This window comes from Somniosus microcephalus, chromosome 32 (genome assembly GCF_052327205.1).
Source record: "Somniosus microcephalus isolate GS21.2 chromosome 32, FLI_Smic_1.0, whole genome shotgun sequence".
Classification (NCBI taxonomy): Eukaryota; Metazoa; Chordata; class Chondrichthyes; order Squaliformes; family Somniosidae; genus Somniosus; species Somniosus microcephalus.
The window spans coordinates 452,129-523,933 of NC_141018.1; the positions used below are offsets into that span (position 1 = coordinate 452,129).

Genomic DNA, 71,805 nt, shown 5'->3' on the forward strand with positions numbered 1-71,805 from the left:
ATCAGAGAAAGGTAAAGATGTTGTCCCCAGTGGCCCTCTGTAATAGGGGAGCTCCTTTAAAACATTATTAATTATTGAGCCCCACCAGTCTGATAGAGGTCTTCGGGGGCTCTGGCCCAGCTGGCTGCTGAAGTACTAGATCCTACTCTTTGCGAGGCAGTCAGTAGTATGAAAGCTCTTTGAATAACAGTCCCCGGTGCTGAATGAAATGATTCCCCCCCCCCCCCCCCCGGATGTCGTCACTGCTTCTTACATTTATAATCTCTTGGATGTGGTCGGTGTTATGTTTCGGGGTTTTTACTCTAGATATTCCACTTGGTTTAGCATCACCAAGCATCCCGATAGGTAGGCCGTGCATCCCCTATGAACCAGAGTGTGCCTTCACACCTGCCCAATATTTGGGTAAATTTAGTGAGGCCTTGCTGCAGTTCACCAGCTAACTGAAATATATCATGTGTCTCCATATGATCGGTAGGTGGAACAATACACACTCAGACCCAGGCTCTGCATATTAACATAAATGTATTTAACATTAGGCAGGTAAATGAACAAAATTCAGTACAAACATTGCATTTATAGCAGTCACTCCTTTTATTATTCCCCTTGATAGCTTCATTCATTGATCATTGCCAAATAATTTAGGTGACTAGTTCAAAAAATCTCCATCCAGGCATGTAATGTGAACAAACAAACCAAGGGCTTCCTCAACTACACTTGTTTCTGCATTGCCCTGTGCTGACAATATTAGCCAGACTATAATGCAGATTCCCTGCAGTTTGGAGAAACATTTAGCAGTAAATGATCTTAACCCAATGGTGTGTGTTATGGCAGGCAATGGAGAATTCTGTTGGCACTGACAGCTCCATGAGTGGAGGAGAAGGAGGCTACACCCAGCAAGGTACAATCAGGTAAATGTACCTTTTTTTATTTATTCATTGTGGGCGTCGCTGGCAGGGCTAGCATTTATTGCCCATTCCAAATTGCCCTTGAGAAGGTGGTGGTGAGCTGCCTTCTTGAACCACTGCAATCCATCATAGCAGTTTTTTTGATACGACAGTGTGGCTTGCTAGACCATTTCAGAGGGCGGTTAAGAGTCAACCACATTGCTGTGGGTCTGGTGTCACATGTAGGCCAGACCGGGTAAGGACGGCAGATTTACTTCCCTAAAGGACCTGAGGGGACATCAAGACTCACTGTACCATTTACAACTCTGACACTAGAGCACAGACTGTGGTTGCTCTGCCATTGTCTACAAGTTGCTGAGTAAGCAGAGGGTTGTGGTGATAAAACTTGTTTCCTGTGCAGCTAGAAAATAAGAGAAAGATCAGTGTACTGCACCCCAATTGTGACATTAATTGTTCCCATCGGCTGTAGAAAAGTTTTGAACAGCCGGGGCTCTTTTCTCTAGAAAAGGGAAGGCTGAGGGGAGACCTGATGAGAGGTCTTTAAGATAATTAAAGGGTTTGATGGGCAGACATAGAGGTGTTTCCACTTGTGGGGAAGACCAGAACTAGGGGTCATTAATATAAAGATAGTCACTAATAAATTCAATCGGGAATTCAGGAGAAACTTCTTTACCCAGAGAGTGGTAAGAATGTGCGACTCGCTACCACAGGGAGAGGTTGAAGTGAATCATGTAGATGCATTTAAGAGGAAGCTGGATAAGCACATGAGGGAAAAAGAAACAGAGGGTTATGCTGATGGAGTGAGATGAAGAGGGGTGTGAGGAGGCTGGTGTGGATAAACCCCGGCACGGACCTGTGTGCCGAGCAGCCTGCCTCTGGGCTGTGAATACTGAGCATGCCACAATGGGCATTATTTTTGGTATTTCGGGAAGCAATATTTGTTTTGTCCAGTTCAGAGCTTGGTAGCAGGAATGTGATGAGGGGGAAGGTAGAGTACCAGGGGCAGAGAGAGCCGGGTTAAATTACACTCTGTTGATGCACACTTGGTGCTTGCCAGCTCAACCTGCTGCAGACAGGCACTGAGCTCCACAGGCTCACCCTGCACTGGGTGACCCTTGCTCACCCTGCTGACCCTTGCTCACCCTGCACTGGGTGACCCTTGCTCAGCCTACACTGGGTGACCCTTGCTCACCCTGCTGACCCTTGCTCACCCTGCACTGGGTGACCCTTGCTCAGCCTACACTGGGTGACCCTTGCTCACCCTGCTGACCCTTGCTCACCCTGGTGACCCTGGCCTGGATGACCTTTACCACGGTCAGGCTGAGGGGAGTGGGCGGGGCCAGAGGGCCTGCCGCGGTACATCTGATTGGCCGGGGCCGGGTGCCATGGTAACCAAGGGGCGGGGCTTGCGCTTCAGCGTGGCTGTGATCGGCAGGATCGCGGTCCAATGATAACCCGAAGGGCGGGGCTCACGCGGCTGCGGGTGCCTGTGATTGGCCGGAGCTGAGTGCCATGGTAACTGGGGGCGGGTCGCGGTTCCGGGTCGCTGCAGCGCGAAGATGGCGGCTGGTTTGTGGCGGAAAACGGTGAGAGGAGCCGAGAGCCTGCGGCCCGGTGGGGGGAGAGCCGTGGAGACCGGGCCCAGCCCCGGCTTTGGGGAACAGCGGGAGGCCGGGGCGCGCTTGCCCTTTGAAAGTTAGCGGGAGGCCGGGCTGCCCCACATGGGCGCTGGGTGGGCGGAAGGGAAGCCGCCGCCCGCTGGCTGAGGGAGGTGGGCGGGGATTGGCCCCGTGCTCGGCTGGCGGCACCTCCCAGTGCGGCCCGGGGCGGGGGGTGAGCCCGGTGCCGGGGCGGGGAGGGGGTGAGGCCGGGGGGTGAGCGGGCAGGAGCCGAGCCCGGGGGGTGAGTGGGCAGGAGCCGAGCCCGGTGCCGGGGCGGGGAGCAGGTGAGCCCGGGGGGTGAGCGGGCAGGAGCCGAGCCCGGGGGGTGAGCGGGCAGGAGCCGAGCCCGGGGGGTGAGCGGGCAGGAGCCGAGCCCGGGGGGTGAGCGGGCAGGAGCCGAGCCCGGTGCCCGGGGAGGGGGTGAGCCTGGGTGAAGCTGTGCTGACATTTCTCCTGTTTGTTCCCCCAGGTTTCCCATGTACTGGGGGCGGTGAAGAGCCCGAGCCCGAGCCCGGTCTCCAGGACCCTGTCTGATGTGAGTATCTCAGGTGCTGCCCGGGTCACCATGACCTTCTCTCGGATCACCCGGAGGCCATATCCTCGGGGCTGCTTTATCATTACAGGCTGTGATATTTCTTCACCCAGAGAGTGGTGAACCTGTGGAATTCTCTACCACAGAAGGCAGTAGAGGCCAGTTCATTAAATATATTCAAGAAGGAGTTGGATATATTTCTTAAGGCTAAAGGGATCAAGAGATATGGAGAGAAGGCAGGGACAGGGTACTGAATTTGGATGATCAGCCATGATCTCATTGAATGGCGGAACAGGCTTGAGGGGCCGAATGGCCTACTCCTGCTCCTATCTTCTATGTTTCTTTAACAGTAATGCTAATTCACCATCATATTAGCATAACCTGCTGTTGGCACCCAGCATAAAGTCATGCTTTGCAGATCTGGCTATTCTAAATGAAAATCTCGGCAGGCATGTGTTCCTAGGCATTACAGCCTGTGTCAACAGCTCATACATACAGTCATAGAGTCATAATGGCACAGAAGGAGGCCATTCGGCCCATCGAGTCCGTGCCGGCTCTCTGTAGAGCAATCCAGTCAGTCCCAGTCCCCCGCTCTATCCCCGTAGCCCTGCAAGTTTATTTCCCTCAAGTGCCTTTCCAGTCTCCCCTTGAAAACATTGAGTGTGTCCGCTTCCACCACTTCCGTCGGCAGCGAGTTTCAGGTCTTCACCACTCGCTGCGTAAAAAAGTTTTTCCTCACGTCCCCCCTGTATCTCTTGCCCAAAAGGAATAGCCTATCCAAACCTGTCATAATGTTGTACTCCTCTATCAAATCACCCCTCCTTTGCTCTAATGAAAACAAATCCAGCTTCTCCAACCTGTCCTTGTAGCTAAGATCCCCCATCCCCAGAACCATTCTGGTAAATCTCCTCTGCACCCTCTCAAGTACCTTCACATCCTTCCTAAAGTGTGGTGACCAGAACTGGACGCAATACTCCAGTTGTGGCCTAACCAGCGCTTTATAAAGATTCAGCATAACTTCTCTACTTTTGTACTCAATACCTCTATTTATGAAGCCCAAGATCCCATATGCTTTGCTAACCACTCTCTCAATATGTTCAGGGACCTATGCACATTAACTCCCAGGTCCCTCTGTCCCTGCTCACTCTTTAATACTGTGCCATTAAGTGTATATTGCCTCTCCCTGTTCCTTCTGCCAAAATGCATCACCTCACACTTCTCTGTATTAAATTCCATCTGCCACATGTCTGCCCGTTTTGCTAGCCTTTCTATGTCCCATGTAGGGTGTTTTTTATTAAATAAGTTCTCAGGATGTGGGCATCACTGGCAAGGCCAGCATTTATTGCCCATCCCTAATTGCCCTTGAGAAGGTGGTGGTGAGCCGCCTTCTTGAACCGCTGCAGTCCGTGTGGTGAAGGTACTCCCACAGTGCTGTTAGGGAGGGAGTTCCAGGATTTTGACCCAACGACGATGAAGGTTCGGCGATATACTTCTAAGTCAGGATGGTGTGTGACTTGGAGGGGAACTTGGAGGTGGTGGTGTTCCCCTGCGCCTGCTGCCCTTGTCCTTCTAGGTGGAAGAGGTCGCGAGTTTGGGAGGTGCTGTTGAAGAAGCCTTGGCGAGTTGCTGCAGTGCATCTTGTAAATGGTACACACTGCAGCCACGGTGCCTCGGTGGTGGAGGGAGTGAATGTTTAAGGTGGTGGATGGGGTGCCAATCAAGCCGGCTGCTTTGTGCTGGATGGTGTCGAGCTTCTTGGGGCTGCACTCATCCAGGCAAGTGGAGAGTATTCCATCACGCTCCGGACTTGTGCCTTGTGGATGGTGGAAATTCTTTGGGGAGTCAGGAGGTGAGACGCTCGCTGCAGAATACCTAGCCTCTGACCTGCTCTTGTAGCCACATTATTTATGTGGCTGGTTCAGTTAAGTTTCTAGTCAATGGTGACCCCCCCAGGATGTTGTTGGTGGGGGATTCGGCGATGGTAATGCTGTTGAATGTCAAGGGGAGGCGATTAGACTCTCGCTTGTTGGAGATAGTCATTGCCTGGCACTTGTGTAGTGCGAATGTTAGTTGCCACTTATCAGCCCAAGCCTGAACGTCATCCAGGTGTTGCTGCATTTGGACATGGACTGCTTCATTAGCTGAGGAGTTGCGAATGGAATTGAACACTGTGCAGTCATCAGCGAACATCCCCACTTCTGACCTTATGATGGAGGTAAGGTCATTGATGAAGCAGCTGAAGATGGTTGGGACTAGGACACTGCCCTGAAGAACTCCTGCAGCGATGTCCTGGGGCTGTGATGATTGACCTCCAACCACCACAACCACCTTCCTTTGTGCTAGGTATGACTCCAGCCAGTGGAGAGTTTTCCCCCCGATTCCCATTGACTTCAGTTTTATTAGGGCTCCTTCATGCCACACTCGGTCAAATGCTGCCTTGATGTCTAGGGCAGTCACTCTCGTCTCGCCTCTGAAGTCAACTCCTTTGTCCATGTTTGGACCAAGGCCGTAATGAGGTCAGGAGCCGAGTGGTCTTGGCGGAACCCAAACTGTGCATCGCTGAGCAGGTTATTGGTGAGTAAGTGCGGCTTGATAGCACTGTCGATGACACCTTCCATCACTTTGCTGATGATTGAGAGTAGACTGATGGGGCGGTGATTGGCCGAATTGGATTTGTCCTGCCTTTTGTGGACAGGACATACCTGGGCGGTTTTCCACATTGTTGGATAGATGTCAGGTGAGGAGGACTTTGCAGGGTCGACTGGGCTGGGTGTGCCACTGTCGTGTCCGAAGCCGAGGTCGATGCTGGGTGGTCCATCCGGTTTCATTCTTAGTATTGTTTTTCGTAGCGGTTTGTTACAACTGAGTGGCTTGCTGGGCCATTTCAGAGGGCAGTTAAGAGTCAACCACATTGCTGTGGGTCTGGAGTCACATATAGGCCAGACCGGGTAAGGACGGCAGATTTCCTTCCCTAAAGGACATTAGTGAACCAGATGAGTTTTTATGACAGTCCGATAGTTTCATGGTTCCCATTACCATTTATTCCAGATTTACTAAAAAAAAAAAAATTCCCAAAGGTGGGATTTGAACTCATGTCTCTGGATCATTAGTCCAGGCCTCTGGATTACTAGTCCAGTAAGCTAACCACTATGCTACCGTTCCCTTGAGAATGCAGTGGTTCAAAAAGACACAGTCTGAGGTGAAGGAACTCCCACAGAGCTGCTAGCTAGGGAGTTCCAGGATTGTCACCCAGCGACGATAAAGGAATGTAGAGAGAACTTAAGTTATTTGAATGTATGTGGATAAAGTTTAATTTACAGATGGGTACAGAACAAGTCCTGTGATCAATCTGAAGTATTCCTTGATTGGCTGTTGACTTTCGAAGCTTGCTTTTCACTTGCATCAGATAAAGCCCTGGGGAAACAGCATCTGGGGTCCTGGAGTTATACAGCACAGAAAGAGGCCCTTCGGCCCATCGTGTCTGCGCCACCCATCAAGCTCTATTCTAATCCCATTTTCCAGCACTTGGTCCGTAGCCGTAGTATGACGGTCACCCTACTTCTACAGGGAAATCGTGTTAATGGAGCAGGTTGAATGCAGACTACAAAGTTAATGCTAACATTAAAGGGCAAGTGGGTGATTTAGGGCATTTTATTTTAGATTGTGAAGGGTTTTGATCAATTAGAAACCTGCTTTTCTGCTATATAGAGAATTCCAGAACCAGGGGGCATGCACTCAAAATAAGGGACTCGAACCTCAATAGACAATTCAGCCAAAATGTATTTAGCAAGAGAGTGATAAACCATGAAACTTGATGGGTTATTAAAAATTTAAGAATTCATATATTCCTGGCATCTAAAAGGATTTCTACTCAAAATTCAATAAATGAGATGTGACGGGAGAGAAATGGTGAATGAGCTGGAGTAGAGCTCTCTGACTGGAATATATTCATAGAATCATACAGCACAGGAGGAGGCCACTCGGCCCGCTGTGCCGGTGCTGGCTCTTTGAAAGAGCAGTCGTGCTCAGACCCACCCCCCAGCTGTTTGTCCATAACCCGGTGAGCTCCTCATCCTCCAGAACCCGTCCAACTCCCTTTTAAATTATCGATGGAACCAGCTTCCACCACCTCTCCAGATCGAGCATTCCAGATCCCCACAACTCAGAGTGAAAAAAATTCTCCTCATCTCCCCTCTGGATCTTTTTCCAGTGATTTTGAATCTGTGACCTCTAGTTCTAGTACTGTTGTATTATTCAGTGGTGGCATCAGCAGCTGCTCCTTGCTTATAGTGCTTGCTTCGCTGCTGTCGTCACTAATCCTGCTGTGCCACTTAGTCTGTCGTCTGAAGCATTTAATGCTTCTGCTGTAAAGCTGTCCGAATAAACAGGCTACCTGCTGCTGAGGGAAGTGCCCACTGCCTGTGGTCTGTATCCAGCAGTGGGGAAACCTCCACAATGCAAACATTGTGTGTGTTGGAGCTGATGCAGGCGCCCCCTTGCCTGTGACATTAATCGGGTGTCCGCCTCGTCGTTGAGTGTGATGCTATCAGATTAGATTTTCTCGGTGTGAAGATGACATTTCAAGGGCAAATGATTGTTGGGCAATGGTAAATATGTTCACACAATGCAGGGCTGTTACTGGGTTTTAGATCGCGTCTCTGATTGTGATTTCCAGATCCAATCGTTTTCAGCAAAGGAATGTAATGAAAATGTCAGATAATTGTAATATCCATGAAATCTCAATGCTGGTTTTCTGGTGTACAGATCGCAAGGTCATTCGAAGTATCTGTTAGGAATATTATGTCGGCAAGCAACTTTGAGTGATGCCCCTGGGCAATACTTCCTGTGTTAAATGGTTGTGAAATAATGTGATGTGGACAAGCCTATAAAATCACTTCACCTATTGAAGGATTATGAACAAACCTAGTAACTGATTGCTGGATACAGTTAACAGAAAGCACAGCTGCTTTGCATGCTGTTGCTGGATGCCCGTAATGTCCCTCATGTACTTCTATATATGGGATTGGAACAGTTATCTACAGCAGGGGTTCTCACCAGGGGGTCCGCAAAAAGGTTTTAAAGGGTCCGCCAGATCCTACACAACATCCTACCCATCACGCACTCCTGATTGGTTGGAGGACCTGCTCGGTCCTCTAGCCCCTCTGGGGCTCATGTCAATTGCCCAGGTAGTGTGAGCTTAGCATGCGTGAGCGGTGCTGGCTGGTGGAGACGCAGCAGGTAAGAGCTCTGGAGGGAGTGGGTTAATAAACTCCAGGGGGACCGGTTCCCAGGTCTGCCCCGGCCGGAAAGTGCAGTGTAAGCGCCAAACTCCCATCTGTAAATGTTGGAGAAATGGTGACTGGTTAGGGAGTGTCTGTAAATGAAGGGGAATGGTGACTGGTCAGGGAGTGTCTGTAAATGAAGGGGAATGGTGACTGGTCAGGGAATGTCTGTAAATGAAGGGGAATGGTGACTGGTCAGGGAGTGTCTGTAAATGAAGGGGAATGGTGACTGGTCAGGGAGTGTCTGTAAATGAAGGGGAATGGTGACTGGTCAGGGAGTGTCTGTAAATGAAGGGGAATGGTGACTGGTCAGGGAGTGTCTGTAAATGAAGGGGAATGGTGACTGGTCAGGGAGTGTCTGTAAATGAAGGGGAATGGTGACTGGTCAGGGAGTGTCTGTAAATGAATGAGAATGGTGACTGGTCAGGGAGTGTCTGTAAATGAAGGGGACTGGTGACTGGTCAGGGAGTGTCTGTAAATGAAGGGGAATGGTGACTGGTCAGCACCTCATACATTCCAGAGTGCCTCTCCTAGCCTTGGTATCTCCTACCCTAAACCCAACATCCTAATGGTAACCCTGATCCCTAACCCTGCCCCGTAACTCTCAAATCTTAACCCGAAACACTTAATGTAATCCCCAACCCCTAACTGTAACACCCTAACAATACTCCTAATGTCTGTCACCAATCCCTAAAGTTTATGTGTTTAATTGTATAAGTTTTCAAATCCCTCCATGGCCTCGCCCCTCCCTATCTCAGTAATCTCCTCCAACCCCCCCGAGTTATCTGCGCTCCTCCAATTCTGGCCTCTTCCGGATTTCACTCGTGCCACCATTGGTGGCCGTGCCTTCAGCTGCCAAGGCCCTAAGCTCTGGAACTCCCTCCCTAAGCCTCTCCACCTCACTACCTCTCCTCCTTTAAGACGCTCCTTAAAACCTACCTCTTTTGATCAAGCTTTTGGTCACCTGCCCTAATTTCTCCTTATGTGGCTCTGTGTCAAATTTTGTGTGAAATCGTTCCTGTGAAGCGCCGTGGGACGTTTTACTACGTTAAAGGCGCTGTATAAATACAAGTTGTGTGTTACAGGGGGTCCGTGGAATTGTTCTAGCACGGCAGGGAGGGGCTTCAAAAGCAGAAAAGGTTGAGAATCCCAGATCTGCAGTACTTGTTAAGTATTGTACTCTGTGACATTGCCAAGAATGTCTTGACACTTAAACACATACCCTAAGTCTGCTTCAAGACCAGTTGGTACTTGTTTCTAAGCACCATCTTTATTTTACCTGCATGTAGAAACTCTCCTGTTATAATGGGCCACCAGCTGGTGTGGCAGAGCCACTGCACAAAGCAGTGCTGTAAATATAACTGCAGATTTGAAATTCTACTTTCAGCCGAATGTGCAGGATTCGATGCTGCCAGGAGTTTCTGTTAACTCTTCTATTTATCTTTTCAGGTGCGGACTGTAACATTAATCCCAGGTGATGGCATTGGTCCAGAGATATCAGACGCTGTAATGAAGATCTTTGATGTTGCTGAAGTAAATGCCTTTTAAGTTCTTGCTCACAGGGTGATTGTATAATGTAGATGTTGAATTCAGATACTTTATTTAATCAAATGACTTTTGTTTTAAGGTTATAGATTTTCAATTCTCTCCCTGAGCTTAGTGGGGTTTTGTGCAGTTGCTTTGCTTTATAAATTGAGCTGTCATTTTCCCTGTTGAATGCAATGGAGAACTTGACACAAAAGTGGCAGTTTTTAGAGCATGTTACTGTCTTGATCTTTTACTTATGGTTTCAAATTTTATTTTGACATCTGCAAAGGGACCGTTAAGGTGTCAGCCTTGGCTCAGTGGGTCGCACTCTCACCTCGAGTCAGAAGGTTGTGGGTTTGAGTCCCAGCCCAGAGACTCCAGCACGTAATCTAGTCTGACACTCCCAGTGCGGTGCTGAGGGAGCGCTGCACTGTCGGAGGTGCCGTCTTTCGGATGAGACGTTAAACTGAGGGCCCCGTCTGCTCTCCCAGGTGGATGTAAAAGATCCCACGGCACTGTTTGAAGAAGAGCTGTGGCGTCCTGGCCAACATTTATCCCTCAACCAGCATCACTAAAACAGATTATCCGGCCATTTATTTCATTGCTGTCTGTGGGAGCTTGCTGTGTGTAAATCGGCTGCCGTGTTTCCCACATTATAACACTGACTACACTTCAAAAGTACTTCATTGGCTGTAAAGCGCTTTGGGACTCCTGAGGTCATGAAAAGCGCTGTAGAAATGCAAGGCTTTCTTTATTAAAGAGCTATCCAATTTTTTTTTGAAGAATCAAAGGGCTACAAACAATGTTCCCTCTAATTTTGCTTGGGGCTGCGCGGGCAATTCAAAATACTGCACGTGTGCGGATTTTGTATTGAAAAGCCGGCTGCGCGGGTTCCCTGGAGCGCTCTGCGCGGCCGCACAGGTTACAGGGAACCATTGTCACGAGCAGTTTGGTAAGTGCAGTGGTGGGCAGCAGTTTTGTGAAATTGGCACAGCACTGTGCATGAAACACTTTGGCCTAGAAATTCGGTATAGCCGCATTTGGGGCGCTAGTCCTGGCGATGCGCAAAGTTTAGCGCCAGGCGCAATTTAGCGCCACCTAGCGCGATATTGGGCTGCAGCGCCCCTAAAGGTGATTGTGGCGCTAAATCAGGCGCTGCACGCTACTCTTAAGGCGCTAACCCGGTGGCGCAACCCAATTTCGCCGCGGCGGGGCGCAGCGAGGGTGCTGTCAATAATCACTTTCCCAGAGACACACTGGTGCCGGCCAGCTCTTACAGGGGCAGGTCAATTGGCATCACCAGACACACTGCCTTGTAGGCCTTCAAAGCGGTGGGAGCCTACCTGTGGCGCACCAGCCTAGCAAGACATGGAAAGGGTGAGGCAGAGGGCGGAACGCCTCACTGATGGGGCATTGGATGCTTTGGTTGGCGCAGTGGAATCAAGGCCAAGGAAGATGGTCGGAATGTGATTTATGTTTTGGACAGTCTCCCGGGTGTGAGAGGCAGTTATGTGTCAGTGTATTAGTTTTGCTTTCTGTTGCCATAGCTTTCTCATGTTTGAAGGAACCACATTTTGTGTAATGAAACACTTTCTTCATTTACAATGGCCATGCCTTCTATTTACATGCATCTTGCCCTTCACAGGCTTGGGGGTATCAGACCGGTTCCATTCCTGTTCTTGGAATGGTAGCAAGCATTCCGTGAGAGGGGCCTAGAAGCTACTTCTGATCAGCCTCTGACGCGCAGCCTGAGAAGAGCAGGCCAGCAGGCATCTTCTCAGCCACCGACAGAGATGTCCTGCACCTTATCTGAGGCTGCAGATCTGGCTGAAGCAGCTGGCACAGCTCAGTCACCACCTCCTTTCTAAATCGCAGCCTTCTGACACACTGCTCCTACATGTTCATGTAGGAAAACTGCTGTCTGAAAACCCTGCCAGCGTAAGGTCTGTTGGCCCTCCTCCGTCTGGCCATGCCCGCCCCCCCTCTCCCAGCGTCTCAGTGCCCTTTCCAGATGATTCAGCAGCAGGACGTTCCCCTCCAATGCAGCCCCCATAATAAGTGCCCACAGGAAGGTTCCCCGTTGTCAAGGCTCACCAACAGCAAGGTGCTGGTCAGAAGGCTGAAGATCGTCTGCCTGCGCTGGCTCAGTGGTCAAATGGCTCTCAGTGTGCAGCTCAGCAACTCTTTGTAGCTCTCGAGGAAGTTGTGCTCCAAAAATGGCTGCCGCTTTTAAACCACACCAGTCCCCTTTAAATAACGCGCCTCCAGCCCGAGAGCGACTTGATAAGGTCCAGGTAAGCTGTCACTATTAGCGCCAGGCGCTACGGAGGAGGGCGCCGCTGAATTTCCGCTCCGGGGCGCCCAAAAGGCATTGCACACTCAAATGACGTCATAATCAGCCTGCGCCCATGAGCGGGCGCTAAGATTTAGCACCAGCGCTAAATGCATGCTCAATATGGGGCTAGGCGTCTTACGCCCGCCCGGAAATTGGCTAGCGCCCCACTTCTCGGCCTCTTTAGGCGTTAATCGGTGGCGCTAACAACCGAATTTCTCCCCCTTTATATTTAAAAAAAAAAAAAAAATACAATTTGTTTAAATTTTGATCCCAAATCAGTTTAACTATCCAGAAAAATACTCCAGCCCAGCCCAGCCATCTTGTAACGAAGCAGCGACCAGTTAACTGCCTGAGGGAGATTCCCAGAATGTCGACTCGACTGTGGAAGGTGCGCGGTGGAGGGAGAATCCAGGGGGGGAAAGAGAGCACCGGGTTCCCTAAACCCTCCCATGTCGGAGCAGGAGGGTGCGCTGTCCCTAAATTTCAGCTATCCCGCCACTGAGCCAAGGGGGGTGGCACAAGGGAGAGGATTGCGCGTGATTCCAATTTTAAACAGGTTGGAGTTGGAGATGTCATTGTTTATGGTACAAAGCACCCGTGTGGTACTCAGTCTTGTAACTCGGGTAGCAGCTGTTGGCTGGTTTTGTCTTGTTCCAAGCAGTTTTTAAGGTGACAAGTTACCTCATTCACCATAAGCACTTGGGGCAATGAAGAACAATTGAAGTTGTAGCTGCAAGGTTAAGTTGAGGACGAAAGCAACGTGTGTTCTCACTGTAGTCTCCTTGCCTTTTGAAGGTTCCCATTCGTTGGGAAGAGAGGACCGTTGCAGCCATTCAAGCACCGAGTGGAAAATGGATCATTCCCCCAGAGGCTAAAGAATCCATGGATGCAAACAAAATCGGACTGAAAGGTGCATAGTAGGTGCTGGAGCTAAAACCTGCTCAGTGGTTGATGTTTGTATTGGGTTTCCGTTTAGAAGGCTTTGGTTTTACAGGCATGACTGGTGGTGAGGCGGGGGAAGAGAAGGTCCTGCTTGCCTTGTCTCTGCTCTGTGGAGCAGGTGCTGTCCCAGGCCTGTATCTATACCACCATCATGAACCATCTGCTGGGAGGTGCATGAGGCATCGCTCTGCCCTCCCCCAGTGCAGAAACTCCTCACTCTTGCACAATGCCTGCCCTTTTTTCCCCACCACCCACAGTGCGGGGGCGAGAAGTAGCTTGGCACACAGGAGGGGTAAGCCTGCGCTCTGCCAATCTGGGCTGTACATTGGTGCTTGAGCTCATCCAAAACTCAGCCGCCTGTGTCCTAACTCGCACCAAGTCCCGTTCACCCATCACCCCTGTGCTCGCCAACCTACATTGGCTCCTGGTTAAGCAACACCTCGATTTCAAAATTCTCATCCTTGTTTTCAAATCCCTCCATAGCCTCACCCCCCCTCCCTATCTCCTCCAGCCCCACAACCCCCGAAATATCTGCGCTCCTCTAATTCTGGCCTCTTGAGCATCCCTGATTTTAACTGCTCCACCATTGGCGGCCGTGCCTTCAGCTGCCTGAGCCCTAAGCTCTGGAATTCCCTCCCTAAACCTCTCCGCCTCTCAACATTTCTTTCCTCCTTTAAGACACTCCTTAAAACCTACCTCTTTGACCAAGCTTTCGGTCACCTGCCCTAATATCTCCTTATGTGGCTCGGTGTGAAATTTTGTTTGATAACCGCTCCTGTGAAGCTCCTTGGGGCGTTTTACTAGGTTAAAGGCGCTGTATAAATACAGGTTGTTGTTGAGCGGCCCCTCGTGCAATCTCTGCTTTTTGTTGCTCACCTCATGTACTGTGACTGTCCACCCACACGCATACCTCCGCGCAATGCTCTGTTCAGACTTGGTTGCAGTTTTGCATTAAAAATACTAAATCTGGTTTAATAGCTTCAAATTATGTGTAAAATGGATGAGTAACTTAGTTTAAAATATTACTGTCCTGAGGGCTTCAGATTTCAGTGCCTTGCCATATCCACAACTTGCTTGAGTAAAGATTTTTTTATCCGCCAGCAATATCAAATTGGTTTGAATTACGTTGCAACTTTTTAGTTCTTAAAACCAACATGATTTAGGAACTAGAAAAGAACCACTTCTGTCAGAACTGACTGTTGTATTTTCCCTCATTCACCCTGGGCCCCTGTCCCAGCGTGCTCACCTTAGTTTCCTCTGTTACAGTGAGCTATGTGGGCACTGATTGGTGCCATGAGTTGTCTTAAGATGGCTGGTTAAAAATCACCTGGCAACCCGTTCCACTGACATCCTGAACTCTTGATGCATTTTTAGTTAATCTGGTCCCAGGTTGCCTCACACCAGAAATTTTTTCAGACTGCAGTTTCCTTTTGATGTATGATTAATCAATGCAGATACGACTTGCTGGCAAATGTTTAATGGACAGTTCTAAACTTTCAGGCCCCTTGAAGACTCCTATTGCAGCTGGGCATCCTTCGATGAATTTACTACTTCGCAAGACCTTTGACCTTTATGCAAATGTGCGTCCCTGTGTCTCAATCGAAGGTTTTAAGACTCCATATAGTGGTGTGGACCTGGTTACCATTAGAGAAAACACAGAAGGAGAGTACAGTGGCATAGAACATGTGGTGAGTTACTGTTTGTAGTGAATTATACTGTGGTTTTATTGTGTTCTTGGTGCGTGGGTGATGCTGACAGGGCCGAATACATTGCTTATCCCCAGTTGTCCTGATGTGGTGGTGGGTCTTCTCCTTGAACCGCTGTCAGCCATGACTCGTGGGCAGCACCCTCGCCTCTGAGTCAGAAGGTTGTGGGTTCAAGTCCCCACTCCAGAGACTTGTGCACAAAAACCTAGGCTGACACTCCAGTGCGGTGCTGAGGGACTGCTGCACTGTCGGAGGTGCCATCTTTCAGATGAGACACTAAACTCTGTCGATCATACGTGCTGCAAGCACACTGTGCTGGTGGTGCAGGGAGTGGATATTGAGACCCGTGACCGGCACCAATCAATCGAGCTGCTCTGTGCTGGAGAGGGTAAAACTGAGAGTGTTGCGGCTGCACTCAGCTAGGCGAGTGGTATGAATTCCATCACACTCCTGACTTGAGGCTTGTAGATGGTGGAGAGGCTTTGAGGGGTCAGGAGGTGAGCCACTTGTCAGAATGTCCAACTTCCTCCCTGTCTTTGTAGCCGCCATGTTGACGTGGCTGGTTCAGTTCAGCTGGTGAATAGTGACCCCCCCCCTCCCCCGCCACCCCAACCTTCCTTTCCCCAGCGAGATGTTGATGGTGGAGGACTCGGCAATGGTGATGCTGTTGTGAAGGCCATGGGGAGATGACTGGGCTTTCTCTTGTCTGAGATGGTCATTACCTTATCTGCCAGTGTTCAGCCCAAGCCTGGATGTTTTCTAGGTCCTGCTGTAGGCTGGTTTGGGCTGCTTCGTTATCGGAGGAATTGCGAATGAAGTTGAACGCTGTGCAAGCATCACCGACTCGTCCCACTTCTGATCGTGTGGTGGAGGAAAGATCATCGATGAAGCACCTGAAGATGGTTGAGCTGAAGATGATGTCCTGAGGCTTTAATGACTGGCCTCTGACAATCACACCCAACTTCCTTTGCCTCGCGTCTGGTTCCAGCCACAGGAAGGTTTTGCCTTTGACTCTCTTCTAACTTCAGTTTTGCTGAGGTTTCCTTGGTGCTGTGCGTGGTGGAACGCTGTCTTGATGTTGAGGGCTGCTTCGCTCGCCTCTTCTCCACCAGCTCTTGTCCATGTTTGGATCAAGGTCCAATCTCATCTGTGAACATGCCCATTGCCGTAGTGGTACCAAGCACCAAGGTAGTTCTCATTGTATAAAGTTTGTATAATTTCAAGCCTAAAGGGACCTGGAGGGAAGGGTAATTGAGAGAGAAACCTGACAGAAGTATCTCTTGGAGAGCAGAATTATTGCTAAATGAGCTGTGGACAAGAGCTGCCCAGCAGCAGTGAGGAGATGTTTGCCACAGTTGAGGCACTCGATGGAACTTTCCTCTCAGTAAATGGGATAAGATGGCTACAGGAACAAATAAAATACAGGTGACTGCTGGATCTCTTGGAACCAATCTGGCTCCCTCTCACTCGCCGCCTCTTGCTGAAAACCTTGAAAAGAAAGAAAGACTTGCATTTCTATAGCGCCTTTCACGACCACCGGACGTCTCATAGCTCTTTACAGCCACTGAAGTAATTTTGGAGTTTAGTCACTGTTGTAATGTGGGAAACGTGGTAGCCAATTTGCACACAGCAAGCTCCCACAAACAGCAATGTGATAGTGACCAGATAATCTGTTTTTGTTATGTTGGTTGAGGGATAAATATTGGCCAGGACACGGGGAAGGACTCCCCAGCTCTTCATTGAATAGTGCCGTGGGATCTTTTACACCCAGCTGAGAGCAGACGGGGCCTCGGTTTAATGTCTCATCCAAAAGACGGCACCTCCGACAGTGCAGCGCGCCCTCAGCACCGCACTGGAGTGTCAGCCTAGATTTATGTGCTCAAGTCCCTGAAGTGGGATTTGAACCCACTACCTTCTGACTCCGAGATGAGTGTGCTACCCACTAGGTGAGGACAACAATCCAAGTCAATTGAAGATGGACCTCCTGCCATTAGTTTGACTAGCCTGGGACTATAGTTGTTAACCTCCACTGTCAATTCTGTTGTAACGTGTTGCGGCAAGTACAGGAAACTTCGCGATATCCGGCACCGACGGGACCGAGCTGCTGCTGATCTATCAAAACTTCTGGATAGACCGGCACTAATGTTGAAGGATAGGAGGTTTTCATCTCCGTATCTGACAACAAACACTGTTGCTTAGCAAGAGCTTGTAAACACTCGGCCCGTACCTTGGAAGCGTCTCTGAAGCTGTTGCTAAGCTACAGAGATGCCTTCCAGAGCCTGACTGTACATAAAAAATTTTAAAAATTTAAAAAAATGCTAGGGGAAGAAAAAAAACCGAACCAAAACGGCTGCTGATTTCTGCCGTTAGATCGAGGTTTCCGGACATACAACCTCCGGATAAACCAAAGTTTCCTGTATTGTGTAAACAACTTGTACCGTGAGGTAATTGTATAAGTTTCAAAAGGGAATTTTATAAAGTTAGCGTAAAATCCAATCTCTTTGTTGCACTGCCACATTCAGGCTCACAGACAAAATATTGCATATGTAGAATCACAAAATAAAACTGGGAGAGGTGAGTTATGATCTGAATCCTACAGTAAAGCCTGAATTCCCCAGTGTTCTCGACCCTGTTACTTAATCCACTCGGAAAGAAGCTCGAGCTATTGGCAGTTATGGAGGTTCCTTCACTGGTGCCAAAGACTGTCTGGTTCTTCTGCCCCTAAGGACTTGAGACATTTTATTTACAACAGTAACGTGAAGAAATCTCAATGGGTTATCAGCAGTGCAATCTCCTGTGCGTGTGATCCATTGACGGACTAGTATGCACTAAATGTGCTGCCGGTGTGGCAACAGTAAGGGCTGTAATCTGGCAACCGGCCTCCCACTCCATGTAGCATGTCCAGGGCAAGAGGCAAGGAGCCCACCCTGGGCTCTGCTATGAGCTGCTGGAGAGTGGCCTGGGGAGTGTTATGTTCATTAATAAATAGACATTCTTATTATGAACACTGCTAGCTTTTGCTAGACCTTTTATTGAGCACATGTGGACTAGGTACTGTATCTGTAGAGGCTTCCATCTTGACTGCTGCCTTGTGGGTAATGTACTCTTAATATATATACAGCTGGATAGTGTAGTCTTATACATACAGCTATATACAGCTCTACGCAGCTCTACGGCTCCACCTAGTGTCCACTATAGAATGACATGTTATTGATCACTACAGGGAGAACTGGGTCTCTGCTGCCCACCTCCCCGTAATGAAATGTTTGAGTTTGTGAGTCTATCTCCCAGCCTGAGCTAGCGGGTGGGGGGAGGGTGACGGTGTCCTTCAGTGGTTGTTATTGCTCTGCTACCCACGCTATTTGTAATCCCCTTGCTTCAGATTAAAGAGAGAGTTCTCCAAGGTACGTCCATTCCTTCCCCTCGGCTGTATTTCTCTGAATTAGATATTGGAGTGTACGCTTCAAATATTCAGCATGAGGTGGCGGATAGTGCGGGTTGCTGGCGCACCAGCCAGCACCAGGTCGCTGTATCACGGTGGGGAGAGCGGTGATTGGAGGCTCAGCCGCTTGGCCAGAGAGGCGGAGGGAAAATTGGCGAGTCGCCTTGGTGAGTTCCATCTTCGAGCAGCATCGGTGAAGCGGCGGGAGCAGGTCCGCCCTCTGGTGTGGGGGGCAGGGAGGGCCAGTTGAGAAGAAAGAAGCTAAAGCGCGTTTAGCCCTAGCCTGAAGCTGACTGGCCTCCCAGGTAGAGCTGTGTGTCCAACGGCAGGGCTCTCTGAGCACCATCTCCCCATATCCCCCACTGCTGGTTACCCTCACTGCAGTATTGAAGAGAGTATTGGATGCTGAGTGTAGATTAATGGACGTACTGAACAAGAGTAGCTCCATGGACAGCTCAGTGGGTAAATGAAGTGCATTGCATCTTCCTAAACCATGCAGAGAAGAAGGCTGGATTTCTGTTCAGTGCCCAGTTAGCTGATCTTGATCAGGGAAACCAATGGAGCAGCAAAATTGGCCTCGGTACACTGCGGGCTAGGGAGAGGGAATGCTCCCGATTACTATCTAACGTCCCCTCCTGGGAAGTGTGCATCTGGATGTCTGGAGCGGACGGGATCGAGCTCGGGAGTTATGCCCCTACAGTTGAATAACTTTCCGGGTGAATATTCACCAAGCCCTGTTGTAGGAACTTGGAGAATTGCTTCTGGCATTTCTTGTGGGTGTAAGCCGTGGATGTTAAGATGTTGCTGGTGCTGGTGCAGCTGCTATCTGTCTTTTCCTGAAATGAATTGGCCTTCACTTTGTGGTTCGAAAGCGTTGCTCTGTTAACACGGGCAATTTGTAAGCTTTGCCTGACTGTCTGTGCCCGTGTTGCAGATTGTCGAAGGGGTGGTGCAGAGTATTAAGCTGATCACCGAAGCCGCCAGCAGGCGCATCGCAGAGTTTGCGTTTGAATATTCGAGGAACAATCAGAGGAGCATGGTTACAGCGGTGCACAAAGCCAACATCATGTAAGTGGAATTAGATCGCACACTGTTTTACTGACAAAGGCTCCAGCTCACTTGGGAACGACTTGTATTTAGTCCTCTTCAAAAGTTGCCACGTCTGAAAGTGCAGCTGGCCTTGTCTTGTATAGAAGTGGCGGAGAGCCGTTGGAGGGGGTGATGTGAAGTGAGAAGAGCTAGGGAGCTGTGTGGGTATCTGAAGCGATGAGCAGGAACTCGAGCTCTGTTGATAACCTTGCGCTTTAATACCGTTGTAAATGTGTGTTTCAGGCGAATGTCGGATGGGCTTTTCCTGAGGAAATGCAGGGAAGTAGCAGAAAATTGTAAAGATATCAAGTTTACAGAAATGTACTTGGACACAGTCTGTCTTAATGTAAGTGTCAGGACTATGAAATTGTCTATTTTATAGCTTGTTAATTTTAAAAACATGAAAGCCACATTGCAGGATATGCGCGCTAAAAATGTTTAAAGAAAGTCTGTTCCTTTGCTCAGATGGTGCAGGACCCGACACAGTTTGATGTCCTTGTAATGCCGAACCTGTATGGCGATATCTTAAGGTTGGTAATCCCAGGGCGGAAGCCTCGATGCTGTCTTTCTGCGAAGTGTATGCATGCTCTTCCCCTCCTCGGGGTGGGGCGGCGGGGTGGGGTGGGGGCGGGAGTTCCTGGCCTCGGCTCAACACCTCATGGCCGAGTGCCTGAGATTGGGATTTCCAATGAATCCCGCCATTCCCTGGTGTAGGTTGCTGTGGTTGCACTGTGCTGTGTCCACACACTAGCACCATGAACTTTAATTTTCAATTTTGTTCAATTAAAAATATACCCGGTAAGAAGGATAACTTTTTCAAAGTTTTGAAAAAGGCAAGGCAAAAACCATTCACTCACAGCGTTAACAAATAACTGGTCTAAAATAGAGGGAGAGAATTTCGACAGGACGTCCCAAAGCGCTTTACAGCCAATGAAATACTTTTGAAGTGTAGTCACTGCTGTAATGTAGGAAACGCAGCAGCCAATTTGCGCAGAGCAAGCTCCCACAAACAGCAATGGTGATAATGACCAGATAATCTGTTTTTGTTATGTTGGTTAAGGGATAAATATTGGCCAGGACACCGGGGAGAACTCCCTCTGCTCTACTTCGAATAATGCAGTGGGATCTTTTGCATCCAGCTGAGGGGGCAGACGGGGCCTCAGCAACGTTCCACCTAAGGTGCGCGACTGCGCACCAATCAGGAGGTCCCCTGCAGGCCGTGCACCAGTTTCTGTCACTGGAAGAGATACCAGCCATGCGGCAGCAAGTTTCAAGTGACCGCGCACGAGAAAAAAGTTAGTGTTCAATTGGGGCTCGGTTTAACGTCTCATCCTCAGACAGTGCAGCACTCCCTCAGTGCTGGCACTGGACGTGTTGGCCTGGATTTGAGAACATCCGTTCAGCTGCTTCTGCCACTTCCCTTTCTTCCCCGAGCCCACCGGGCCAAACTTCCGCCAAGGTTCCCCCCTGCCCTAGCTCTGAACTCTCATCTTTCTCCAGTTTCTCTCCAATCTCCCCTCAAGACCTCCCTGTGCTCATCTTGTCCATGAGACCCACTTCCTGCTCCCTTGACACTATCCCAACTAAACTGCTGACCACGTCCCAACTTCCCTTCCTGGCTCCCATGTTAGTTGACATTGTTAACGGTTCTCTCTCCTCAGGTACTGTCCCCCTCTCCTTTAAATCCGCCGTCATCACCCCTCCTCAAAAAACCAACCCTTGACCCCTCCATCCTTGCAAACTACCGCCCCATCTCCAACCTTCCTTTCCTCTCCAAAGCCCTTGAAGGTGTTCTCGCCTCCCAAATCCGCGCCCATCTTTCCCGGAACTCCATGTTTGAATCCCTCCAATCAGTTTTCCGCCCCTGCCACAGTACCGAAACGGCTCTCGTCAAAGCCACAAATGACATGCTTTGTGACTGTGACAAAGGTAAACTATCCCTCCTCCTCCTTCTTGATTTGTCTGCAGCCTTTGACACGGTTGACCACTCCATCCTCCTCCAACGCCTCTCCACCATCGTCTAGCTGGGTGGGACTGCACTCGCCTGGTTCCATTCTTATCTATCTAATCACAGCCAGAAAATCACCTGCAGTGGCTTCTCTTCCCACCCCTGCATCGTTACCTCTGGGGTCCCCCTAGGATCTTTCCTTGGGGCCCCCCCCTCCTATTTCACCTCTACATGCTGCCCCTTGGTGACATCATCTGAAAACACAGCGTCAGTTTCCACATGTACGCTGATGGCACCCAGCTCCACCTCACCTCCACGGTTTCTAAATTGTCAGACTGCTTGTCCGACATCCAGTTCTGATGAGCAGAAATTTTCTCCAATTACGTATTGGGAAGACCAAAGCCATTGTCTTCGATCCCCGCCACAAACTCCGTTCCCGAGCCACTGACTCCATCCCTCTCATAGAAACATAGAAGATAGGAGCAGGTCATTCGGCCCTTCGAGCCTGCTCCGCCATTCAATGAGATCATGGCTGATCATCCAAATTCAGTACCCTGTCCCTGCCTTCTCCCCATATCCCTTGATCCCTTTAGCCTTAAGAAGTATATCCAACTCTTTCTTGAATATACTTAATGAACTGGCCTCCACCGCCCTCTGTGGCAGAGAATGCCACAGGTTCACCACTCTCCTAAATGGCTTACCCCTTATCCTTAGACTATGACCCCTGGTTCTGGACTCCCCGGCCATCAGAAACATCCTTCCTGCATCTAGTCTGTCCAGGCCTGACAGAATTTTATAGGTTTCGATGAGATCCCCTCTCAATCTTCTAAACTCCAGTGAGCATAAGCCCAATCGACACAATCTCTCTTCATACGTCATTCCTGCCATCCCAGGTATCAGCCTGGTGAATCTTCGCTGCACTCCTTCCATGGCAAAAACGTCCTTCCTCAGGTAAGGCGACCAAAACTGCACACAATGCGCAAGATGCGGTCTCACCAAGGCCCTGTACAACTGCAGCAAGACATCCTTGTTATTGTACTCGAACCCTCTTGCTACGAAGGCCAACATACCATTTGCCGCCTTAACCGCCTGCTGCACCTGCATGCTTACCTTCAGCGACTGGTGCACAAGAACACCCAGGTCTCTCTGCACTTCCCCTTCTCCCAATCTATTGCCATTCAAATAATCTGCCTTCCTGTTTTTGCCACCAAAGTGGATAACCTCACATTTATCCACATTATAGTGCATTTGCCATGTTTCTGCACAATCTCACAACCTGTCCAAATCGTACTGGAGTTTCACGACATCCTCCTCACAGCATACCCTCCCACCCAGCTTTGTGTTGTCTGCAAATTTGGAGATATTACATCCAATTCCCTCGTCCAGATCATTAATATATATTGTGAACAGCTGGGGTCCTAGGACCGATCCTTGCGGTACCCCACTAGTCACTGCCTGCCACTCGGAAAACGACCTGTTTATTCCAACTCTTTGCTTTCTGTCCGCCAACCAGTTCTCTATCCAAGTCAATACCTTGTCCCCAATCCCATGTGCCTTAATTTTGCACGCTAATCTCTTATGCGGGACCTTATCGAAAGCCTTCTGAAAGTCCAAATACACCACATCCACTGGTTCTCCCTTATCTATTTTACCAGTTACATCCTCAAAAAATTCCAGTAGATTAGTCAAGCATGATTTACCTTTTGTAAATCCATGTTGACTTTGTCCGATCCAGTCACTGCTTTCCAAGTGCTCTGCTATTACATCTTTTATAATGGACTCTAGCATTTTCCCCACTACCGATGTCAAGCTTACCGGTCTATAATTCCCCGCCTTTTCTCTACCACCTTTTTTGAATAGTGGGGTAACATTAGTTACCCGCCAATCCATGGGTACCGTTCCAGAGTCTATCGAGTTCTGGAAGATGACCAGCAATGCATCTACTATTTCTAGGGCCACTTCCTTAAGTACCCTGGGATGTAGATTATCAGGCCCTGGGGATTTATCGGCCTTCAGTCCCATCAATTTTCCGAACAACATTTCCCTACAAATACTGATTTCTTTCAGTTCCACCCTTTCATCAGACCCTATGTTCCCTGGCATCTCTGGGAGGTTATTTGTGTCCTCCTTTGTGAAGACCGAACCAATATATGTATTTAGTTGGTCAGCCATTTCTTTGTTCCACATTATAAATTCCCCCGATTCTGACTGCAAGGGACCTATGCTTGACTTCACCAATCTTTTTCTCTTCACATATCTATAAAAGCTTTTACAGTCAGTTTTTATGTTCCCTGCAAGCTTACTCTCATATTCTATTTTCCCTTTCTTAATTAATCCCTTTGTCCTCCTTTGTTGAATCCTAAACTGCTCCCAATCCTCAGGATTATTGCTTTTTCTGGCCAATTTATATGCCCTCTCCTTGGACCTTATGCTATCCCTAATTTCCCTTGTTAGCCACGGTTGGGTCACCTTTTTTGTTTTATTTTTATGCCAAATTGGGATGAACAAATTCTGTAGTTCATCCATTCGGTCTTTGAATGTTTGCCATTGCCTATCCACCGTCAACCCTTTGAGTGCCATTCCCCAATCAATCCTACCCAACTCGCTCCTCAGACCATCGTAGTTTCCTTTATTTAAATTGAGGACCCTAGTCTCTGAGTCAACTACTTCATTCTCCATCTTAATGAAGAATTCTATCATATTATGATCGCTCCGACCCAAGGGGCCTCGTACAACAAGATTGCTAATTAATCCTTTCTCGTTACATAATACCCAGTCTAAGATGGCCCGATCTCTGGTTGGTTCCTCGACATATTGGTCCAGGAAACCATCCCGTAAACACTCCAGGAATTCCTCCTCCACAGTATTGTTACTAATTTGGTTAGCCCAATCTATATGTAGATTAAAGTCACCCATGATGACTGCTGTGCCCTTATTGCACGCTTCTTTAATTTCCCTTTTAATGCCATCCCCAACCTCCGCCTTACTGTTTGGAGGTCTATAAACCACTCCCACTAACGTTTTTTCCCCCCTTAGTATTTCTCAATTCTACCCATACAGATTCCACCTCATCAGAGCTAATATCCTTCCTTACAATTGTGTTAATCCCCTCTTTAACCAGTAATGCTACCCCACCTCCCTTTCCTTTTTGCCTATCTTTCCTGAATATCGAATACCCCTGGATGTTGAGTTCCCAGTCCTGGCCTTCCTTGAGCCACGCTTCCATAATCCCAACCAAATCGTATTTGTTTACTTCTATTTGCACAGCCAATTCATCCACCTTATTACAAATGCTCCTCGCATTAAGACACAAAGCCTTCAGGCTTGTTTTTTTAACACTCTTAGACCTATTAGAATTATTATTTGCTGTGGCCATGTTTGATTAAACCGTTGATTTCTCTGACTGCCACTTTTGTTTTTCTCCTTCCTATCTTTTGCTTTTATCCTTGTTACCCTTTCCTCTGTCTCCTTGCTCAGGTTCCCAACCCCCTGCCATTTTAGTTTAAACCCTCCCCCACAGCACTAGCAAACACTCCCCCTAGAACATCGGTTCCAGCCCTGCCCAGGTGCAAACCGTCTGGTTTGAACTGGCCCCACCTCCCCCAGAACCGGTTCCAATGTCCCAGGAACTTGAATCCCTCCCCCTGGCACCATTCCTCTAGCCACGTATTCACCTGAAGTATCCTTCTGTTTCTACTCTGACTAGCACGTGGCACTGGTAGCAATCCTGAGATTACTACCTTTGAGGTCCTGTTTTTTAATTTATCTCCTAACTCCCTATATTCCGCTTTTAGGACCTCATCCCGCTTTTTACCTATATCGTTGGTGCCTATATGCACCACGACAACTGGCTGTTCACCCTCCCCTTCCAAGATGTTCTGCAGCCGCTCGGAGACATCCTTGACCCTTGCACCAGGGAGGCAACACACCATCCTGGAGTCTCGTTTGTGGCCGCAGAAATGCCTATCTATTCCCCTTACAACTGAATCCCCTATTGCTATAGCTCTACCCCTCTTTTTCCTCCCATTCTGTGCAGCAGAGCCACCCCTGGTGCTAGGAAGTTGGCTGCTGCTGCCTTCCTCTGATAAGCCATCCCCCCAACAGTACTCAAAGTGGTATATCTGTTGGAGAGGGGGATGGCCACAGGGGACCCCTGCACTACCTGCCTGCGCCTAGTACTCTGCCTGTTGGTCACCCGTTCCCTTTCTTCCTGTCCAACCTCTACCTGCGGTGTGTCCAACTCCGTAAATGTGCTTTTCACGATGTCCTGAGAATCGTGAACGCTCCAGTATGTATCCAATCACAGATCTCTCCCTAGATCTGTCTGAGGCTGAACTGTTCGCAACCTTTGACCCTGAAATGAGCTTCCAACCACATATCCACAACATAACTAAGACTGCCTATTTCCAATGCATAAAATCACTCATCTGCTGAAACCCTCATCCATTCCTTTGCTACCTCTAGACTTGACTATTCCAATGCACTCCTGGCTGGCCTCCCACATTCTACCCTACAAAAAGTTGAGCTCATCCAAAATTCTGCTGCCCATGTCCTACCTCGCACCAAGTCCCGTTCACCCATCACCCCCAGTGCTCACTGCCCCGTGTCCTAACTCACACCCAGTCCCGTTCACCCATCACCCCCTGTGCTCACTGCCCCGTGTCCTAACTCGCACCAAGTCCCGTTCACCCATCACCCCCAGTGCTCACTGCCCCGTGTCCTAACTCGCACCCAGTCCCGTTCACCCATCACCCCCTGTGCTCACTGCCCCGTGTCCTAACTCACACCCAGTCCTGTTCACCCATCACCCCCTGTGCTCACTGACCTACATTGGCTCCCAGTCCGACAATGCCTCGATTTAAAAATCCTCATCCTTGTTTTCAAATCCCTCCATGGCCTCTCCCCTCCCTAGCTCTGTAATCTCCTCCAGCCCCACAACCCCCCGAGATATCTGCGCTCCTCTGGGCTGTCACGGGCCATGTGGTGTTACTGGGCTGTCACGGGCCGTGTGGTGTTACTGGGCTGTCACGGGCCGTGTGGTGTTACTGGGCTGTCACGGGCCGTGTGGTGTTACTGGGCTGTCACGGGCCGTGTGGTGTTACTGGGCTGTCACGGGCCATGTGGTGTTACTGGGCTGTCACGGGCCATGTTCAGTTACTGGGCCGTCACGGGCCGTGTGGTGTTACTGGGCCGTCACGGGCCGTGTGGTGTTACTGGGCCGTCACGGGCCGTGTGGTGTTACTGGGCCGTCACGGGCCCCGTGGTGTTACTGGGCCGTCACGGGCCCCGTGGTGTTACTGGGCCGTCACGGGCCCCGTGGTGTTACTGGGCCGTCACGGGCCCCGTGGTGTTACTGGGCCGTCACGGGCCCCGTGGTGTTACTGGGCCGTCACGGGCCCCGTGGTGTTACTGGGCCGTCACGGGCCCCGTGGTGTTACTGGGCCGTCACGGGCCCCGTGGTGTTACTGGGCCGTCACGGGCCCCGTGGTGTTACTGGGCCGTCACGGGCCCCGTGGTGTTACTGGGCCGTCACGGGCCCCGTGGTGTTACTGGGCCGTCACGGGCCCCGTGGTGTTACTGGGCTGTCACGGGCCCTGTGAGCATTTACTGGGTTCTGTTACTTTCTTCAATGTTACCCTGCAGTTATTTTCTTTTGTGTTTCAGTGATCTGTGTGCTGGGCTGATTGGAGGTCTGGGAGTCACACCAAGTGGGAACATTGGAGAAAGTGGAGTTGCGATCTTTGAATCTGTAAGATGAGTTGTATTTTGCAGCAAAATTAAAATGAGCTTTAATCGTTGTATTTTCGTAACAGTACGTTTTGAATTAACGAAATGCGCTCGAGAGAGATCCTGTAAATCTTGCGTGGAATTCTGTACGTACAGAAGACCCCATCAGGCCTGTTTTCCTTTTTCGCTCCCCAGTCTAAGCCCGAGTCAGAGAGTACCCCCAGACCTACCCTGGAGCCGCCTATATTTCCAGGTGTGGGTGGTTTGAATTGTCCCAGTGTAGACTGCCCGTGGCAGGAGCTCGCACCTGGATACAGGGGGGGGAATCCAATTGCTGCTGCAGGCCTGAGGGGCTACTGTCTACAAACCATCCCCAAAGGCCCTCCAGCCCTGGGTTCCGGGTGGGGTGGGGTGGAAGGGAAGGCAAACCTTCCGTTAATATCCTGCACGACCTTGCTGCTGCCCCACTCCGCTCCTCCGCTCTCTGCTCGGCTGGCAGCTGGGACTGAGGCTCACTAATTGTCGGCGATTCTCGTTCAGGCCTCCGCCGAGCAAAGACACGGAAAAATAAGGTGAGGGGTAAAGAGACGCCACCGCCTCGCTTGTGCACTTTACTTCTGCCTGTTCCTGTCACCAGTACCCGGCCACACGCCACACTCAGGAACTTCCAGGATCCTGCGGTCAGTGCAGAATGCACAGGGGTCAGGCATTGTACGTATCCACCTCCCTCCCCCCTCTGTTTACTCTGCTATCAGCTCGGGGAATAAGCACTCCCCAGGCTCAAAGTACAAACCCTCATCCCTGCCTTTATCACCTCTAGACTTGACTATTCCAACCCACTCCTGGCTGGCCTCCCACGTTCTACCCTACGAAAACTTGGCCGCCCGTGTCCTAACTCGCACCAAGTCCTGTTCGCCCATTACCCCTGTGCTCGCTGACCTACATTGGCTCCCGGTTAAGCAACGCCTCGATTTTTAAAATTCTCATCCTTGTTTTCAAATCACTCCATGGCCTCGCCCCTTCCTATCGCTGTAACCTCCTTCAGCCCCACAACCCCCTGAGATCTCTGCGCTCCTGTAACTCTGCCCTCTTGAGCATCGCTGATTATAATCGCTCAACCATTGGTGGCCGTGCCTTCTGTTGCCTGGGCCCTAAGCCCTGGAACTTCCTCCATAAGCCTCTCCACTTTACTACCTCCTTCAAGACGCTCCTTAAAACCTACCACTTTGACCAAGCTTTTGGTCACCTGTCCAAATATCTCTCTGGCTCGGTGTGAAGCGCTTTGGGGCGTTTTTACTAGGTTAAAGCCACTATATAATCCACCCCCCACACCACACTAACCACGGGCAGCTGCCTATATTGGGCAGACAGTGCCAACCATTTGTCACTGCTATAGTGAATTACTTCAAGTATTCAGTGCGCCGACTATTTCAGGCAGCTCTAAGTTCTTTGTAGCTCGTCAATCGCCTGTACTCACCGATGTCAGCTGTGGCTCAGCGGGCAGCACTCTCGCCTCTGAGTCAGAAGGTTGTGGGTTCAAGTCCCACTCCAGAGACTTGAGCACAAAATCGAGGCTGACGCCATAGTACAGTACTGAGGGAGTGCGGCACTGTTGGAGGGTCAGTACTGAGGGAGTGCAGCACTGTTGGAGGGACGGTACTGAGGGAGTGCGGCACTGTTGGAGGGTCAGTACTGAGGGAGTGCAGCACTGTTGGAGGGACGGTACTGAGGGAGTGCGGCACTGTTGGAGGGTCAGTACTGAGGGAGTGCAGCACTGTTGGAGGGGCGGTACTGAGGGAGTGCGGCACTGTTGGAGGGTCAGTACTGAGGGAGTGCGGCACTGTTGGAGGGGCGGTACTGAGGGAGTGCGGCACTGTTGGAGGGTCAGTACTGAGGGAGTGCGGCACTGTTGGAGGGACGGTACTGAGGGAGTGCGGCACTGTTGGAGGGTCAGTACTGAGGGAGTGCAGCACTGTTGGAGGGACGGTACTGAGGGAGTGCAGCACTGTTGGAGGGGCGGTACTGAGGGAGTGTGGCACTGTTGGAGGGGCGGTACTGAGGGAGTGCGGCACTGTTGGAGGTGCCGTCTTTCAGATGAAACGTTAAACCGAGGCCCCGCCTGCCCCCTCAGGTGGATGTTAAAGATCCCATGGCACTATTTCGAAGAGGAGCAGGGGAGTTCTCCCCGGCGTCCTGGCCAATATTTATCCCTCAATCAACATCACTGAAACAGAATAGAGTCACAGTCATAACGGCACAGAAGGAGGCCATTCGGCCCATTGAGTCCGTGCCAGCTCTCTGTAGAGCAATCCAGTCAGTCCCATTCCCCCGCTCTCTCCCCGTAGCCCTGCAAGTTTATTTCCCTCAAGTGCATATCCAGTCTCCCCTTGAAAACATTGAGTGTCTCCGCTTCCACCACTTCCATCGGCAGCGAGTTCCAGGTCCTCACCACTCGCTGCGTAAAAAAAAGTTTTTCCTCACATCCCCCTGTATCTCTCGCCCAAAAGGAACAGCCTTTCCCCGTCTAGCCTATCCAAACCCGTCATAATCTTGTACACCTCTATCAAATCACTCCTCAACCTCCTTTGCTCTAATGAAAACAAATCCAGCTTCTCCAACCTGTCCTTGTAGCTAAGATCCCCCATCCCCGGAACCATTCTAGTAAATCTCCTTTACACCCTCTCAAGGGCCTTCACATCCTTCCTAAAGTGTGGTGACCAGAACTGGACGCAATACTCCAGTTGTGGCCTAACCAGTGCTTTATAAAGGTTCAGCATAACTTCTCTATTTTTGTACTCGATACCTCTATGAAGCCCAAGATCCCATATGCATTGCTGATCATCTTTCAATATTCGATAGACTCTGGAACAGTATCCATGGATTGGAGGGTAGTTAATGTTACCCCACTGTTCAAAAAAGGTGGTAGAGAGAAGACGGGGAATTACAGACCGGTAAGCCTGACATCGATAGTGGGGAAAATACTAGAGCCCACTATAAAAGATGTAATAGCAGAGCACTTGGAAAACAGTGACAGGATCGGACAAAGTCAACATGGATTTACAAAAGGTAAATCGTGCTTGACTAATCTACTGGAATTTTTTGAAGATGTAACTGGTAAAATAGATAAGGGAGAACCAGTGGATGTGGTGTATTTGGACTTTCAAAAGGCTTTCGATAAGGTCCCACATAAGAGATTAGCGTGTAAAGTTAAGGCACATGGGATTGGGGGCGAGGTATTAACTTGGATAGAGAACTGGTTGGCGGACAGAAAGCAAAGAGTTGGAATAAACGGATCTTTTTCCGAGTGGCAGGCAGTGACTAGTGGGGTACCGCAGGGATCGGTGCTAGGACCCCAGCTATTTACAATATATATTAATGATCTAGAGGGAACTAGATGTAATATCTCCAAGTTTGCAAACGACACAAAGCTGGGTGGGCGTGTGTGCTGTGAGGAGGATGCCGAGAAACTGCAGTATGATTTGGACAGGTTGGGTGATTGGGCAGAAGCATGGCAGATGCAATATAACGTGGATAAATGCGAGGTTATCCACTTTGGTGTCAAAAACAGGAAGGCAGATTATTAACCTGAATGGCAATAGATTTGGAGAAGGGGAAGTGCAACGAGACCTGGGTGTCCTTGTGCACCAGTCGCTGAAGGTAAGCATGCAGGTGCAGCAGGCGGTTAAGAAGGCAAATAGTATGTTGGCCTTCGTAGCAAGAGGGTTTAAGTACAGGAACAAAGATGTCTTGCTGCAGTTGTACAGGGCCTTGGTGAGACCACATCTTGGAATATTATGTGCAGTTTTGGTTGCCTTATCCGAGGAAGGATGTTCTTGCCATGGAGGGAGTGCAGCGAAGATTCACCAGGCTGATACCTGGGATGGCAGGAATGACGTATGATGAGAGATTGGGTCGATTGGGCTTATATTCGCTGGAATTTAGATGAATGAGAGGGGACCTCATTGAAACATAAAATTCTAACAGGACTAGACAGACTAGACGCAGGAAGGATGTTCCCGATGGTTGGGGAGTCCAGAACCAGGGGTCACAGTCTAAGGATAAGGGGTAAGCCATTTAGGACAGAGATGAGGAGGAATTTCTTCACCCAGAGAGTGGTGAACCTGTGGAATTCTCTACCACAGAAGGCAGTAGAGGCCAATTCATTAAATATATTCAAGAAGGAGTTGGATATATTTCTTAAGGCTAAAGGGATCAAGGGATATGGGGAGAAAGCAGGGACAGGGTACTGAATTTGGATGATCAGCCATGATCTCATTGAATGGCGGAGCAGGCTCGAGGGGCCGAATGGCCTACTCCTGCTCCTATCTTCTATGTTTCTATATGCTTTACTAACCACTCTCTCAATATGTCCTGCCACCTTCAGGGACCGATGCACATTAACTCCCAGGTCCCTCTGTCCCTGCACACTCTTTAAAACTGTGCCAGTAAGTGTATATTGCCTCTCCCTGTTCTTTCTGCCAATATGCACCACCTTGCATTTCTCTGTATTAAATTACATCTGCCCGTTCTGCTAGCCTTTCTATGTCCTGTTGCAGTCAATTGGTATCATCCTCACTGTTTGCCACACCCCCCAAGTTTGGTGTCATCGGCAAATTTAGAAATTCTACTCTGTATTCCAATATTCAGGTCATTTTTATATATATATCCAAAAAAGCAATGGCCCCAACACTGACCCTTGGGGAACACCACTGTCTACCATCCCCTAGTCTGAAAAACAGCCATTTATCACAACTCGCTGTTTTCTGTCCTTAAGCCAATTCCTTATCCAAGCTGCCACTGACCCACCTATTCCATGAGCCTCAATTTTGTTAACCAGCCTTCTATGTGGTACTTTGTCAAACGCATTCCGAAAATCCATGTAGACAACATCCATTGTATTCCCTTCATCAATCTTCCCTGTTACTTCATCAAAAAATTCAATTGGATTAGTCAAACATGATCTGCCTTTTACAAATCCCTGTTGGCTCTCCTTAATTAGCTTAAACCTCTCCAAGTGCCCGTTAATTTTTTCCTTCATTATTGTTTCTAAAACTTTACCCAGCACTGCTGTTAAACTGACCGGCCTGTAGTTACTAGGATTGCCCTTACACCCTTTCTTGAACAATGGTGTCACATTTGCCACTTTCCAATCCTCAGGCACCTCCCCCGCACCTAGGGAAGATTGGAAAATTATGGCAAGCCCTTCCGCTATCTCCTCCCCCAATTCCCTTAGCAACCTGGGATGCAAGCCATCTGGACCTAGTCTGGTTTTACTGTCACTGCTTATAGCGGGAAAATCGCGTTAACGCCATTATGCTCGCTATAAGCGGAGGCGACTATAAGCGAGTTTGCAGATGACACTAAGTTAGGAGGCACAGTAAATTGTGTAGATAGGATGAGGAAGTTACAAAGGGACAGTGAGTGGGCAAAACTGTCAGTTGGATGTGGGAAAGTGTGTGGTCATCCACTTTGAATCCAAGAAAGACAAATGGGAATATTTTCTTAACGGTGAGAGACTTGGAGCTGTGGAGCAGCGAAGGGTTTTGGGTGTCCATGTACACCGAATACTAAAAGCTAGTGCACAGTGACCGAAAGTAATCACGAAGGCCTTTACCTCAAGGGAGTACAAAGGGGTAGAAGTTATGTTACAGCTGCACAGAGCTCTGGTTGGACCCCATCTGGACACTAGGTTCAGTCCTGGGCCCCGCACCTCAGGAAGGACATACTGGCCTCTGAGGGGGAGCAGCGCAGATTCACCAGAGCGATACCGGGGCTGAAAGGGTTAAATTATGCGGACAGGTTGCCCAGCCTGGGCTTGTATTCCCTCGAGTTTAGACGATTAAGGGGTGATCTGATCAAGGTGTTTAAAATGATAAAAAGGATTCGATAGGGTAGATGTAAGGAAACTATCTCCTCTGGTGGGGGAGTCTAGAACAAGAGGGCATAACCTTAAAATTAGAGCCAGGCCGTTCAGGAGTGAAATCAGGAAGCACTCCTTCACACAAAGGACAATGGATGCTGGGTCAATTGCAATTTTGAAGACAGGTTGATAGATTTTTTGTTAGGTAAGGGTATCAAAGGATATGGAGAATGAGTGGGTCAGTGGAGGTGTACAGATCAGCGATGATCTAACAGAATGGCGGAACAGGCTCGAGGGGCTCAATGGCCTTCTCCTATTCCTATTTGTACTTTTCAGCAGGAGTTACTGGCTAACTATTCTGATCAAGAGCCCCGTCCTACCAAGACCGATCGTAGTGGCGGAGATCAACTAACTCGGCGCAGGCCGGAAATTGAACCTTGGACCTTCTGGGCTGTATGGCTTGTTATACCAGGCACCGCCTGCGCCCCCTCGCCCGCCCAGCCATCAGGAGAGCTGTGCTCAGCCTTGCTGTGTAAAGATCAGCCTGTGGTTTTAATCAATGTGTCTGGATAACTTTCCTCTAGTTTGTAAAGAAGGAGGAATCTGTGTAAATAACTTGAATCTGCTGCACCAGAATTCCATGTAGTTTGCTGATTGCCCTGTGCTCTTTCCCCTGCTCAGGTTCACGGCACAGCACCAGACATTGCTGGGATGGATATGGCGAATCCCACAGCCCTCCTGTTAAGTGCTGTTATGATGTTGCGACACATGGAACTCCATGGCCATGCTAAAAAAATAGAGACTGCCTGCTTTGAAACAATTAAGGATGGAAAGGTAGGCACAATAATAGTACATTTCGGAAATAAATCGGGATTTCAGAAGTTTCTGAGGTTGCCTCAACAGCTGAGCACCATCCAGGACAAAGCAGCCCGCTCAATTGGCACCCCATCCACCACCTTAAACATTCACTCCCTCCACCACCGGTGCACCGTGGCTGCAGTGTGTACCATCTACAAGATGCACTGCAGCAACTCGCCAAGGCTTCTTCGACAGTACCTCCGAAACCCGCGACCTCTTCCACCTAGAAGGACAAGGGCTGCAGGCGCATGGGAACAGCACCACCTCCAAGTTCCCCTCCAAGTCACACACCATCCTGACTTGGAAATATATCGGCTGTTCCTTCATCGCTGGGTCAAAATCCTGGAACTCCCTCCCTAACAGCACTGTGGGAGCACCTTCACCACATGGACTGCAGCGGTTCAAGAAGGAGGCTCACCACCACCTTCTCCAGTGCAACTAGGGATGGGCAATAAATGCTAACCTTACCAGCGACGCCCACATCCCTGGAATGAATATTTATAAAAAAACAGCGCTTTGGGACATCCTGAGATCGTGAAAGAAACTATAGAAATGCAAGTCTTTCTTTTCTGTTTCCAGAAACTGTAGCATTGAATCACAGAATGATGCAGCACAGAAGGAGGCCATTTGGCCCATCGTGCTGGCTCTTTGAAAGAGCTACCCAATTAGTCCCCCTCCCCTGATCTTTCCCCGTAGCTATGCAAGTTTTTCACCTTCAAATATTTATCCAATTCCCTTTTGAAAGTTATTATTGAATCCGTTTCAGGCAGTGAATTCCAGATCACAGCAACTCACTTGTAATTTTTTTCCCTCATACCACCTTTGTTTTGCCAATTCCCTTAAATCTGCGTGCTTTGATTATCGCCCCTCCTGCCACTGGAAATATGACCGAGAAAGTCTAGTTAGTGTAAGACATACGGAAATCGCCCCTCGCCCCATCCAACAGTTTCCAAATTTCTGACCCGTCAAACAGACAACACAAAACCCAGTGAATCTGTGAATACTTTTTATTTAAAAATCAGCAAGAGATTACAAGTAAGCAGCCGACAGTTATGTTGCATATAATAATTCCCGATTATACTTTAGCATACACAGAGCTATCCCTTTACTTTAAGCCCACAGCATACGTGTCTCGAACTTATACAAAGAATAGTCAGTAGTTGGTTTTTCTCCTCTTATCAGTGGTCAGTCGGTCGGTCAGTCAGTGGGCCGCAAGACCGGTTACATTCCAAAGTCTGAGGATGTTCCTGTTTTTGCAATGGCTCAACAGTTCAATAGCTTCTTCTCCACAGAACTCTGGGTCTGTTTCCCTATCTGTTAAAAGGCAGCTGGCAGCCTTCACAGCTTCCAACCGCAGCATCAAAAGTTCGCTCAACAACCAGTCTCTTGGCCTCGTGAAGCATGCTGGTATATTAAATTTGGTCAACTTTTAAGTTTGGTCAAGTTACAGCAAATTTTACAGCAAATAATGTATTCTTGCATTAGTTATACCAGTAAATGCATCTGGCAGCTGGATGTTAACGGTTCTTCAGCAGATGTTTGGATTTGCCAGCCGGTCACTCTCCGCTAACTGTAGGGCTCCGAGGTGAAATGCGTTGGGCAGTCTTGACCCAAGTCCTGATGAGACAGATCCACGCCTTGTTTGAAATTGGTCCTGTGTCGAGCTGAGAGGCCATAATGCCGACGTAGGTAGAGAGTGCTAAAGTTCCCAGTGGTGCAGCGGGCCTTATTTGAGCTGGAAAGAATGTTGTGCGGAGTGGAGGAAGCTCTGCTCTGTATCTGGCCATGCATTCCTGACTAGGAGTGCTCGAGACTGTCACTCAAACACTTTTTATTCCCAACTACTGACTTGACCTGATACTTATTCTGGTTTCCTCAAATGTATCTTTAGCTTGAAAATTAAAATCTGTTGTATTGCTTTTGCTGATTTGGGATGGATACAGTACTCCTTTTTTGCGATTTCCCCTTCACCCAACCCCCTCAATTACGTTCTCCCTTCTCCCCGTTTTACATTAAGGTATGCTGGGAAGCAGTTCTGCGAGGACCTGGTTAGACCGCACCTGGAGCACTGAGAGCAGTTCTGGGCACCACACCTTAGGAAGGATATATTGGCTTTGGAAGGAGTGCAGCGTAGGTTTACCAGACTGATACCTGGGCTCCAAGGGTTAAGTTATGAGGAGAGATTACACAAACTAGGGTTGTATTCCCTGGAATTTAGAAGGTGATCTGATGGAAGTTTTCAGGATATTAAGGGGAATAGGTAGGCTAGATAGAGAGAAACTATTTCCGCTGGTTGGGGATTCTAGGACTGGGGGCAGAGTCTAAAAATTAGAGCCAGGCTTTTCAGGAGTGAAGTGAGGAAACACTTCTACACACAACAGGGTGGTAGAAGTTTGGAACTCTCTTCCGCAAATAGCAATTGATGCTGGGTCAATTGTTAATTTTAAATCTGAGATTGATAGATTTTTGTTAACCAAAGGCGGGTATATGGAGTTAGATTGCAGATCAGCCCTGATCTCATTCAATGGTGGAACAGGCTTGAGGGGCTGAATGGCTTCTTCCTGTTCCTATGACTGTTAACCCTTTGGTACCTTACCAACTGGCCATTCTTTGTGTCAGCCTAGCAGGCAAAGGTCATTGGGCTATTCAACTTGGAGGGCATCACGGCTGAGCTTTATTCCTGTTTCTCCACCAGCCTAAAGCCAAAGGTGCTGAGGCCGACTGTAGCCCTCCTGCCCTGGCTGAGGGGCCGCCGAGAGAGCGAGGGGGCTGCCCTCGCAGCGGATTTTATTTTGATAGCCACTTTGTTTCGGAATGAAACCAGGGCTATAATTAGATGGTGTTCCACGTGTTCGAGTGTCGGGAAAAGTAAAGAAATATCCAAGCTTGTGATGTTATTGACATAGTTGCAGTTTATGTTTACTGGAGTTTAAATAGCCTGCTTTTGTGTATATTTGAGTTGATCTGGGGCGTATCACGCACTGAGTGAAGAGGGATTAAAGGCAAGGGATAATTGGACTAGGATGCACAGTTGCAATTTTAAAGATGTACATTCTGTCCTTATTTTTTGGATAATTTGATAAGTATAGTCAAAAAACAAAACTTGGGGCAGTTTGAAAGGTAAAGTGTTGGAGCAAAGGAATTTTCCTGGAGTACAGGCCGAGGAACTGAGACACAAACAAGTGCTGCAGCACCCCCTACAGGCAGGGGTGTAATTGCAGTTTATAAGGAGCGTTTCCATATTAGGGACATAAAAACATAGAAAAATAGGAGCAGGAGTAGGCCATTCGGCCCTTCGAGCCTGCTACACCATTCAATATGATCATGGCTGATCCTCTATCTCAATACCATATTCCTGCTCTCTCCCCATACCCCTTGATGCCTTTTGTGTCTAGAAATCGATCAATCTCCTTCTTAAATATATTCAGTGACTTGGCCTCCACAGCCTTCTGTGGTAGAGAATGCCACAGGTTCACCACCCACTGAGTGAAGAAATTTCTCCTCATCTCAGTCCTAAATGTCCTACCCCGTATCCTGAGACTGTGACCCTTTGTTCTAGACCCCCCCCCCCAAAAGCCAGGGAAACATCCTCCCTGTGTCCAGTCTGTCTCGCCCTGTCAGAATTTTATACGTTTCAATGAGATCCCTCTCATTCTTCTAAACTCTATTGAATACAGGCCTAGTCGACCCAATCTCTCCTCATACGACAGTCCTGCCATCCCAGGAAACAGTCTAGTTAACTTTCGCAGCACTCCCTCTGGCAAGTATATCCTTTCTTAGATAAGGAGACTAAAACTGCACACAGTACTCCAGGTGTGGGCTCACCAAGGCCCTGTATAACTGTAGTAAGACATCCTTGCTCCTGTACTCAAATCCTATTGCAATGAAGGCCAACATACCATTTGCCTTCCTAACTGCTTGCTGCACCTGCATGTTTGCTTTCAGTGACTGGTGTACAAGGACACCCAGGTCCCTTTGTACATCAACATTTCCCAATCTATCACCATTTAAATAATACTCTGCCTTTCTGTTTTTCCTACCGAAGTGGATAACTTCACATTTATCCATGTTATACTGCATCTGCCATGAATTTGCCCACTCACTCAACTTGTCTAAATCGCCTTGAACCCTCTTTGCATCCTCCTCACAACTCACAATCCCACCTAGTTTCGTGTCATCAGCAAACTTGGAAATATTACATTTGGTTCCCTCGTCCAAATCATTGATATATATTGTGAATAGCTGGGGCCCAAGCACTGATCCCTGCTGTACCCCACTAGTCACCGCCTGCAATCCCGAAAAAGACCCATTTACGCCTACACTCTGTTTCCTGTCTGTTAACCAATTTTCAATCCATGCCAGTATATTACCCCCAATCCCATGTGCCTTAATTTTGCAGACTAACCTCTTATGTGGGACTTTATCAAAGGCTTTCTGAAAATCCAAATACACCACATCCACTGGTTCTCCCTTATCTATTCTACCAGTTACACCCTCAAAAAAACAACAGTAGGTTTGTCAAACACGATTTCCCTTTCATAAATCCATGTTGACTTTGTCTAATCCCGTTGATATTTTCTAAGTGTCATGTTATCACATCCTTTATAATACACTCTAGCATTTTCCCTACTACTGATGTTAGACTAACCGGTCTATAGTTCCTGGTTTTCTCTTACTCCTTTTTAAAATAGTGGGGTTACATTTGCCACTATAGAATTTTGGATGATGACACCCAGTGCATCCACTATTTCCATGGCTACCACTTTTAGTACTCTGGGATGCAGATTATCCGGCCCCGGGAACAACGGGGTTTATAATATTATGCACACAGACTTGCTACACAAAGGCAGAAGGTACTTGGCTCAGGTTCTGCGGAAGGGGTTAAATAATATTCCTCAGCCAGTTCTGATCCTTCCCTATTGTCTACAGCAGAATTTTTTTTTTTTTTAAAAGGTAACATAGACAAAAGTTCTCTGATTTATCCAACATAACCCCATTCTTTCTGAGATATGCCATTTACTAACGATAACCTCTTCAGGCTGCACTGAAAACTTTACTGTTCAACCACCACCATCTGCCCCTCCTCCAAAAAAAAACAAAAAAAAAAAACTCACCCTTGATTGACCCCTCCGTTCTTGCAAACTCCAGCCTCCTTTTCCTCTCAAGTCCGTGAACGTGTTGTCGCCTCCCAAATCCATGCCCATCTTTCCTGCAGATTCATGTTTGAACCTCCTCAATCAGGTTCCCACCCCTGACTCAGCGCTGAAACAGCCCTTATCAAAGTCCCAAATAACATCCTCTGTGACCGTGGTGCACGTTCCCCCCTCAACCTGGCTGCAGCCTTTCACATGGTTGATCACACTGCTCCTCAACGCCCCTCTTCCATCATCTAGCTGAGTGTGACTGTGCTCGCCCGGTTCCACTCTTGCCCATCTAATCATGGTCAGAGAATCTCCTGCAACAACTTCTCTTCCTGCTCCCGCATCGTTACCTCTGGTGTCCCCCAAGGATCTATCCTTGGCTCCCTTCCTATTTCTCATCTACATGCTGCCCCTCGGCGACATCATCCGAAAACACACCGTCAGTTTCCACATGTACGCTGATGACACCCAGCTCTACCTCACCACCACTTCTCTCGACCCCTCCACTGTCTCTGTGTTGTCAGACTGCTTGTCCGACATCCAGTCCTGGATGAGCTGAAATTTCCTCCCATTAACCATTGGGAAGACCAAAGCCATTGTCTTCGGGTCCCACCACAAACTCTGTTCCCTAGCCACCGACTCCATCCCTGTCCCTGGCCACCGTCTCGAGCTGAGCCAGGTCACTGACAACCTTGACATTCTATTTGACCAGGGGCACCTGTGAAGCTCCTTGGGACGTTTTACTACATTCAAGGCACTGTATAAATACAAGTTATTTTCTGTGTTAAAGCCTGCAGAATGTTAGCTTTGGTTGGCTGTCCAGAGTTTTTTCCTTTGTAGGAGCTTGTGGTTAACCAGAGCAACTGCCTCAGTGGATTGCAGATTTTGATAAATGAGTCTGATAACGGCAGATTTCCCATTGAAAGCAAGGTGGGATGGTTATTCTGTACGGGTCTAGTGCCAGTGTGGGACAACAGATATTGTGCATTACCGACAATAACATCAGGCTCTTTATCTCTCCTGTTCTGGTAACTGATCTGTATTTATTTATTTGCTTACAGGTACTGACCAAAGATCTTGGCGGCAATTCTAAATGCTCTGAGTTCACCAGTGAAATCTGCCGAAGAGTGAGGGATCAAGATTGAGTCGCCATCCTGTTTACTGTCTGACCCATATCCCATTGGTTATCCTGCGGAACCAGCTCCACTGTACGTTGATCCGGAACGCCCGTGTAAACAGTTGCTGTAAATTCTCATTTAACGGTCCTGCTACTGTACTTTGCACCATATCATCAATTACTGTTGGTTGAAATCTATAATGTGCTGTCTTTAGTGACATTCCGATTTGTTCTCTATTTATTGAGTATTTTTTGGTCCAGACCCACAGAGTATTTTTTTTTGTAGAAAGCTACCAGACAGATTGGGCATGAGATTTCATTGTTTTATGTCCATTTCATTTGATTAAAACTGACTTCAAAATGGCTTCTTGCATTTTGCTAACTCCTCGAAAGGCTGTTCAAAGTTCTTCAATAGAGATCTGAGGCTGCTTCCATTCTGCTGTTGGAGACGGGACTTTCAGCGCCAATCGAGTGTCCGCGATCTTTCGCGCTGGTTTAAAAATCATTGTGCGAGAAGCCGGCCCCGCCCCCAAACTGGCCCCGCCCCCAGATTGAATTAATCGCCACGGCGAGTTTCCGCTAATTGCGCTCGTTTGCCGGCCTTCAGAGAGACTCTTAAAATTAAGCTGGTTTTTAGGTGCTAGGACACCTTTTAAATATATTTTTTAATTTACTAAGAAGATGACTGCTGTGCCCCAATGTAACGAGCAAATGGCTCTTTTTTTTAAAAGTTATTTTCAGTTATTTAAAATCGGGTTAATCACAGGTGGTGGACCAGACACACTGATTAAAAATGCTTTTTTGTATAAACCCATTTTGAGCTGTATTACTAAAACTGCACCAAGTTGCCACTGAACTATATCGAGGAATATTTTTTAACGCAGTTTTTTTTAATATTACGATCCAAAACGCTGCCCGATTGCGCTGGTTCAGGGCAGATTTTACGTTCGGCTGAATGCAAATTAGTTTGAGCAGAAACCTGAGCAAACAATTCACTGCAACACGAGCGCAATTCTGAACGGCCAGATCGCCGATCGCGGCCAAAGTGGAAACTCTTGGCCACTCGTGCTTACCTGGAGTTCCAGATATCTGAAGTGCAATGGTGGTAGTGTAGGCAAAGGTTCAGTGGGGTCCCAGTCCCTGAGGTCACATTTAGGAAATCAGCTTGAGCATGTCAAACTAAAGGTTGGCTGGGAATGTTTTTTCTCTCCCCAATCTCTGCAGTTACCATAGACAGGCAAGGCAGCATTGGGGAAATAGGGTGTGGGGCAACACAGCACCATCTGGGAGGGTGGGACACTCTAACTGGCCGCAGTGTGGGTGCCGCTGGTAACACCTCCCAGAGCGAGACTCCTTTAGTGCTTGGACTGATTGACATTTCCTGAACTCCGCCATCCCATCAGTCAGTGATGATGAATGGGGCAATTCGCCAGACCTTGAGAGTTTTTAATCAGCTGCTTTTATGCTGATTCGCGTCTTGACCAAATCCCCAGGAGACAATCCTTCAACAGCTCGCCCTCCAGGGCAGGTCTGGGCTCTGTGTCGTCCCCAGTAGCCCAGCTCCCATGGAGAAGGCTGTCTTCAGCTCAACTCTTGACTCACCAGCACAGCAAAGGTAGGCAGCGGGATCAGTGCGGCATCAAGTTATACAAGTCCAGCGCTATTCAGTAAATTAAACTTTAGTCGTGTTCTGCATTTTAACAGAAGCTAACGTTCTCTTCAGAGGACTTTACCAAATGGAATTCTGGTGAGCCTCGTTCCAGCGAGATCTCCATGTATGGCGAGTATTGGGCCATCCCTCGAATCAATATACTGACATTCCAGCTTGGCCGATCCTGTGAGGGGGTGGTGACTGCAATGGTCTTGTGCTGAGTTTGCCCGATAGTAACATCTAACTGAAACAAATAAAGGTGGTGGACCATTAAACAACTAACGGGAGGAGGAAGCTCAATGATGGTGGAGCCCAGCACGTGAGTGCAAAAGATAAATTGAAGCGATAGCGACCATCGTCAGCCAGAAGGGCCGAGTGGATGACTCAACATCTGACTGCCCCAGTGGAGTCTCTAAGTACAGACCCAAACTGTGACACCCCGTGTGGAGTCTCTGTAACTACAGACCCGCTCTGTGACTCCCCATCTGGAGTCTCACTCTGTGACTGCACCTGTGGCGTCTCTGTAAGTACAGCCTCACAATGTGACTCCACGGGGGGAGTCTCTGTAATTATAGACCAACTCTGTGACTCCCACTTTGGTGTCTCTAAGTACGGACCCAATTTGTGACTCACTGTGGAGTCTCTGTATGTACAAACAATTCTGTAACTCCCCCTGTGGGATCTCTAAGTACAGACCCACTCTGTGACTGCACCTGTGATGCCTCTGTAAGTACAGACCCACTCGATGACTCCTCGTGTGGAGTCTCTGTAATAACAAAGCCACTCTTTGCCTCCCACTGTGGAGTCTCTAAGGACAGACTCAATCTGTGACTCCCTCTGTGGAGTCTGTAAGGACAGATTCATTCTGTGCCTCCCACTGTGGAGTCTCTGTAAGGACAGACTCAATCTGTGACTGCCTCTGTGGAGTCTCTGTAAGGACAGACTCAATCTGTGCCTCCCACTGTGGAGTCTCTAAGGACAGACTCAATCTGTGCCTCCCTCTGTGGAGTCTCTGTAAGGACAGACTCAATCTGTGACTGCCTCTGTGGAGTCTCTGTAAGGACAGATTCATTCTGTGCCTCCCTCTGTGGAGTCTCTGTAAGGACAGACACAATCTGTGCCTCCCTCTGTGGAGTCTGTAAGTACAGATCTACTCTGTGACACCCCCTGTGGTGTCTCTATAAGAACAGATCCAATATGTGACTCCCCATGTGGTGTCTCCATAAGTACAGAACCGCTTTGTGACTCCCCCTGTGATGTCTGTATAAGTACAGACCCAATCTGTAACTATCCCTGTGGAGTCTCTAAGTACAGAACGACCCTGTGACTCCCCCGGGGAGACTCTCTAAGTAGAGACTCAATCTGTGAATCCCTCAGTGGAGCCTCTTTAACAACAGACTCGCTCTGTGACTCTCCATGTGAAGCCTCTAACTAAAGACCCGCTCTGTGACTCCCACTGTGTAGTCTCTAAGTACAGACCCAATCTGTGACTTTCCATTTGGAGACTCTAACTACTGACTCGCTCTGTGACTCCCCGTGTAGAGTCTCTGTAAGTACAGACCCAATATGTGACTCTCCATGTGGAGTCTCTATAACTACAGACACACACTGTGACTCCACCTGTGGAGTCTCTCTAAATACAATTCGACACTGCGACTTCCCCTGTGGAGTCTCTCTAAGTACAGACCCACACTGTGACTCCCCGTGCGGAGTCTCTATGTGCAGAGCATCACTGTGACTCACCCTGTGGTGCCTCTGTAACTACAGTCCCACTCAGTGACTCCCCCTGTGGTATCTCTGTAACTACAGTCCCACTCTGTGATTCTCCCTGTGGTGTCTCTGTAACTACCGAACCACTCAGTGACTCTCCCTGTGGTCTCTAAGTACAGACCCAATCTGTAATGCTTCCTGTGGAGTCTCTGTAAAAACAGACCCACTCTGTGGCTCCCCCTGTAGATTCTCTGTAAATACAACCCCACTCTTTGACTCCCCCTGTGGAACCTCTAAGTACAGAACGACACTGTGACTCCCCTGGGGAGACTCTCTAAGTAGAGACTCAATCTGTGAATCCCTCAGTGGAGCCTCTTTAACAACAGACTCGCTCTGTGACTCTCCATTTGGAGCCTCTGTAACTAAAGACCTGCTCTGTGACTCCCCCTGTGGAGTCTCAGTAAGTGCAGACCCAATCTGGGACTTTCCATTTGGAGACTCTGTAACTACTGACTCGCTCTGTCACTCCCCCTGTGGAGTCTCTGTACGTACAGAGACACTCTGTCACTCCCCCTGTGGAGTCTCTGTAAGTGCAGACCCACTCTGTGACTCCCCCTGTGGAGTCTCTGTACGTACAGAGACACTCTGTCACTCCCCCTGTGGAGTCGCTGTAAGTACAGATCCACTCTGTGACTCCCCCTGTGGAGTATCTGTAAGTATAGATCAACTCTGACTCCCCCTGTGGTGTCGCTGTAGGTACAGGCCAGCTCTGTGACCACCCGTGTGGTATCTCAGTAAGTACAGGCCCACTCTGACTCTCCCTGTGGTTTCTTTGTAAGTACCGACCCAATCTGTGGTTCTGCTCTGGAGTCTGTATAAGTACAGATCAACTCTGCGACTCACAGTGTGGAGTCTCTGAAAGTACAGACCCACTCTGTGACTCCCACTGTGGTGTATCGGTAAGTGCAAGCCAATCTGCAACTCTCCATGTGGCGTCTCTGTAAATACAGACTCACTCTGTGACTCCCCCTGTGGAGTCTCTAAGTACAGACTGAGTCTGTTACTCCCCCTGTGGTGCCTTTGTAAGTACAGACTCACTCTGTGACTGCCCCTGTGGTGTCCCTGTATCTACAGTCCCACTCTGTAACTCACCGTGTGGAGACTCTGAAAGTACAGACTCAATCTGTGACACCCCCTGTCGTGTCGTTTTTAGTACAGACCAACTCTGTAACTCCACCTGTGGTGTCGCTGTAAGTACAGACCAGCTCTGTGACTACCCCTGTGGTGTCTCAGTAAGTACAGACCCACTCTGTTACTCACACTAGGGAGTCTGTGTAAGTAAAAAGCCACTCTGTCACTGCCACTTTGGCGTCTCTAAGTAGAAACCCATTCTGAGACTCCCCCGGTGGAGTCTCTACAAGTACAGAATCAATCTGTTACTCTCTCTGGAGCCTCTGAAAGTACAGAACTAAAATGTGACACCCCCTGTGGTGTCTCTTATAGTACAGACGCACTCTGTGTCTCAAGCTGTGGAGTCTCTCTAAGTACCTCGGTGGAAAAGGTTCCAGGACAGGAGGCGGCAGTGAAAATACAACACCAGAAAACAGGTAGGTGACTGGTTGGTGAGTACTTTCACAAACTTATTCTAAGTAGAATTCAATAATTAAGCTAAATCGTAGTAAATAAAAGGGTATTGTAAGGGTTAAGTCATGGAAGGGCAGCTCAGACCCGTGTCATGCTCCTCCTGTGCCATGTGGGAAATCAGGGACACTGTCTCTGACAACTATGTGTGCAGGAAGTGTGTCCAGCTGCAGCTCCTAGCGGACCGCATGGCGGCGCTGGAGCTGCGAATGGACTCACTCTGGAGCATACGCGATGCTGAGGATGTTGTGGATAGCACATTCAGTGAGTTGGTCACACCGCAGGTAAAGGCTAGCTCAGACAGTAAATGGGTGACCAAAAGGCAGGGTAAAGGCAGGAAGGTAGTGCAGGAGTCACCTGTGGTCATCTCCCTCCAAAACAGGTTTACCGTTTTGGGTACTGTTGGGGGAGATGACTTACCAGGGGAAGGCACCAGCAGCCAGGTTCAGGGCACCATGATTGGCTCTGCTGCACAGAAGGGAGGGAAAAAGAGGGATAGGGCTATAGTGATAGGGGATTCAATTGTAAGGGGGATAGATAGGAGTTTCTGTGGCCGAGACCGAGACTCCAAGATGGTATGTTGCCTCCCTGGTGCAAGGGTCAAGGATGTCTCGGAGCGGGTGCAGAGCATTCTGAAGGGGGAGGGGGATCAGCCAGTTGTCGTGGTACATGTAGGTACCAACGATGTAGGTAAAAAGAGGGAGGAGGTCCTACAAGCTGAATTTAGGGAGTTAGGAGCTAAATTGAAAAGTAGGACTTCAAAGGTAGTAATCTCTGGATTGCTACCAGTGCCACGAGCTAATAAGATTAGAGAGAGTAAGATAGATAAGCTAAATACGTGGCTTGAGCAGTGGTGCAAGGGAGAGGGATTTAAATTCTTGAGGCATTGGAACCAGTTCTTGGGGAGGAGTGACCTGTACCAAGGGGACGGTCTACACCTGAACTGTGAGGGAGCCGATGTCCTCGGGGTAATATTTTCTAGGACGGTTCGGGAGGATTTAAACTAATTTGGCAGGGGGATGGGAACCTAGGTAGTGGAAAAGAGGGAAGTCATATGAAGTCAGAAATAGATGGTAGAAAGGTGAGAAGCAATAAGCAAAGGAGAGAAACACAAAGGGCCAAACTAATTCATAATGAGAGTGTGAAAAAAGCAAGCCTGAAGGCTTTGTATCTTAATGCTAGAAGCATTAGGAACAAGGTGGATGAATTAGTTGTGGAAATAGAGGTAAACAAGTACGATTTGATTGGGATTACAGAAACGTGGCTGCAGGGTGGGCAAGGCTGGGAACTTAACATCCAGGGATATACAATATTTAGGAAGGATCGGCAAAAAGGTAGGGGAGGTGGGGTAGCATTGCTGGTAAAGGAGGGGATTAATGCAATGGAAAGGAAGGATATTAACTCGGATGAAACGGAATCTGTATGGGTAGAAATGAGAAATAGCAAGGGGAGAAAAACGTTAGTGGGTGTGATATATAGGCCTCCAAATAGTAATATGGAGGTGAGGGAAGGCATAAAAAGGGAAATTAGAGAAGCGTGCGATAAGAGCACAGCTGTCATCATGGGTGACTTTAATTTACATATTGATTGGACTACCCAAATTAGTAAAAATTCTGAGGAGGAGGAATTCCTGGAATGTTTTCGGGACGGTTATCTGGACCAATATGTCGAGGAGCCGACTCGAGATCAGGCCATTTTAGACTGGGTATTGTGCAATGAGAAGGGACTTATCACCAATCTTCTTGTACGAGGCCCCTTGGGTCAGAGCGATCATAATATGATCGAGCTCTCAGTCGAGATGGAGAGTGAGGAAATTGAATCAGAGACTAAGGTCCAGAACTTAAATAAAGGGAATTACGAGGGTATGAGACGGGAATTGGGTAAGATTGATTGGGTGGTGTTTCTGGGGGGATTGACAGTGGATAGACAATGGCAAGCATTCAAAGATAGAATGGAAGAATTCCAGAACATGTTTATACCGGTTTGGCATAAAAATAAACCTAAAAAGGTGACTCAACCGTGGATAACGAGGGAAATTAGGGACAGCATAAAATCAAAAAAAAGGGCATATCAACTGGCAAAAAAAAGCACCAGACCGGAAGATTGGGGGCAGTACAGGATACAGCAGAAGAGGACAAAGGGATTAATCAGGAAGGGGAAAATAGAATACGAAAGTAAACTTGCAGCAAAAATAAAGACAGACTGCAAAAGCTTTTATCGGTATATCAGGAGGAAAAGACTGGTAAAATCCCAAGTCGGTCCCCTGCAGTCCGATTCGGGAGAATATATAATGGAGAATAAGGAAATGGCAGACCAATTAAACTCATACTTTGGTTCTGTATTCACAAAGGAGGACACAAATAACCTCCCAGGAATATCGGCAAACATAGGGACTAATGAGAGGGAGGAGCTGACAGAAATTAGTATCTCTAGGGATATGGTGTTGGGTAAGTTGAGGGGACTGAAGGCCGACAAATCCCCGGGGCCTGATAAACTACATCCTAGGGTACTTAAGGAGGTGGCCCTGGAGATAGCAGATGCTCTAAGGATCATCTTCCGGAACTCCATTGACTCGGGAACAGTACCCGTGGATTGGAGGGTAGCTAATGTTACCCCAATATTTAAAAAGGGGGGTAGAGAGAAAGCAGGGAATTATAGACCAGTAAGCCTTACATCGGTTGTGGGCAAAATGCTAGAGTCCATTATTAAGGATAAAATAGCGGAGCACTTGACAAATGGGGAAAGGATCGGACAGAGTCAACATGGATTTACAAAGGGTAAATCGTGTTTGACTAATCTGCTGGAATTTTTTGAGGAAGTAACTGGTAAAATAGATGGGGGAGAGCCAGTGGATGTGGTGTACCTTGACTTCCAGAAAGCCTTCGATAAGGTTCCACACAAAAGATTGTCATGCAAAATTAAGGCTCATGGGATTGGGGGCAAAGTATTAACGTGGATAGAGAACTGGCTGGCGGATAGAAAACAGAGAGTTGGAATAAACGGCTCGTTTTCAGAGTGGCAGGCAGTGACCAGCGGGGTGCCGCAAGGATCTGTCCTGGGACCCCAGCTGTTCACAATATATATAAATGATCTGGATCAGGGAATTGGATGCAATATTTCCAAATTCGCTGACGACACTAAACTAGGAGGAGGGGTGGGCTCTGATGAGGATGTCAGGAGGCTACAGTGCGATTTGGACAGGTTGGGGGAATGGGCGGATACGTGGCAGATGCACTATAATGTGGATAAATGCGAGGTTATCCACTTTGGGGGTAAAAACAGGAGGGTAGATTATTATCTAAATGGCAATAGATTGGGAGATGGGGAAGTGCAGAGGGACCTGGGTGTTCTTGTGCACCAGTCACTGAAGGAGAGCATGCAGGTGCAACAGGCGATTAAGAAGGCAAATGGTATGTTGGCCTTCATATCAAGGGGGTTCGAGTATAGGAATAGGGATACCTTACTACAGCTGTACAAGGTGCTGGTGAGACCGCATCTGGAGTATTGTGTACAGTTTTGGTCGCCCCATCTGCGGAAGGATGTTCTTGCCATGGAAAGAGTGCAACGGCGATTCACCAGGCTGATACCTGGAATGGCGGGAATGACCTACGAAGAGAGATTAAATAGTTTGGGCTTGTACTCACTGGAGTTTAGAAGATTGAGAGGGGATCTCATCGAAACATATAAAATTATGGCAGGCCTGGACAGGCTGAATTCAGAGAGAATGTTTCCAATGGCCAGGGAGCACAGAACCAGGGGCCACAGTCTAAAAATAGCGGGCAAATCATTTAAAACAGAGATGAGGAAGAATTTCTTCACTCAAAGAGTGGTGAGCCTGTGGAATTCCCTGCCACAGAGGGCTGTGAAGGCTAATTCAATAAATATTTTCAAGAGAGAATTGGATATATTTCTGAAGGCTAAGGGGATTAAGGGTTACGGAGAAAAGGCGGGGACGGGGTACTGAACTGGTAAGATCAGCTATGATCTCAGACGAGGATCAGCCATGATCTCATTGAATGGCGGAGCAGGCTCGAAGGGCCGAATGGCCTACTCCTGTTCCTATCTCTATGTTACTATGTTACAGACTCACTCTCTAACTACAGACTCACTCTCTAACTCTCCCTGTAGAGTCTGTACGTGCAAAACAATTTGTGACTCTCCATGTGGTGTATCTGTAACTACAGACTCGCTCTGTGACTCCCACTGTGGAGTCTCGGTAAGTACAGACCCACTCTGTATCACCCCCCCTCTAGAGTCTCTCTAAGTACAGACCTACTCTGTGACTCCTCGTGTAGAGTCACTGTCAGCACAGACCCACTCTGTGACTCTCACTGTGGAGTCTCTGTAAGTACAGCCCCACTCTGACTCCATTGTGGAGTCAATGTAAGTAAAGAGCCAAACTGTGACTCCCCCAGTGGAGTCTCTGTAAGTACAGACCCACTCTGTGACTCTCCATGTGGAGTCTTTGTAACTACAGACTCACCCTGTGTCTCACCGTGTGTAGACGTTGTAAGTACAGTCCCACTCTGTGACTCCCTTGAGGAGTCTCGGTAAGTCACAGACCCACTCTGTGACTCACTCCACTGTGGAGTCTCAGTAACAGACTCGCTCTGTGACTCCCCCTGTGGAGTCTGTGTAAGTACAGATCCGCTCTGTGACTCTCACAGATTCATAGAGTCACAGAGTTATACAGCACAGAAAGAGGTCCTTCAGCCCATCGTGCCTGCGCCGGCCATCAAGCCCTATTTATTCTAATCCCATTTTCCAGCACTTGGTCCGTAGCATTGTATTATATGGCGTTTCATGTGCTCATCTAAAAGCTTCTTGAACGTTGTGAGGTTTCCTGCCTCTACCACCGTTTCTGGCAGTGAGTTCCAGATTCCAACCATCCTCGGATGAAAAGGTTTTTCCTCAAACCCCTCTAAACCTCCTGCCCCTTACCTTGAAACTATGCCCCCTGGTCATTGACCCCTCTACTAAGGGAAATTGTTCCTTTCTATCTACCCTATCTATGCCCCTCATAATTTTGTACACCTCAATCAGGTTCCCCCTCAGCCTTCTGTGCTCTAAGGAAAACAACCCCAGCCTGCCCAGTCTCTCTTCATAGCTGAAACGCTCCAGTCCAGGTAACATCCTGGCAAATCTCCTCTGCACACTCTCCAATGCAAATACGACCTTCCTATAGCGTGGCGACCATAACTGCACACAGTATTCCAGCTGTGGCCTAACTAGCGTTTTGTACAGCTCCATCATAACCTCCCTGCTCTTATATTCTATGACTCGGCTAATGAAAGCAAGTATCCCATATGCCTTCTTAACCACCTTATCTACCTCTCCTGCTGCCTTCAGGGATGTATGTACATGCACGGCAAGGTCCCTCTGATCCTCTGTCCTTCCTAGATTCCTACCATTTATTGTGTATTCCCATGCCATGTTAGTCCTCCCAAAATGCATCACCACACACTTTTCAGGGTTAAATTCCATTTGCCACTGCTCTGCCCATTTGACCAGCCCGTCTATATCGTCCCGTAAGCTAAGGCTTCCCTCCTCACTATTTACCACTCCACCAATTTTCGTGTCATCTGCGAACTTACTGATCATACCTCCTACATTCACATCTAAATGATTAATGTACACTACACACAGCAAGGGACCCAGCACCGATCCCCGCGGTACACCACTGGACACAGGCTTCCAGTCATAAAAACAACCTTCGACCATCACCCTCTGCTTCCTGCCACTAAGCCAATTTTGGATCCAATGTACCAAGTTGCCCTGGATCCCATGGGCTCTTACCTTCTTGACCAGTCTCCATGCGGGACTTTGTCAAAAGCCTTACTGAAGTCCATGTAGACTACATCAACTGCACTACCCTCATCCACACACCTAGTCACCCCCTCGAAAAATGCAATCAAATTGGTTGGACATGATCTCCTCCTGACAAAGCCATGCTGACTATTCTTGATTAATCATTGTCTCTCCAAGTGGAGACTAATTCTGTCCCTCAGAATTTTTTCCAATAATTTCCCTACCACTGATGTTCGGCTCACTGGCCTGTAATTCCCTGGTTTATCCCTACGATCCTTCTTCAATAACGGTACTACGTTAGCTGTCCTCCAGTCCTCTGGCACCTCCCCTCTGGCCAGAGGGGTTCTGAAAATTTGTGTCAGAGCCCCTGCAATCTCCTCTCTTGCTTCACACAGCAGCCTGGGATACATCTCGTCCGGGCCTGGGGATTTATCCAATTTTAAGCCTGCTAAAACCGCTAGTACCTCCTCCCCCTCAATGCTAATTTGTTCAAGTATATCACAATCCTCCTGCCTGATGTCTATGCCTACGTCTTCCTTCTCCATAGTGACCACAGATGCAAAATATTCATTTAAACCTCAACTACATCTTCCGGTTCTACACACAGATTGCCACTTTGGTCCCTAATGGGCCCGACTCTTTCCCTGGTTATCCGCTTGCCATTAATATACTTATAAAACACCTTGGGATTTTCCTTTATTTTGCCCACCAGTAATTTTTCATGCCCCCTCTTCGCTCTCCTAATTTCTTTTTTAAATATACCCCTGCACTTTCTATACTCATCTAGGACTTCCACTGTTTTTAGTCCTTTGTATCTGCCAAAAGCCTCCCTTTTTTTCCTAATCCATTCTTGTATATCTCTTGACATCCAGGGTTCCCTTGGCTTGTTGGTCCCACCCTTGACCTTTACCGGAACATGTTGCCATTGTACTCTCTCTACTTCCTTTCTGAATGACTCCCACTGCACTGATGTGGATTTTCCTACAAGTAGCTGATCCCAGTCCACTTGGCCAGATCCTGCCTTATCATATTAAATTCGGCCTTCCCCCAATTTAGAACCTTTATTTCCAGTCCATCTTTGTCCTTTTCCATGACTACCTTAAATATCACCGAATTATGGTCACTGTCACCAAAATGTTCTCCTACTGCCACTTCTACCACTTGCCCGGAAACATTCCTTAGAATTAGATCCAGTACCGCTCCTCTCTTGTAGGACTTTCTACATGCTGGCTCAAAAAGCTCTCCTGGATGCACTTTAAGAATTCCGCACCCTCTAAGCCTTTCACACTCTGACTATCCCAGTTAACATTGGGGAAGTTGAAATTCCCTTCTATTATTACTCTATTATTTCTACACTTCTCTGGGATTTGCCTACATATCTATTCCTCTATCTCCCCTGACTGTGTGAGGTCCTATAGTACACTCCCAGCAAAGTGCTTGCCCCCTTTTTGTTTTTAAGTTCTAACCATATGGCCTCATTAGAGGAACCTGCTAAGATATCATCCCTTGTTACTGCAGTAATTGACTTCTTGAGTAATATTGCAACACCCCCTCCTCTTTTACACACCCCTCTGTCTCGCCTGAAGATTCTATATCCCGGAATGTTGAGCTGCCAGTCCTGCCCCTCCCTCAACCGTGATAGCAACAATATCATACTCCCATGTGTTCATCAACACCTTCAATTCATCTGCCTTACTCGTAAGACTCCTTGCATTAAAATAAATGCCATCCAGCCTTACCATACTCCCGTGTGCCTTTACATATTTGCTCTGCCTTCCAGATTGACTTGTTTTTTCCTCTATATTTGGCTGTGAATCACGCCCTACTATAGCTCCACTCCATATCCCATCCCCCTGCCAAGTTAGTTTAACACCCCCCCCCCCCCCACACCAGCACTAGCAAAGCTCCCCGCAAGGATGTTGGTCCCATTCCGGCTCAGGTGCAAACCTTTTGAATTGTACAGGTCCCACCTTCCACAGAATCAGACCCAGTGATCCAGGCAACTAAAGCCCTCCCTCCTGCACCAACTCTTCAGCCACGCGTTCATCTGCTCTATCCTCCTATTCCTATACTCACCAGCATGTGGCACCAGGAGCAATCCAGAGATTACAACCTTTGAGGTCCTGCTTTTCAATCTGCTACCTAGCTCCCTAAATTCTTGTTGCAGGACCTCATCCCTCTTTCGACCTATGTCGTTGGTACCAATGTGAACCACGACCTCTCCCTCAGAATGCCCTGCAGCCGTTCAGTGACATCCTTGACCCTGGCATCAGGGAGGCAACATACCACCCTGGAGTCACTTCTGCGGCTGCAGAAAAGCCAGTCTGCACCCCTATCACTATTGATTCTCCTACCATTATTGCCCTTCCACTATTACTCCTCCCCCATTTTACAGGTGAGGCACCCAGAGTGCCATGAACTTGGCTCTGGCTGCACTCCCCAAAGGAACCGTCACTTTCACAGTTTTCCAACACAGAAATCAGTGGAGTCTCTGTAAGTACAGATGCATTCTATGACTCTCCATGTGTTGTCTCTGTAAATACAGACCCGCTCTGTGACACCCCCTGTGGTGTCTCTGAAAGTACAGATGCACTCTGTGACTCTCCATATGCAGTGTCCGTAACTACAGACTCACCATGTGGAGTCTCTATAAGTACAGACCAACTCTGTGACACCCCATGTGGAATCTCTGTAACTGCAGACTCGCTCTGTGACTCCCCCTGTCGAGTCTCTGTAAGTACAGACCCGCTCTGTGACTCCCCCTTTGCTGTATCTGTAAGTACAGACCAGCTCTGTGACTCCCCCTGTGGAGCCTCTGTAAGTACAGACCCGCTCTGTGACTCCCCCTGTGGAGCCTCTGTAAGTACAGACCCGCTCTGTGACTCCCCCTTTGCTGTATCTGTAAGTACAGACCCGCTCTGTGACTCCCCCTGTGGAGTCCCTGTAAGTGCAGACCCGCTCTGTGACTCCCCCTGTGGAGTCCCTGTAAGTAGCATGCCACTCTGTGACTCTCCCTGTGGATTCTCAGGAAATACAGACTCGCTCTGTGACTTCCCCTGTTATATTTCTGTAAGTGCAGACACACTCTGTGACTCCCCATGTTATGTTTCTGTAAGTACAGACTGTGGTAAACCACTGTTACCGTTCACAACCGTTCACTATTGTTACACTGTTGTTATCACTGTTTACACTGTCGTTATCACTACACAAGGTTACCTCTTGCCACGCACGCTGTTATACCTAGGCATACCTCAGCTGACTCCGCCCATGGCTCCGCCTGCTTGCCCAGGTGACCGCTTGGCTAGTATTCTTCCTTGTTGGAACTGATCACCCACGAGGGTGGGCTCTGTTATTTAGCCAATAAAAACCTATAATTACTACCTTAACTCGTCGCTTTTCATGGACTGAATTGATAGGTATATCAATTTTTTTGGCTAAATTTTGAAATGTATGGACCGGAGCAGCCAAACGACCAGCCAAACGGTCAGCTACAACAGCCCCAGCCAAACGGCCAGCTACAACAGCCCCAGCAGCCGACCTGGCTGCGAGCCCTCCGACCGCCGTACCTGGATCTAAACCCACAGGCAGCGAATTCAGCCCTCGACTTTGAACACTGGCTGAGCTGTTTCGAATCCTACCTGGGAGCCTCCGGCGTGCCTCCGGAATCCAAACTAAGAGTTCTGACCGCCCAGGTGAGCCCTAAAGTATTTGCACTCATCCGGGACCTTGCTACATACGAGGACGCCCTCAACCTGCTAAAAGAGCAGTACCGGAGCCCAGTAAATTCAATGTATGCCAGACATCTCCTAAGATCCCGCTCGCAACAGCCAGGAGAGTCTGCAGATGAATTTTTACGGGCGCTACAAACACTCGGCAGGGACTGTGACTTTAAAGCTGTAACGGCTGCAGAACATACTGAAGGAAATATCCGCGATGCCTTCGTGAAAGGCCTTTGGTCCGACTACTCACGGCAAAGACTGCTCGAATCAAAGGACCTCGACTTGAAAACAGCTGCAGCCCTCGCTCGCTCCCTGGAAGTGGCCCATCGGGACCTCGAGGCGTACTCCAGGTACAGTGCTGCGCGACCCTGGGACTCGGGTCCGACTCCGGCCGCAATACCCCTCGCACCGCCGCCCCTGGGACCTACTACGGCGTCGGTGTCCCGGAATCGATCGGGACCGCCACCCCCGGGACCTGTTGCGGCAGCGGACCTCCGCGATCGGGCCGCCAGCTGCTTCTGTGGCCAGGCGAGACATCAAAGGGCGCGCTGCCCTGCAAGGAACGCGACCTGCTCCGGCTGCAAAAAGAAAGGCCACTTCGTAAACGCCTGCAGGGGGAAAGCCACAGACGCCAGCAGTGCCTCATGTGAGTTGTGGGGGCGGCCATCTTTGATCAAGGCCACAGATGCCAGCATTGCCTCATGTGAGTCGTGGGAACGGCCATCTTTGATCAAGGCCACAGACGCCAGCAGTGCCTCATGTGAGTTGTGGGGGCGGCCATCTTCTCCGCCATTTTGTCCAACTTCGTGGGGATCCGCGTCATGGACGTCGCCATTTTGTTTGCCGCACTCGGCCGCCGTTTTGTCTCCAGACCCGACCACCGCCTCACCTGCAGACTACAGCAGCTCACTCAGCCATACACTGGCCTCCGTCACGCTTGACCAAGCTCTCCCGCATCATCTGTCCAAGTCCATGATGGACATCGAAGTAAACGGCCACGCCACGACCTGCCTGTTCGACAGCGGAAGCACGGAGAGTTTTATTCACCCAGACACGGTGAGCTGCTACTCCCTCACTGTCCGGCCAACGTGCCATCGGATCTCGATGGCGGCGAAGTCCCATTCAACAGACATCAGCGGTTACTGTGTGGTGACCCTGTCGGTTAGGGGCACGGAATATAAAAACTTTAAACTTCTCATCCTGCCCCAGCTCTGCGCTGCCGTCCTACTAGGGCTGGATTTCCAATGCCACCTTCAAAGTGTCACTTTGGCTTACGGTGGATCCCTCCTCCCACTCACAGTCTGCAACCAGCAAAATTTAAACCGCCCGCCGCGTACCACCTGCGGCCTCTCCACCCTCAAAGTCCCGCCCCCCTCCTTGTTCGCTAACCTCACCCGTGACTGTAAACCCGTCGCTACCAAGAGCAGGCGGTACAGCGCCGGGGACAGAGCTTTTATTAGCTCTGAGGTGCAGCGACTCCTGAAGGAGGGCATCATCGAGGGGAGCACCAGCCCCTGGCGTGCCCAGGTCGTAGTCGTTAAGACCGGCGATAAACACCGCCTGGTCATTGACTACAGCCAAACCATAAACCGGTACACCCAGCTGGACGCATACCCCCTTCCCCGCATATCTGATATGGTCAACCAGATTGCACAGTACCGGGTATTCTCCACCATCGACCTCAAGTCGGCCTATCACCAACTCCCTATCCGCCCTGAGGACCGCCAGTATACCGCCTTTGAGGCGAATGGCCGCCTCTACCACTTCCTTAGGGTTCCCTTCAGCGTCACCAACGGGGTTTCGGTCTTCCAAAGGGAGATGGAGCGGATGGTCGACCAGAACGCGCTGCAGTCCACGTTCCCTTATCTAGATGACGTCACCATCTGCGGCCACGACCAGCAGGACCATGATGTTAATCTGGAGAAATTCCTCCGTACGGCCCAACGGCTGAACCTCACTTACAATAAGGAGAAATGTGTGTTTAACACCTCGCGCCTTGCCATCCTCGGCTGCGTAGTAGAGAACGGAGTCATCGGCCCCGACCCCGAAAGAATGCGCCCCCTCATGGAGCTTCCCCTCCCCCACTGTCCAAAGGCACTGAAGAGAACCCTGGGGCTCTTCGCTTACTATGCCCAATGGGTGCCCAATTATGTGGACAAAGCCAGACCCCTCATGAAGTCCACCTCCTTCCCCCTGACAGCAGAAGCAGGCGCAGCCTTCTCCCTCATAAAAGGAGACATTGCGAAGGCCACAATGCACGCAGTGGATGAGTCCATCCCTTTCCAAGTGGAAAGCGATGCATCCGACTTCGCTCTAGCTGCAACCCTTAACCAGGCGGGGAGACCTGTGGCCTTCTTCTCAAGGACCCTCCAGGGCCCTGAGATCCGACACTCTTCTGTCGAGAAGGAGGCCCAGGCGATTGTGGAGGCGGTACGACGCTGGAGGCATTACCTGGCAGGCAAACGATTTACCCTCCTCACCGACCAGCGTTCGGTTGCTTTTATGTTTAATAACAAGCTGAAGGGCAAAATCAAGAACGACAAGATCTTGAGGTGGAGAATTGAGCTCTCCACCTATGATTACGATATCTTGTACCGGCCTGGTAAACTCAACGAACCCCCAGATGCTCTATCACGAAGTACATGCGCCAACGCGTAAGTTGACAGATTGCGGACCCTCCACAACGACCTCTGCCACCCCGGGGTCACCAGACTTTACCACTTCATTAAGGCCCGCAACCTGCCCTACTCCATCGAGGAGGTCAGGACCATGACCAGGAACTGCCAAACCTGTGCCGAATGCAAACTGCATTTCTATAGGCCGGACAGAGCAAGCCTGATCAAGGCCACCCGCCCCTTCGAGCGCTTGAGCATCGATTTTAAGGGGCCCCTCCCGTCCTCTGACCGTAATGTGTACTTCCTCAACATTATTGACGAGTACTCCCGTTTCCCCTTTGCCATCCCCTGCCCAGACATGACCAGTACCACGGTCATCAAATGCCTGAACGACCTCTTCGCCTTGTTCGGGTTCCCGAACTATATACATAGCAACCGGGGCGCATCCTTCATGAGCGAGGAACTTCGCCAGTTCCTGCTCGCGAGAGGTATTGCTGCGAGCAGGACCACCAGCTACAACCCCCGGGGGAACGGCCAGGTGGAAAGAGAAAACGCGACAGTTTGGAAGGCTGTCCTCTTAGCCTTAAAGTCTAAGGGCCTCCCAACCTCTCGCTGGCAGGAAGTCCTCCCGGCAGCGCTCCACTCCATCCGGTCACTGCTTTGCACTGCCATTAACGCCACCCCCCATGAACGAATGTTTGTTTTCCCCAGGAAGTCGACTACGGGAACCTCGCTACCAACATGGCTGACTTCTCCGGGGCCCGTCCTGCTGCAGAAGCACGTGAGGACCCATAAAATGAACCCCCTGGTCAAGAGGGTGGACCTCCTGCACGCCAACCCCCAGTACACCTATGTGGCATACCCAGACGGGCGGGAGGACACTGTCTCCTTGCGAAACCTCGCACCCTCGGGCACCCCTGAGATACCACCGTTACCCCCCACCACTCCCCCAAATCCAGCTCCTGTAGACGGCATGCCGGAACCTCAGGAGCCTTCGTCGACCACGCAGACACCAGCATTAACATCGGATACTGCACCACCGCCGCCGCTGCTGCGCCGATCAGAAAGGCTTACGAGGCCTCCTGAGAGACTGACATACACGAACTGGTAGTACATTTCACCCCGCCGGACTCAAATTTAAACAAGGGGTGAATGTGGTAAACCACTGTTACCGTTCACAACCGTTCACTATTGTTACACTGTTGTTATCACTGTTTACACTGTCGTTATCACTACACAAGGTTACCTCTTGCCACGCACGCTGTTATACCTAGGCATACCTCAGCTGACTCCGCCCATGGCTCCGCCTGCTTGCCCAGGTATAAAGGTGACCACTTGGCTAGTATTCTTCCTTGTTGGAACCGATCACCCACGAGGGTGGGCTCTGTTATTTAGCCAATAAAAACCTATAGTTACTACCTTAACTCGTCGCTTTTCATGGACTGAATTGATAGGTATATCACAGACCCCCTCTGTGACTCCCCCTGTGGAGTCTCTTTAAGTATAGATCCACTCTGTGACTCCCCGTATGGAGTCTCTGTATGTACAAACCAATTCTGTGACTCCCACTGTGGTGTCTCTGTAAGTACAGACCCTCTCTGTGACTCCCCCTGTGGAGTCTCTGTAAGTACAGACCCACTCTGTGACTCACCCTGTGGTGTCTCTGTAAGTACAGACCCAACCTGTGATTCTCCATGTGATCTCTCTGTAACTACAGTCTTGCTCTGTGACTCCCCCTGTGATGTCTCTGTAAGTGCAGGCCCACTCTGTGACTCCCACTGTGGAGTACCTGTAACTACATACCCGCTCCCTGGCTCCCCCTGTGATGTCTCTGTAAGTATAGTCCCAATCTGAGACTCTCTATGTGGAGTCTCTGTAACTACAGACATAAGAACATAAGAACATAAGAAATAGGAGCAGGAGTAGGCCAATCGGCCCCTCTAGCCTGCTCCGCCATTCAATAAGATCATGGCTGATCTGATCCTAACCGCCAATCTACTACCACAGAACCATCTCCTGAATCAAACAGAATTAGGCACACAAAATAGGAGCAGGATCAGGCTACACGGCCCCTGGGCCCGCTCCACTACCCACAGGGCCATGTCCGATCCGAACCTAGACTCATGTCCCAATTCCTGCCCGCTCCCCGTAACCCTTAATTCCCTTTACTTCTAGGAAACTGTCTATTTCTGTTTTAAATTTATGTAATGATGTAGCTTCTGCAGCTTTTTGGGGCAGCATATTCCATGGACCTACCACCCTCTGAGTGAAGTAGTTCCTCCTCATCTCAGTTTTGAAAGAGCAGCCCCTTATTCTAAGACTATGCCCCCTAGTTCTAGTTTCACCCATCATCGGGAACATCCTCCCCGCATCCACCCGATCCAACCCCTTCACAATCTTATATGTTTCAATAAGATCGCCTCTCATTCTTCTGAACTCCAATGAGTAGAGTCCCAATCTACTCAACCTCTCCTCATATGTCCATCCCCTCATCCCCGGGATTAACCGAGTGAACCTTCTTTGTACTGACTCGAGAGCAAGTATGTCTTTTCTTAAGTATGGACACCAAAACTGTATGCAGTATTCCAGGTGTGGTCTCACCAACACCTTGTACAACTGAAGCAATACCTCCCTATTTTTATATTCTATCCCCCTAGCAATGAAAGCCAACATTCCATTGGCCTTCTTAATCACTTGCTGCACCTGCATACTAGCCTTTTGAGTTTCGTGCACCAGGACCCCCAGATCCCTTTGTACTTCAGTACTTTCCAGTTTCTTGCCATTAAGATAATAACTTGCTCTACGATTTTTCCTGCCAAAGTGCATAACCTCACACTTTCCAGTATTGTATTCCATCTGCCAAATCTCTGCCCACTTACTTAGCCTGTCTATGTCCCCTTGCATGTTTTTTATGTCCTCCTCACTCACTACTTTCCCTCCCATCTTAGTGTCATCTGCAAACTTTGATATGTTACACTAGGTCCCCTCCTCCAAATCGTTAATATAGATTGTAAAGAGTTGGGGACCCAGCACTGACCCCTGCGGAACACCACTCGTTACTGATTGCCAGTCTGAGAATGAACCATTTATCCCAATTCTCTGCCTTCTGTTAGATAGCCAATCCTCTATCCATGCCAGAATATTACCCCCATCCCGTGATGTTTTTATCTTAAGCAATAATCTTTTATGTGGCACCTTGTCAAATGCCTTTTGGAAGTCTAAATACACTACATCCACTGGTTCCCCTTTATCCACTCTATATGTTACATCCTCAAAGAACTCCAGCAAATTTGTCAAACATGACTTCCCCTTCATAAAACCATGCTGACTTTGTCCTATTAAATTATGATTATCCAAATGTCCTGTTACTGTCTCCTTAATAATGGACTCCAAAATTTTACCTACCACAGATGTTAGGCTAACCGGTCTATAGTTTCCAGCCTTCTGTCTACTGCCCTTTTTAAATAAGGGTGTTACATTAGCAGTTTTCCAGTCTGCCGGGACCTTTGCTGAGTCCAGGGAGTTTTGGAAAATTATTACCAATGCATCCAGAATCCCTACCGCCACTTCCCTCAAGATCCTAGGATGTAAGCCATCAGGTCCAGGTGATTTATCCGCCTTGAGTCCCATTATTTTACCGAGTACCACTTCCTTAGTGATTTTGATCGTGTTTAGCTCCTCCCCCCCTATAGCCCCCTGTTTGTCCAGTGTTGGGGTATTCTTAGTGTCCTCTACTGTAAAGACTGATACAAAATATTCATTCAGTGTTTTTGCCATCTCCATATTTCCCACCATTAATTTCCCGGTCTCATCCTCTAAGGGACCAACATTTACTTTAGCCACCCTTTTTCTTTTTATATAACTATAAAAACTCTTACTATCTGTTTTTATATTTTTTGCTAATTTACTTTCATAATCTATCTTCCCTTTCTTAATCAATCTTTTTGTTATTTTTTGCTGTCTTTTAAAGTTTTCCCAATCCTCTATCCTCCCACTAGATTTGGCTACCTTATATGCCCTTCTTTTTAGTCGAATACTATCCTTAATTTCTTTACTTAGCCACGGATGGCTGTCTTTTCTTTTACACCCTTTTCTTCTCAGTGGAATATATATTTTTTGGAAGTTGTAAAATAACTCCTTAAATGTACACCACTGATCAAGTATCGTCTTACCCTTTAATCTATTTTCCCAATCCACTCTACTCAATTCTGCTCTCATACCTTCATAGTCTCCTTTATTCAAGCTTAGCACGCTTGTTTGAGATCCAACCTTTTCACCCTCTAATTGAATATGGAATTCAACCATGTTATGGTCACTCATTCCAAGGGGATCCTTTACTAGGACATTTTTAATTAATCCTGTCTCGTTACACAGGACCAGATCTAAGGTTGCTTGCCCCCTGGTCGGTTCAGTTACATACTGCTCAAGAAACCCATCCCTAATACACTCAATGAACTCATCCTCAAGGCAGCCCTGCCCAATTTGATTTGTCCAATTAATATGATAGTTAAAATCCCCCATAATTATAGATGTTCCCTTATTACAAGCCTCAACTATTTCCTGATTGATACTCCGTCCAACTGAGTTGCAACTGTTCGGAGGCCTATAGACTACGCCCACTAGTGTTTTTTTCCCCTTATTATTCCTTACCTCCACCCAAACTGTTTCATTATCCTGATCTTTTGACCCAATATCATTTCTCTGTATTACAGTAATTCCTTCCTTTATTAACATAGCCACCCCACCTCCCCTTCCTTCCTGCCTGTCCTTCCTGATCATTAAATAACTTGGTATGTTTAATTCCCAGGCATTGTCACCCTGCAGCCATGTTTCTGTAATGGCCACAAGGTCATACCCATATGTAGTTATTTCACAGAATCACAGAAACCCCACAGTGCAGATAGAGGCCATTTCGGCCCATCGAGCCTGCACCGACACATATCCCACCCTATCCCCGTAACCCCACGTATTTAATCCCCCTAACACTAAGGGTCAATTTATCATAGCTAATCAACCTAACCCGCACATCTTTGGACGGTGGGAGGAAACCGGAGCACCCGGAGGAAACCCACGCAAACACAGGGAGAATGTGCAAACTCCACACAGACAGTCGCCCGAGGCCGGATTTGAACCCGGGTCTCTGGTGCTGTGAGGCAACAGTGCTAACCACTATGCCACCGTATTTGTGCCATTAACTCGTCTATTTTGTTACGAATGCTATGTGCATTCAGATAGAGAACTTTCAAATATGTTTTGTGACACTTAGTTCCTGCTTTTGCCCTTTTTATTACTTTACCTTTTACTCCATACCTTCTGTCCCTTCCTGACACGCTCTGGTTTTTCATTTCCCCACTGCTACCTAAGTCTATGACCTTCTCTGTTGTCATTTTTATTATTTGCTCTCTAGGAACCTCCCCCCCACTAGTTAGTTTAAAGCCCTCTCTACAGCCCTAGTTATATGATCCGCCAAGACTCTAGTCCCAGCACTGGCCAAGTGAAGCCCATCCCAATGGAACAGCTCCCTCCTGCCCCAATACTGGTGCCAGTGTCCCAGGAAGCAAAACCCATTTCTCCCACACCAGTCTTTGAGCCATGCATTTAACTCTCTAATTTTATTTGTCCTAGCCAAATTCGCTCGTGGCTCAGGTAATAATCCAGAGATTATTACCCTTGAGGTTCTGTTTTTTAATTTGACCCCTAGCTGCTCATACTCCTTTAACAGAACTGGATTCCTAGTCCTATGTATGTCGTTTGTACCAACATGGACCACGACAACTGGATCCACCCCCTCCCACTGCAAGTTTCTTTCCAGCCCAGAGGAGATGTCCTTAACCCTGGCACCGGGTAGGCAACACAGCCTTCGGGACTCTCGCTCTCGGCTGCAGAGAACTCTATCTATCCCCCTAATAATACTATCCCCTACCACTACAACATTTCTATTTACTCCCCCCCTCTTGAATGGCCCCCCATTCCAGGGTGCTGTGGCCAGATTGCTCATCCTCCCTGCAGTCCCTGCTCCTGTCCCCACAGGGAGTAAGATCCTCGAACCCGTTGGACAAGAGCAAGGGCTGCGGCTCCTCCAGCTCTACCTCCTGGATCCCCGTACCTGCCTCACTTGTAGTCACACCGTCCTGTCCCTGACCATGGGCTACATCTGAATTAATTAACTTCATAGGTGTGACCACCTCCTGATACACAGAGTCCAGGTACTTCTCCCCCTCCCTGATGTGTCGCAGTGTCTGAAGCTCAGACTCCAGCTCATCAACACGGAGCTGGAGTTCCTGTAGAAGCAGACACTTGTCACAGAAGTAATCACCGTGAGCCTCAATGGGGTCCACCGGCTCCCACATCTCGCAACAGTAACACATCACCTGCTCCATTCTATGTAATTAATTAAATTTTTTATTGTTAGTTATGGACACCCTCTGCCCGATTTTAGATGCTGGTATCCCCTTTAATTATTGGATTTAAATTAAATCAATCCCTCTAATTACACCAGTTAAATGGTTTACCAACAGTCACTCTGCACCAGAAAGGCCTTATTAACTACAACCCACAGAGTTAAAGTTTGAAAAGAGCACCTAACACCCCACTTACCCTAACTCACACTTACCCAAACTCACAGCGCTCTCTGATGACTCGCACTCAGTGCTTGCTCGCACTAGGACTGGTCTTTTTATACTGTTTGTTTGTTTACAGCCAAATGAGTCACTCCTGCTGATTGGTTAGAAAACTGTTTTCCACTGCCTGCTGTGCCAATTTACCCCTACTGCAGTGTAACCTTGTTTTACTCTTCTTAAACCAACAGAATCCCAAATATTTAACTTTTCCCCTTTACTTAAACTGCTTAAATAATCTTATCAAGAATGATTTAAAGAGAAATAACAATTAAAGAACTCTCACACTTACCCAAACTCACAGCACTCTCTGATGACTCGCACTCAGTGCTTGCTCGCACTAGGACTGGTCTTTTTATACACTGTGACTCCCACTGTGGTGTGTCTGTTAGTACAGACCCAATCTGTAAATCTACTCGAGTCCCTGTAATTACAAATGCTCTCTGTGACTCACCCTGTGGAGTCTCGGTAAGTACAGACCCACTCTGTGACTCCCAGCATGGAGTCTCTGTAAGTACAGACTCACTCTGTGACTACCTCTGTGGAGTCTCTGTAAGTACAGAACCACCCCATGACTCCCCCTGCAGTGTCTCTAAGTACAGACCCACTTTCTGACACCCCCTGTGGGGTCTCTCTAAGTATAGACACACTCTGTGACTCCCCCTGTGGAGTCTCTTTATGTACAGACCCACTCTGTGACTCCCCGTATGGAGTGTCTTTATGTACAGAGCCACTCAATGGGCTGGATTTTCATTGGGCCATGGAGTCGGGATTGGAGGCGTATGGGAGTTTAAAATCCCGAATTCGGGGTACCGACCCCATCCCGCACCCAACCCGCCTCCATGCCAGTTTCAGAGGAGGCAGGCACCCCAAGGTGGGAAGGGGATTAGTGCCAATTAACTCCCTGTTAACAAGTAGTTAACAGGCTTTTATTTAGCCTAATCCCTATTTTTATTCTTGAAATGTGGGAGTCCCAACAGCTCCAAACCACGCCAAGATTGCAAGGCAGGCCGTCGGGATGAAGGACTTGGAGGGGTCGCGATGTCAGTGTTCAGGTGAGTGATGGGTGTATGAGTGTAGAGGTAAGTGTGTTTGGTGTATTTAAAGTGTTTTTAAAGAAGTTTTACTTACCTTTACAGGCTTCCTTTCTTCAGGTCTCGGGAGTCCCTCATCTCCCCGGCACAGAAAGCAGAATGGCTGCGATCTGTCAAAAGTTGCAGCATTCAGCTTTCTGTTCCACGGAGATCTCAAAATCATCCTGAGAGGAAGGAATTAACTGAGAGTACAGATTGTCAGTGTTTGACAGCTTCAAACAGCTGTGAAATGATGATATTTCATCTGTCAAAAGGTCTTGACAGAGGAAATGTCAATCTGTGACATCACCTGCTGCTGGGCGGTCCTTAATTGGCCTGCTGAACCCGCTGGGTGGGCTCAACAAGATCAGTCAAGTTGAAATCGCGTGGGTTGGCCACAACTCGATGGAGGCGGGACTACAACCCTGAAAGTTGTAGTCCCGCCCCCTACCCGACTCCTCAACAAAAATCCAGCCCATGACTACCTGTGGAGTCTCTGTAAGTACAAACTACTTCTATGACTCCCACTGTGGTGGTCTGTAAGTACAGATCCACTCTGTGACTCCCACTGTGGTGTCTCTGTAAATACAGACCCACTCTGTGACTCCCCTGTGGAGTCTCTCTAAGAAAAGACCCATTCTGTAACTCACCACTGTGGAGTCTCTGTAAGTACAGATCCACTCTGTGACTCCCACTGTGCTGTCTCTGTAAGTACAGACCCAATCTGTGACTCTACCTGTGGTGTCTCTGTAACTACAGACCCACTCTGTGACTCCCACTGTGCTGTCTCTGTAAGTACAGATCCAATCTGTGACTCTACCTGTGGCGTCTCTGTAACTACAGACCCACTCTGTGGCTCCCACTGTGGTGTCTCTGTAAGTACAAACTACTTCTATGACTCCCATTGTGGAGTCTCTGTAAGTACAGACCCACTCTGTGACTCCCTTGTGGATTCTCCCTAAGAAAAGACCCATTCTGTAACTCACCCTGTGGAGTCTCTTTAACTGCAGACCCCCTCTCTGACTCCCCCTGTGGTGTCTCTGTAACTGCAGACCCGCTCTCTGACTCTCCCTGTGATGTCTCTGTAACTGCAGACCTGCTCTCTGACTCCCCCTGTGGAGTCTCTGTAACTGCAGACCCGCTCTCTGACTCCCCCTGTGATGTCTCTGTAACTGCAGACCTGCTCTCTGACTCTCCCTGTGGTGTCTCTGTAACTGCAGACCCGCTCTCTGACTCCCCCTGTGGTGTCTCTGTAACTACAGACCCGCTCTCTGACTCCCCCTGTGGAGTCTCTGTAACTGCAGACCCGCTCTCTGACTCCCCCTGTGATGTCTCTGTAACTGCAGACCCGCTCCCTGACTCCCCCTGTGATGTCTCTGTAACTGCAGACCTGCTCTCTGACTCTCCCTGTGATGTCTCTGTAACTGCAGACCTGCTCTCTGACTCCCCCTGTGGTGTCTCTGTAACTACAGACCCACTCTCTGACTCCCCCTGTGGAGTCTCTGTAACTACAGACCCGCTCTCTGACTCCCCCTGTGGAGTCTCTGTAACTACAGACCCGCTCTCTGACTCCCCCTGTGGAGTCTCTGTAAGTACAGACCCAATCTGTGACTCTACCTGTGGCGTCTCTGTAAGTACAAACTACTTCTATGACTGTAATGATATCAGCAAATAGAGAAGGTATTTGCCTGTTCGATTATGATGCCTTAATAGCATGATTGCATGTATTGATTGCTTGTGCCTGACCAGCAGAGGGCATGTGACCGAGAGAAGCAAGGCAGTCAGTTTGGTTTCAGTTTCGTTCTAGATGCATCACAGCATAATGTCTCCTGTAAAAGCTGTATACAAGGTTTGAACATACTTTAGATAAAAACTCATTCTCTTTCATAAATGTCTCGTCATTGAACCCACAAAGAAATCAATACATGGTGTCAGAAGTGATTGACAGAGATGAAGAGAAAATATCTGAAGTTAAATCAGCTCTCCACAAATTAGCAAGCCAAAAGAGAACATCGTTGCTTACCATTGGAGAATAGCTAACGAAGTGAAAAAATGGAAGGTTTACACCCACCGGCGACGCTTCAGTTGACAGGTAATGTGGCTGAAAATTGGAGGAGATTCAAACAACGTGTGGGGTTGTATTTATCAGCAATCGGAGCTGACGAGAAAAGTAATGAAAGGAAATCGTCACTGTTCTTACATGTCGTGGGTGATGAAGCGCTGGAGGAGTATAATAACTTCACATTCGCTGCTAATGGAGACAAAATGAAGCTAGATAAAATAATGGAACAGTTTGAGGCCTACTGCATACCTAAACGTTACGTGACGTTTGAGAGGCACAGATTTTTCACATGTGTACAGAAAACGGGTGAGACTATTGATCAGTATGTGACTGAACTGAGAAACAGAAGCAAATCATGTGAATTTGGGGGACTGACAGACTCGCTGATAAAAGACAGACTGGTGTGTGGTATTCCAGATAATGGTCTAAGGGAAAGACTGCTAAGAGAGCAAGATCTAGACCTGGGAAAAGTCATAGCATTGTGTAGGGCTACAGAGACTGTGAAGTTGCAGGCAAAGGAGCTGTTCAGTGACAATAGCTGCAACGTGGATGCAGTGAAAATGAACGGACATAAACCGTTTAACAAAAAGAGCGCCAATGTGAAAAAAGAGGCGTGGCCAGCGAACGAAAATGAAAGGGACAATCGAAAGACATGTAGTCGATGCGGTACACAGCATCCACCAAGAAAGTGTCCAGCATATGGTAAAACATGCAATAGTTGCAACAAAAACAACCATTATGCCCGTTGCTGCAAGAACCAAGCGCAACAAAGCAAGGTCCATACAGTAGATGAGAGCGACATAGAGGAGTTCTATGTAGATGTTGTGTCTGAAAACAAAAAAGAAGAAAAAAGAGACTGGATGTTGACACTAAAAGTGAATGACATACACATTCCATTTAAATTGGATACTGGAGCACAAGTTAATGTGATATCAGAGACTGATTTTAAGAAAATTAGACCCAGACCAAAGATACATGGAATAAAAGTGAAAGTGACAGGATACACAGGTACTGATATACCAGTGAAAGGAAGATGCATTGTCAAAGTAACACACAAGGACAGAGAGTACACGCTAGCATGAATCGTGGTGCCAAAGGATGTGCAAGCCATACTAGGTTTAAAAGCCTGTGAGAGACTGAACCTGGTAAAGAGAGTCCTCGTTGTGGAAAGCGAAGGAGAGACAGTCTATGATGAACTGAATGTTGCATACACACCGGGTAAGCTGATGTATACAGCAGACACGTTGTCCAGAGCTGTTGACCCAGGAGAGCCCGCAAACACAGTGAAAAGACTGAAGTACAAAGCAAAAGACAGTGGAACTGACTTCTACCAAAGCATGCTTGTATACTGCACAATGCTGCTCGAGTGTGGTAAGTCACCAGCCCAACTCCTGATGGGACGTCGGCTAAGGTCAAACCTACCCATCCCGGAGAACCTCCTGAAAACAAAAGAGGGGGAGAAAGTGAGGAAGTTCAAAGAACAACAGAAAGAAAAGCAAAAGTACTACTATGACAGAGGAACACAAAACCTACCTGAACTCCACACTGGTGACCAAGTAAGGTTCAAAGACAAAACAAACACATGGACTCAGAAGTGAACTGTCCTGAGTGAAGTTCAACCAAGATCATACCCCATTCAGACAGATGAGGGTGCTGTTGTTCTGAGAAGAAATCGTCGAGACCTTCTCATGGGACCAGCCACAGCAGGTCAAGAGACTGATACTGTTGAACAACCTGATCACACAGCTGAGAACCAATCATCTGAGGCAACAACTCAGATTCAAGGACAATCAATCAGAAAATCCTCAAGACACGTGAAGCCTCCTGAGAGACTCATTGAGCAAATTTAAGGACTATTGTTATAGAAGGAAGTAATGTTATCTTATTCTTTCTTCAAGTTCTAGTGTATTGACATATTTCATGTGAACACACAAGGCAAGGTTAAAAAGCCTTGATCATGATAATGATAATGTAAGTTCATTAAGTGTTACAGTTAAAATGCAGATTAATACAAAGAAAACATGTTAGTTAAAAGTAAAATACTTTTGTTTTAAGAAAAGGAGATGTAATGATACCAGCAAATAGAGAAGGTATTTGCCTGTTCGATTATGATGCCTTAATAGCATGATTGCATGTATTGATTGCTTGTGCCTGACCAGCAGAGGGCATGTGACCGAGAGAAGCAAGGCAGTCAGTTTTAGTTTCAGTTTCGTTCTAGATGCATCACTAGCATAATGGTGTCTCCTGAATGCTGTATAAAGAGTTGAACAGACTTTAGATTAAAACTCATTCTCTTTCATAAATGTCTCATCATTGAACCCACAAAGAAATCAATACAATGACTCCCACTGTGGTGTCTCTGTAAGTACAGACCCACTCTGTGACTCCCCTGTGGAGTCTCTCTAAGAAAAGACCCATTCTGTAACTCACCATGTGGAGTCTCTTTAACTGCAGACCCGCTCTCTGACTCCCCCTGTGGTGTCTCTGTAACTGCAGACCCGCTCTCTGACTCCCTCTGTGGTGTCTCTGTAACTACTGACCCGCTCTCTGACTCCCCCTGTGGAGTCTCTGTAACTGCAGACCCGCTCTCTGACTCCCCCTGTGGTGTCTCTGTAACTGCAGACCCGCTCTCTGACTCCCCCTGTGGTGTCTCTGTAACTACAGACCCGCTCTCTGACTCCCCCTGTGGAGTCTCTGTAACTAGAGACCCGCTCTCGAACTCCCCCTGTGGAGTCTCTGTAACTACAGACCCGCTCTCTGACTCCCCCTGTGGAGTCTCTGTAACTACAGACCCGCTCTCTGACTCCCTCTGTGGTGTCTCTGTAACTACAGACCCGCTCTCTGACTCCCTCTGTGGTGTCTCTGTAACTACAGACCCGCTCTCTGACTCCCCCTGTGGCGTCTCGGTAACTACAGACCCGCTCTCTGACTCCCTCTGTGGTGTCTCTGTAACTACTGACCCGCTCTCTGACTCCCTCTGTGGTGTCTCTGTAACTACTGACCCGCTCTCTGACTCCCTCTGTGGTGTCTCTGTAACTACAGACCCGCTCTCTGACTACCCCTGTGGTGTCTCTGTAACTACAGACCCGCTCTCTGACTCCCCCTGTGGAGTCTCTGTAACTAGAGACCCGCTCTCGAACTCCCCCTGTGGTGTCTCTGTAACTACAGACCCGCTCTCTGACTCCCCCTGTGGCGTCTCGGTAACTACAGACCCGCTCTCTGACTCCCTCTGTGGTGTCTCTGTAACTACTGACCCGCTCTCTGACTCCTCCTGTGGAGTCTCTGTAACTACAGACCCGCTCTCTGACTCCCCCTGTGGTGTCTCTGTAACTACAGACCCGCTCTCTGACTCCCCCTGTGGTGTCTCTGTAACTACAGACCCACTCTCTGACTCCCCCTGTGGAGTCTCTGTAACTACAGACCCGCTCTCTGACTCCCTCTGTGGTGTCTCTGTAACTACAGACCCGCTCTCTGACTCCCCCTGTGGCGTCTCGGTAACTACAGACCCGCTCTCTGACTCCCCCTGTGGTGTCTCTGTAACTACAGACCCGCTCTCTGACTCCCCCTGTGGTGTCTCTGTAACTACAGACCCGCTCTCTGACTCCCCCTGTGGAGTCTCTGTAACTACAGACCCGCTCTCTGACTCCCTCTGTGGTGTCTCTGTAACTACAGACCCGCTCTCTGACTCCCCCTGTGGAGTCTCTGTGACTACAATACAATACAAATCGCTTTATTGGCATGATAAGGTACATCTTATGTTGCCAAAGCATCAAAATACATTTATGGTTGAACACATAAACGCGGTTCCATTCATACAGTGTATAAACAGGTATATCCCTGAGTTTATAAATATACGTTCGCCTTGTTTATATATACTCTTGTCTTAGTTTACTGGTTGTCCCTCTGTTCATGGCAAGCTGTAACATAGTGTGCCGCCAGTGTTACACAGCTTCTCTCCTCCCCCAGTAGGAATGGGAGTTTTTGGTTGTCAGTCAGATTTCTGAATTCAGGGCATATTTGTGAGAATTTTTGGTAGAAATTCTCTCTGATGCCCTGATATTTTCCACAGGCTGTGAGGAAGTGCATCTCTGTCTCAACTACTCCCTGACTGCAGTGAGAGCATATCCTGTCTTCTCTTGGCAGCCTGGTCTGCCTGTGTCTGCCTTTTTCGATCGCTAGGCTAACTACAGACCCGCTCTCTGACTCCCTCTGTGGTGTCTCTGTAACTGCAGACCCGCTCTCTGACTCCCACTGTGGTGTCTCTGTAACTGCAGACCCGCTCTCTGACTCCCCCTGTGGAGTCTCTGTAACTACAGACCCGCTCTCTGACTCCCCCTGTGGTGTCTCGGTAACTACAGACCTGCTCTCTGACTCCCCCTGTGGAGTCTCTGTAACTACAGACCCACTCTCTGACTCCCCCTGTGGAGTCTCTGTAACTACAGACCCGCTCTCTGACTCCCCCTGTGGTGTCTCGGTAACTACAGACCCACTCTCTGACTCCCCCTGTGGTGTCTCGGTAACTACAGACCCACTCTCTGACTCCCCCTGTGGAGTCTCTGTAACTACAGACCCGCTCTCTGACTCCCCCTGTGGTGTCTCTGTAACTACAGACCCATCCTGTGACTCTCCATGGACAATAGCAAAATACTGCAGATGCTGGAAATCCGAAATATCAACAGAAAATGCTGGAAAAACTCAGCAGGCCAGGCAACATCCGTGGAGAGAAATTAGAGTCGACGTTTCGGGTCGAAACCCTTTTTCAAAACTGGAAAGCAAATGAAATAGATCGAAGGCAGGGCTGCGATAGAACAAGAGAAGTGAAGAGACATTAAGAGGT

At 48.6% G+C, this 71,805-nt stretch overlaps 1 protein-coding gene across 2 annotated transcripts; it reads left to right on the forward strand.

Annotated features, from left to right (window-relative positions):
* The first annotated feature begins 1,785 nt into the window (after positions 1 to 1,785).
* idh3a (isocitrate dehydrogenase (NAD(+)) 3 catalytic subunit alpha) lies at positions 1,786 to 40,436 on the forward strand. Of its 2 annotated transcripts, none has more exons than XM_085972032.1 (11): positions 1,786 to 1,824; positions 3,036 to 3,101; positions 9,830 to 9,913; positions 13,038 to 13,152; positions 14,685 to 14,872; positions 19,267 to 19,400; positions 19,665 to 19,767; positions 19,887 to 19,951; positions 27,034 to 27,118; positions 33,638 to 33,790; positions 40,017 to 40,436. In XM_085972032.1, exons 1-11 carry the CDS (start codon positions 1,801 to 1,803, stop codon positions 40,098 to 40,100), a joined length of 1,101 nt encoding a protein of 366 aa, XP_085828158.1. In that variant the 5' UTR covers positions 1,786 to 1,800; the 3' UTR covers positions 40,101 to 40,436. The 2 variants fall into 2 exon arrangements, with proteins under 2 accessions (XP_085828158.1, XP_085828157.1); XM_085972031.1 differs by lacking the exon at positions 1,786 to 1,824 and adding an exon at positions 2,392 to 2,491.
* The last annotated feature ends 31,369 nt before the right edge of the window (positions 40,437 to 71,805 follow it).

What these genes read in the sequence shown, in the direction of transcription:
- idh3a (XM_085972031.1), top strand. Translation starts at nt 2,465, where the DNA reads ATGGCGGCTGGTTTGTGGCGGAAAACG. An exon ending in CTGGTTTGTGGCGGAAAACG is followed by an intron (nt 2,492 to 3,035) that starts GTGAGAGGAGCC and finishes TTGTTCCCCCAG; the next exon opens with GTTTCCCATGTACTGGGGGC. An exon ending in AAACAAAATCGGACTGAAAG is followed by an intron (nt 13,153 to 14,684) that starts GTGCATAGTAGG and finishes CTAAACTTTCAG; the next exon opens with GCCCCTTGAAGACTCCTATT.